The 51,191-nt window shown below is 44.1% G+C and overlaps 1 protein-coding gene and 1 non-coding gene across 3 annotated transcripts; both read right to left on the bottom strand.

Moving 5' to 3' along the window:
- Positions 1–7,163: 7,163 nt before the first annotated feature.
- Positions 7,164–35,221, bottom strand: ANP32B (acidic nuclear phosphoprotein 32 family member B). 2 transcript variants are annotated; one of them, XM_054726724.1, is made up of 7 exons: positions 34,886–35,221; positions 22,311–22,409; positions 18,762–18,884; positions 13,496–13,685; positions 10,843–10,967; positions 8,816–8,885; positions 7,164–7,619 (listed from the first exon to the last, which is right to left on the bottom strand). In XM_054726724.1, the coding sequence occupies exons 1-7, from the start codon at positions 34,937–34,939 to the stop codon at positions 7,552–7,554; spliced, it is 729 nt and encodes a 242-aa protein (XP_054582699.1). In that variant the 5' UTR covers positions 34,940–35,221; the 3' UTR covers positions 7,164–7,551. The 2 variants fall into 2 exon arrangements, with proteins under 2 accessions (XP_054582699.1, XP_008140092.1); XM_008141870.3 differs by having other exon boundaries at positions 22,260–22,409; positions 34,886–35,217.
- Positions 35,222–41,551: 6,330 nt separating this feature from the next.
- LOC114231747 (U7 small nuclear RNA) lies at positions 41,552–41,614 on the bottom strand. Its single transcript, XR_003617745.1, has one exon. It is a non-coding gene; the product is annotated as a U7 small nuclear RNA (small nuclear RNA).
- Positions 41,615–51,191: the final 9,577 nt, after the last annotated feature.

Here is a 51,191-nt window from a genome sequence, read left to right as displayed (position 1 = left end):
AAAAGTTCCGCTGCCTTGTCCAAAGTCATTCAGAAAGCCAGAACGGAGCTGGGACTAGGACCCTGGGCTGCTTCTCAGCCTAGGTACCCAACTCTAAAAAATAACATTCTCAGCTCGACTTACCAGAACTGATGATCAAAGTAACAATGATAACAGAAAGGAGAAGAGGGTGGAAGATGAGAAGGGCAGGTTTCGGACACATGGATATAAAGATGCAGGTGACTCTTGTCCACCAGGCAGGAGGAAAGGCAGGTCTGAAGTTCGGAGGAGAGGTCCTGGAGGGAGAGAGATCTGGGGCCATCCTGAGTGAGGAAAAGACCGCGGTTCGATTAGACTGCTGAAGGAGCGTGTGCCCAGGGATGAGCAGTGTGGAGGAATGAGCCCTGTGCGGCTGCTCTGGAAGGAATGGAGAAAGGGACCAGAAGCAGGTGACACTGTGTCCTGTAGAGGGGGGGCGGGGGGGAGGGGAATCACAGGGTCAAAGGCCCAGAAGAATGAGGAGCAAGAACTTGGGGACTTGGGAGGAAGGGGGCGACTGTTCACAGCATATCTGGTGGCTAGGGGGAGGGGAGGAAATAAAAGGGTGAAAATAAACGTTTTCTTGGGAGAGTCAGTTATTAAAAACAGATGAAAAATGGCTCCTGGAGTAGAGGGGTCCCAGAGTTGAGGGGTTCTGAAGGGCGTGTTTGGAGGCCAGGAGGAAGCCACCGAAGGAAAGGAGATTGCAGCAGAGTCCATTCATGTGTGATGTGTGGGTGTGCTTGACTGTGACATGTGCTGTATGTCTTTCAAGTCTAAATGGCCTTTCACACCTGGCTGAGGCTGACCAACAGACGCTGGTTACAGAGAAAATGAAATCCAAAAATAAAATAACTCAGTCACTTTGGGCTAAAGAAGTCATTATGGTTTTGCTTAGTTTATGAATAAGTGGAAATTAATTTAAAGGGGGAAAGGGAGAGATTATGTTTTAAAGTAGTGATCGCACAAGAGCGAGTTAGGCTGATGTTCTTTGTGATTAAATAAGAGCTTTCAGTATATTCAAGTAGTACTACAGTACCTTACTATAATGAGGAAAGGATGCAATTTTCATTCCTCTCTTGTTCTTTTTTAAATTTCTGGTACTTTCTGTTGCTTTTGCTGCTTGGATAATGAATCACTGGCTTGCTGTCATCCTAAGGATAAAGCTTAAAATCCTTAGGATGGCTTACCAAGCCCAACTTAACCTCTCTAGGTTTACCCCTTTCACCTCCGAGCTTGGGCACAAGCTGTTTCCAGAGCCTGCACGCTCCCCACTCCTCTACTCCACCATACGGAGCCAGGCTTGGCCATCTTCTGCAGGTCCTTCAGCCTCGAAGTCACTTCTTCTGATCTCTCCAACAACCTTCTCTAGGCTGCCATAGGACCTTCTTCACCCAGTTATTACCCTTTATGGTAACTGCCATAGTGCCCTCTAGACTGCGAGCTCCTTTAAGTCAGGAACCATCTGGAGCACCTGCTCAGCACTAAACCCAGAGCAAAGCCCTAGCAGCACAATGATGAACAGGACAGACCAGGCCTCTGCCTCTTATGTTGCTGAGAGCCTTGTGTTATGACTGTCCTTCCGGCCAGGAGCTCCTTGAGAGCAGGGTCTGGACTGTTTCCTATTGTATCCTGCATACCAACCACAGGATTTCTTAACTTAGTAGGTACCAATGAACATTTCCTGAATGAGCGAGTGCAGAAAAGAAAAGATGACAATGGAGACTGAGGCATAACTGACTTCATGTTTACCCCCAGGCACATTTAGCCTCTTAGGGGAACATAACTGTTCCCTACAGTCAGCTTTCTGGAAAATTTCTGAGGAAGTGAAGTATTGATCCACCCAAGCTCCCCAACCTGAGTGGTAGTTGTATTTATAGAGTGCTCACTGTTTGCTCAATCCCTAAGCATTTCATGGTTCCAACTCTGAAAACTAACTCTGTTCTCTCTGTCCTGAACCTCTGGAAACAGGGTCTTGTTAGTCTAGACTGAGGAGGAAGAAACAGGTTCACTAGCTTCCTCATCAGTCTGCAGCCAGGAGCCAGAGGGCATAAGGAGGCACAGTGGGCAAAGAAGAGAAACTTGGGACTCAGGCAGAGATGGGTGGGAATCCAGGCCAGGCCCACCATTTACAGGACTTTGAGTAAGGCACTTCACCTCTAAATCCCTCAGTTCCCACATCTCTAAAATGGGGATTATAGTGTATTATTTCACAAGGGTGGGGGACAGATAGTTTGAGGATTAAAAAAGAATCCTCTTAAATGGCCATCTGCTCCTTCCTGACTTGAAATAGAAGTGCCCCCTAGTGGCTGATACACATCCTGCTCATGCTAAAACGAGACTAATGCTACCTACCAGAAGACTGACTAGTGTGATTGGTAAAACCAGTATTTTAGTATTCCTACTGCAGTTTTTGGAAAACACCTCATTCCCTGTCAGTTCTGGGGGTGCAGCCCTCGTCCAGCCTTTTCCCGATAACTGTCGCCGCCTCCTCTCTGGTTTCCTGCTACAGGTCAACCGTTCTACTATATTGAGCCCAAAGCACAGCTGACATTTTCCACCAGCCCAAACCCTTACCTGTTCCTTGGGAAGGTGCTGGGGTAACTGGGAGTAACAGCACGAGTAACTACCAGCATCCCTGATGCTGGTTAGAACTTGGAGTGTACCCCATTCAGATTTATACAACTGGAACAGAGCTGCAAGCTCACTTAGCTTGGGCCCTGTATTTTCAGTTGAGGGAATGAAGGCTCACAGAAGGAAAAGTGACTCGGAAAGGTCACATCCAGCTAGTAGCCAGGCTGGGGCTCGAACAGGTCTTTGGATTCTGTTAGAAGTCTCCTTCACAACTCCACTCTTGCTTTCTCAGAGTGGGGTGGGAAGGTGAACACACACACACACACACACACACACACACACACACCAAACCCCAAACCCCTCCTGGCCTGGGGCCAAGCCCCTGGATCAGAGTCACTCTTAGGGTCATTTTCTTTTCCCTGTGCCCTCCCCAACACTGCTGGGACAAGTTATAAAGTACATGCTCAGAGATTATGAAGCTGACCTAATTGGCTCTGGGGAGAACTTCTACACTTGCTGTAATCTTGGTGGTTTTCCTACAGAGCAACTGTTTGGCTGGCTGGAGCCTAAGTGGGCTGGTAACTTGACTCCCTTTTCAAACTGTCATCACAGTGGCATCAACACCCTTATTAAAATTGATGTCAGCACAACCTGACAGGGCTGGAGAAGAGGGAAGGTCATAGCCTAAGGGTAGGAGCTTTGTGGTTCTGCCTCACCTTTCTCTGGTAGTAGGGTCGTGTACCCCAAACAGAAATGCCAGAAATACAAAGGAGTGACTCTGCTGTACTATGCTCACGTGTAAGGTAGGGATCCTGGTGATGGGGGTGGGGGACTAGCCTCTTACACAAATGTCCGCATTTCCATGAGAAATGTCAGTCACTCCTCTGAGTCCCGGATTCCTGTAGGAGTGAATTCAAGGTAAGAGCACCAAGTTGAAAACAGGGCCACGTAGTTTCCAACCTAGGTCCTTTCACTACCTCACCAGGTGAGCCAGCTGTTGTCCCTCTCCAGTGCCTCAGTTTCTCCATCTCTACAATGAGCAATGGTTCCAAGGCTTTTATTATTAAAGAACAGGTAAGGGCTGGTGGAAAATGTCACAGGGGCAGAGCAGTTGCTCTAGCTGGGGGCAAGGTTATGTGTGAAAGAGATGCCTCTACTTACCACAAAGGACCAAGTCAGGACTAGCCCATCACAGCTCCCAACCTGCTCAGATATTTTATGACTCAAATATTTGCTGCAAAAGCTGGAGTCAAACCGGCTCAATGAAGGTCTCCTTCAGATGGGAGACAACTCCAGAAATACAGTCTGCTCTGTGAACTCATTACCAAAAAGCTTGCTTCTTAAGAATTTAAAAATTGTCTTTAATCAAGAACAGCTGAGCCTCAAGGACCTCCCAGAGGCCAGAATGTCACAGGCTTCTGGGAAACCTAAATTTAAAAACATGGTAGAAATGAAAATTTGGCTTGATAATTCCCTAGACACACTTACTGGCCATATGTAGTAGGCCAAGTTGACATTTTACAAAGTGAATGCGTAAGAGTCCAGCTGGTGTGGCTCAGTGGTTGAGACGTGACCTATGAACCAAGAAGTCAAAGTTCAATTCCTGGTTGGGGCACATGCCCTGGTTGTGGGCTCTATTCCCATTAGGGGGCATGCAGGAGGCAGCCAATTGATTCTCTCTCATCATTGATGTTTCCCTCTCCCTCTCTGAAATAAAATCCTATTTATGAGGCTGGGTCCCGGGTCCGGGTGAGGCCATGTGCCCCTGGGTCTGTGAGAGGCCACGCGCCCCCGGGTCTGGGTGAGGCCATGTGTCCCTGGATCCGGGTGAGGCCTCGCGCACCTAGGCCCGGGTGAGGCCACGTGCCCCTGGGTCTGGGAGAGGCCACGCGCCCTTGGATCCGGGTGAGGCCATGTGTCCCTGGATCCAGGTGAGGCTGGGTCCCGGGTCCGGGTGAGGCCACGCGCCCCTGGGTCTGGGAGAGGCCACGCGCCCCTGGGTCCAGGTGAGGCCTTGCGCCCCTGGTCCCGGGTGAAGTTGGGTCCCTGGGCTCGGGTGAGGCCACGCGCCCCTGGGTCCGGGTGAGACCACGCGCCACTGGACCCGGATGAGGCTGGGTCCCTGGGCCCGGGTGAGGCCATGTGCCCCTGGGTCCGAGTGAGGCCTTGCGCCCGAGTGAGGCCTTGCGCCCCTGGGTCCGGGTGAAGCCGGATCCTGGGTCCGGGTGAGGCCGTGTGCCCCTGGATCCATCCGGGTGAGGCTGGGTCCCGGGCCTGGGTGAGGCCACGCGCCCCTTGGGTCTGGGTGAGGCCACGTTCCCCTTAGTCCTGGTGAAGCCGTGCCCCTGGGTCCGGCCGAGACCAAACCAGAGGGAGTTGGACCTCCGTTACCACCATTTGTCCACCATCCAGAGCTGAGGGGTCAGTGCTGACATGTACACACAAGGAACTGGTGGACATTGAAATTGGGTCTAAAAGGAACTGTTGGTCCAGAAAGAAACTCACTACAGACTGATTCATTTGCCTGTCAGCATAACTATTAATGCTCGTCTCACATTCAGTTCTTATAAGTATATATCTAGTGACATATGATCTCGCTCATCTAGGGGAAATGATGAACAACATAGACTGAGGAAGAAGAACAGAACCAGAAACAAGGAGGCATCGATCGGACTATCGGGCCTCAGAGGGAGGATAGGGGAGGTTGGGAGGAGGGGGGAGAGATCAACCAAAGGACTTGTGTGCATGCATATGAGCCTATCCAACGGTTAAGTTCAACAGGGGGATGGGGCATCCGTGGGGAGGGGTGTGGGATGGGAATGGGGGGATGAGGACAAATATGTGACACCTTAATCAATAAAGAAATTTAAAAAAATAAAAATAAAAAAATAAAAATTAAAAAAAATAAAACAAAACAAAGTGAATGCATAAAAAGGTTTGACCTTCTCTAGGATAAGGTCCCAAATTACAACTCCAGCCTCACCTGCCATTCCTCTTTTCATTCTCATTCTCCTGTCCAATTTGCATATACTCAGTAATCCCCACCTCTGCTCATCATGCTCCTCCATCTTTTCTCTATTCCTATTTCTAAATTCTACGCGTATTTACATGTACAGCTCAAGTATTTTCCTTCCTAGGAAACTTCTGCAATCCTAGTTGGAAGCCACCTTTCCAGCCTCTGAATTATCCTAACACTTAGTGGACTCTTGTTCTGTCCTAGCAAATATCATCCTCATGTTCCTCTTCTCTGCTCTGAGCACCTAACCCAACACCCCTCCTTCTTGCCCAACCCTGGCATATCCTAGGTTCTTGGTAGATACTGAAAAGTTTTATAAACTTGAAAAAGCAGGGAAAATAATCATCCAAAGTTACGTTTTCTATGTGACATCTGCAAAACCTAAGGACACTTAGGCTACAGAAGAAAATGCTTTATAATGAATTGAAGGTTTGCCAAATGGCAGATAAGGCCTGTGGTTGAGTAAAATAAAGTATCTGCTAAGCCAGAAATCAACCCAATTTTCTTCAATTTCCTTTGCAAAATGCAAACTCTAAAGACTAGTGACTTCAATTTTAAAATAGGTATTTTGGGGGTTCCAATGATACTATGTAACTTTTTCTCGATATAAATTCTAATCTTTACTACTACTTTTACACATAAAATCCCTACTCATTCTAATAGCTTATAGCTAAAACAATCCTCAAATATTCAACTTGCTATTAAATACAGACTGCAGAATACCTTACCCCTCCCCCAAATCCCTGTAAGATCTGTAAGAATAGAGAACACTTCCATCTTCTGGAAAAGCTGAGCTGACCTCAGGCAGTGCCTACCTCCTGCTCTTCCACAGGCTTTTCACATGTCATTCCTCCTTAGCACGCCTGCCTTGATAGCACACCCTCTATTCACCTGTCAGTCAAACCCTCCATTTCAGCCTTGGTGTAAAGCCCGTTGTTTCCTTCAGACCTTCCTGCCAGTGACAGCCACTGACCATCAGTGCGGCAGGACTTCAGAAGCCACTTGGTCACACCCCTCAGATTTATAGACTGGGAGGTGATCCAGGCATCAACACAGTCACCCAGGAAATCAGCAGCAGAGTCAGAACTAGAATTCAGATCTCCTGGGACTCAGGGGAAGGTCTTTTCCTTTATACTATCCTCTTTTCCTTAATTCAACTATTATGTGAGCCTAACAATATTTTGACTTGCTTTCAAGGGCTCCTGAGCACTGCATTTCAAACATTATTTTTGAAGTCTCCTTCATTTACTTCCAGTCAGCAGAAATGAGGATTAGACTTAAATGCAAAAAGATCCTACACACTTGTGCATTTCCCTCCAATAAACACTAATATAAAAATGCCAAAGAAACCAGTTCTTTAGTGTGTTTTAAACATGAACTTACAGTTAGAGTCTAATTTAAAAATGTAAGCATACAACTAGGCTTTACCAAAGAGGAACGTGTTTATTTCACTGAAATTCTTAAAAATATTTTTTGGCAGTTGTCACATAAAATGTCCTAATGTAAAAAAAAAAAAAAGTCATTAAAAAGAACAGAAAGGCATGAAAAAAACAGACCCAAAATGTTAAGATTTTATTTACAAAGCTTCTTTGTTGTACAGAAAGTAAAAATGCTGTTACAGTCTTGGTGTAACCGGTAGCCACAGCTGGTTGACTCACCAATCACAGCTATCCACGCTACAGCAAGAGTCTTACATGAAAACCTAACAACGCTTACAATTTTGTTGGGGTGCAGTCCCCAAGCTTGGTGGTGAATTTCCAAAAGGGACTAAATGGAGGAAGGCGGAATGTCACAGGAACTATTCTTTGGCTCTTTGGGTGGGTGGGTGTCCTGGGGTTTGTATCACAGCTACCTTTTTTTTTTAAACAGCTACCAAATCCATATGATGAGCAGTCCAACCAATACTGAACAGTTCTTTTTTTTTTTGCAGGTTATTTGGGTTCTTAATCATCTTCTCCTTCATCATCTGTTTCTCTCTTCCTCTTTTCACCTTTCCCGCTTTCTTCCTCCTCTGTACAATAACAAAAATTCACTTTGAGACAACTGGAAAGGAATTTTGCCTAAGTTATTGCTAACAAAGGTAAAAACAATGAATTTTTTGATGGTTGAGAGATGACAAAAAAAGATGCCAGCTTAATCTGATAGGTAGGTTGTTAATTAAGAGGTATTAATTTTTAGAAGCATAAATAGTGACCACAGAACCAAGAAGGCAAAATGCACAGCAGCATCTCAAATCACAACCAAGTTAAGCCAGTTTTCTCAATTTTAAGTTGCAGTCTCCCAAACGTTTCTTACACTTGTTGGTCCAATGAGAGATTTGCTTATCAGGGACTTTGGAGTTAGTTAGCACGTTTCCTTGTTTACAAAATGGGGACAATGGTACTAACTTGGAGGGTTACTCTGATGATTAACGGAGATAACAGAGTATTTAGCCTTAAACATGGCAAGATTCAAATTGTAGCAAGTTGATATTAACTAAAAAGAGATTTCTAGATGCCTCAGGTTTTTGAGACAGAGACCTAAATATCATCGTTTTCTCAACTAGTAAAAATTCATGGCTATTTCAATGAAATTAGCTAAATCTGTGTCAAAGCTCCTGGAAGGCAGAAACCAGGTCCTAAGGATTGCTCTTCTATCATTGTAAATTTCATCCAGTCCCTGGCACAGAGAACAGATGCTGAAAAATAATTTTAAACCAATGGAGAGCCCAGCAAACCACCTGGTATTCTGAAACCTATATATGCATGAGAATCTGTGCTTTCAATGAGTAGTTAACAAATGGATATTTCACTGGTTTTGGTTAAGGTGGAGAGGAGTAACACTAATAAAATTGGAAACGTGATACATATATATTCTGCAAAAATTATGGCCCAATTACTAAAACTTTTTTAAATGAAAGAATTCAAAACACAGAAATCTTATGCCTGGCAATCATCTGAATGATGGTTCTAAAAACATGTTCAAGTGTGGGGCCTGAAAACTGGGCCTCCTTCCTCGGAGACATTCTTAACTGCCTGCTCCATAGAGCAGGTGAGCTGCACCAGTGTCCACACTCTGACGGGCTACACAAGTGCCTGTGAAGACCATCAGGGCAAAGGGCATTGTTTTTCTTCTCAGAAGTTGTGGCAAATTCTAAGTTAATGGAACAGCCATCCCCTAACCTGGATTTTTAGCTGAGGAGGACCAAAATGCATGCATTACACCCACCTTCATCCTCATCCTCATCCTCGTCATCTTCATCTTCATCAACTTCTCCATCATGTCCAAATTCTTCTTCCTAAAGAATAGTAATGGCAATTATCATTATTAGATTAATTCTGCCAAGTTGAAAAGTACAAAAACTATAAATTTCCCAATAAATATAACAATCCATTAAGGAGAAAATTTTAGGTTATTTTTATCTACTTTGATGTACTGAGATATGTTGATTTCTCTTAATAAGCTTAATTTAAATTTTTCTTTAAAAATTGCCCAACTGTTGTGGCTCAACCCATGAACCAAGAGGTCACTGGTTTGATTTCTGGTCAGGGCATATGCCCAGGTTTCGGGCTTGATCCCCGTAGGCAGAAGGCAGCTGATCAGTGATATTTATCTCTCTATCCTTCTCCCTTCCTCTCTCTCTAAAAATCAGTAAAAACATACTTAAAAAAAAGTTGCTTTTCAGAAGTAAGCATTTCATTTGCCAGACATGCTTAATTAGTATACAACTTTAAATGAATTAATTCAAGAAATTATTTAAAAATCTTGAATTTAAAGCAGTTTTGGACAAAGATTTCTACATTACCATCTACCTAATAAAAACATGCTAATTGACTGTACCTTCGCAACACCCACCAGCCAATCAGGAGTGAGTATGCAAATTAACCCAACAAAGACAGCAGGTTTATTTGCATATGCAGGTGCCTAGCAGCCAGGGGCAGGGCGGGACGCCATGGTGACAATGAAGGCGTTCCACACCACCCCAGCCGCTCTGGGCCTCTGGGCAGCGTGGGAAGGCAGAAAGGCGGCTCAGCCAGAGCTAAGGCGGTGCCGGCAGCCAGGGAAACGAAGGCCCATTCTTGCACGAATCATCGTGCATCAGGCTTCTAGTTGTTATATAAAATGTTTCCTTCAGGGCCCTAACCGGTTTGGCTCAGTGGACAGAGCATTAGCCTGTAGACTGAAGGGTCCCAGGTTCGATTCTGGTCAAGGGCATGTACGGTAGTTGCGGGCACATCCCCAGTAGTTGTGCAGGAGGCGGCTGATCGATGTTTCTCATCAATGTTTCTAACTCTCTATCCCTCTCCCTTCCTCTCTGTAAAAAATCAATAAAATATATTTTAAAAAATGTTTCCTTCAGGAACTTAACTTCATTAAACACCTATGAGATTATACAAATGCTCAGCCTTATTTCTGTACAAAAAAAGAACATGTTTTTGGTGATGTCTAACTTTCCTGGCCTGTTGTTTTCACAAACCTCCTTGAGGGTCAAAGTTAAGTCACTCCTTTCTCCTGTCCTTCTATGGCATTCAATATTGTATTACGTAGGTGTTCCATTAAATTCGACTACCTGCTCTTGCAGGGTAGGACCACATTTTTTAAAAAAATGTTTTTATTACTTTGGAGAGAGGGAAATATTGATGTGGGAGAGAAACATCGATCAGCTGCCTCCTTCACCCCCCCCAGTACTGGAGACCGAACCCGCAACCCGGGCAGGTGCCCTGACTAGGAATCGGACTGGTGTCTTTTTGGTACATGGGACGATGCTCAACCAGGTGAGCCACACATGCCAGGGCAGGACCACATCCCTATTTAACTTTGCATCCCTAGCTCTTTTAACACAGGAGGCATATATTTGCTGAATTAGGCTGAACATACAAAAACAAGTCAAGACTCGGTGAACATACCCTTCCTTTCAATACAACAAAGGAACAGACATACCTTCAGTTCTCAATGTTTCCAGTTTTTTCACCCTACTGAATGAATACTCAACTCACTGCTTCCTCCCAAAGTTAAAGGGTTAAAACTTACCTTGCAGAGCCAAGAACTGTGTCCAGTTAGCATTCAATTTAGTATTTATTAAAAGAGGGTGGCTTTATGAGAGCTAAATTAATCAGACTGATATTAGTTTATTCACACGTATATTATTTTCTTCAGAAGGCCTTTTTCTTTCTCTTCCTTTCCTTTCTTCTTAAAAAGGAATCTATACTTCTAATAATTTTAAATAGGAAGCAGGGAAGCAGAGTTGCACTGACCTCCCCACTGACTTCATCTTCATCCTCTTCTCCTTCTACATCTTCGTCTTCATCTTCATCCTCTTCATCATCAAATTCTTCTTCCTCACCATCCTCCTCCTCCTCGTCCTCCTCATCTTCTCCTTCTGCAAACAGTCCAAAAGGAATTCATCAAATACCCTTGATGTCCCATGGGGGTACATCTGCTAGGTGTTGAGAAATTATGGGTTAGTCCACAGGACAAATGCTGGACTTTAGCAACATCAGGGAAAACCACGAACCAGTCACCCTGCTTGCTCCCAAACTCTGGTAGCTCAGTCCTTTTGTCCAACAGAATCCCATCACATCTGGAGGCCAGGACTCCTGGGAGGCTAGGTGTACACTATAACACTTATGATACAGTGTCTGGCATTTGATTCCAAGTAAGGAAGGGGGAAGAGAGTAGGGATGTGTATGTATAAAAGATGATCCATATGAACCAGTAACTATTAAAGCTCAGTCATGGGAACATGAATGTTTTACTATTATTTCTACCTTTGTCTATGTCTAAAATTTTCCACAGTAAAAAGTTACAAAAGCCCTAACCGGTTTGGCTCAGTGGATAGAGCGTCGGCCTGCAGACTGAAGGGTACCAGGTTCGATTCCGGTCAAGGGCATGTACCTTGGTTGCGGGTACATCCCCAGTAGGGGGTGTGCAGGAGGCAGCTGATTGATGTTTCTCTCTTATCGATGTTTCTATCTCTCTATCCCTTTCCCTTTCGCTCTATAAAAATTAATTAAATATATTAAAAAAACGTAGCTTAATTTTAAAAAAAGTTACAAAAAATTGAAACAAAACAAAAATATTCTTCTGAGGTAAGTTACCAGCACAAAGCTGCCCAAATGGGGAGCTTGGGAGATGCCCATTAACAACCCTGTGACAAACTGGGGAGGCAAGTTGCGAGGCATCTCCAGACTTTCTCCATTTGGTGGAGGTAAGCAGCTATCTCCGTGGGTCCTAGAGCTTGATGTGCTCTATTCTGCCTCCTAGCCTCTGAACACTCTTCCCTCTCTTCTGTTTGGCTAACATGGACTCAACCTTTGAATCTAAGTTAACTATCACTCCTTGGGCAGATAAGCCGGACCTCCGAATCCCAGCTCACTCTCACACAAGCACCTGGTTCTTCTTCTACACTTTGCTCACTTGTAATTATTTAACATTTTCTTCTTAGTAGTAAGCTCCAAGAGGACAGAAACCATGATGTGTGTTTTTTCCTTTCAAAACTATTCTCCAGTGTCCAGCACATAGGAAATGCTCAAATACTTTTGCCTTGACTGAGCTTTTCTCAGGAACCCTCCATCCTCCAAAAGAATTTTCTTTACAGGCTCTTGCACAGCCTGTTTAAAATGAACCTCAATAGCCCTAACTGGTTTGGCTCAGTGGATAGAGTGTCAGCCTGCGGACTGAAGGGTCCCAGTAGAGGGTGTGCAGAAGGCGGCTGATTGATGTTTCTCTCTCATCGATGTTTCTAACTATCCCTCTCCCTTCCTCTCTGTAAAAAATCAATAAAATATATTTAAAAATAAATAAAATGAACCTCAATAGACAACAGGAGCACAAAGGGTTGTTAGGGATAACTGAAAACCTGTGGTGAGGGGAACAAGTGACATAAATATTTGGAACAAGGTCAGATGTCCTATTTTGTGACATCTTACGAGCATCGCCGCCATGAGTTTGACACGCTTGTCTTACATCCCATCCTACCTCTTTTTGTCTTATCTCAAACCTCCTGCAAAATCAAACTGTAAAGATGTTTCCAGAGCGCAGCACCAATAATGGCACCAAGTTGTTTTTCCTCCTTTGCTTTTCTTGACCATTTCTGTCTTTTGGGTATTTTTATTTTAAAGAAAAGAGATATTTAAAAATAACCATGAGTCTAAAAAACCGTGATCAAATGTCAATGATAAAAACTATCTTCTATGTCCATGTTATAGCCAGATATTATTTCCCTTATTAATGAAAAATGGAACCTAACACATAGTACTTTTAAATCATCATCTTCTTCGACCCTAATAATATATTATAGGCAGGAAACCTATTTTATTTATATTTGGGTATAACGAACATGTACCAAGTACCTATTAAGTATTGGGTCCTTTGAATAAAGAAAAAAGCCCGACCCAAGAAAATAATCATAGCATAGTTGGAAGGGACAATAGCAGAGGCAGGTGCTATGGAAGAGGTAGCAAGGGGATGTTCTAGCATGTTCACAAATCTAATCTCTCAAGAGTATCAGGAAAGTCTTCCTGGAAGTGTTGACAAAGACGAGTTTTGTAAGGATAAGTAAGCAGTAACCAAGACAGGGGAACAGCTAGGAGGAAGACAGGAGACATGAAATGATGGTCTCTTTAGTAAGCTGTAAATCACAAGTACTTCAATGGGATGGAGCAGTCTATGATCTCTAGGCTTGAAATTCAAGACATTAGCTAACAAACCATTTTATTTGGAATCATTTAAAGGCTTCAATGTCCTAAGCACTTATTAAAATTAAACAGAAGTTGTAACTCCAAATTTAATGGAATGCCTACATGCATGCATATAATAAATTATTTTTCTCAACAGCAAGAACATTCAGCAGCTTTATCAGGACCCTTGAAGGCAGAAATTAGATTCACGGATATAATGTCCAATCACCTTCATCATCCTCTTCTTCATCCACACCGTCCACCTCGGCATCTGAGTCAGAAGCTTCTCGATCCTCTCGGTCATAGCCATCCAGGTAGGTCAGCTGGGGCAAGAGCTTGAAGACACTCTCTCGGTAGTCATTCAGGTTAGTAACCTCACAGTTGAACAGATCCAGGCTTTTCAGACATTCCAACTTTTTCTGAAGGATTAAAAAACACACTTCCTAAACCAAAGGAACCTAAGCAACAAAACCCATCTCCTAAGAGGTAAAAATTCTAGGCTCATATTTAATTAGCTACTACCCACTCAACCTTGTACATAGGAAAACATTTCAACTCCTTTTGCATCTTTATATTAGAGGCCACTAGATTTGTACCGAGTCCTTTCCTTCTACATCTACCCTTCTCAAAGAACTATCTTATTCTGGCAGCATTAGTCTTAAGATATATGAATTTGAAAGTTATTAAAACTGGATCTTCTTACAGTACAAGACAAATCAGAGCATTTGATAAATTTGGTTCAAAACTAAGTTCAAATATTTGAGTAATCAAATGCCCACTAAGAACTTGCTGGGTATCAAGCAGTCTTCAAAGCTCTGGGGCAGTAGTACAGAAGAAAACTCATCCAACCCATCCACTCAATCTCAAGGTGCTTGAGATTTCTACTTGGGAACACAGATGTGAAATACTAGAGAACAGAATATAAAAAGCACAAAGTTTAGTGATGCAGACATTTTCTGGAAAGACAGGAATCAATACAGGCTAGGGAAAATTAGTTTAAACTTCAGAAACAAGAAACATTACACTCTTTTCTTCTTTTTGAGTTTTTGGGGAAATGATTGACACTGTTACCAGACTTTTCCACGTAAATTCTTTTGGTGTTATCATACCTTGAAACTTTGTTGAATACCTCATTTACCTGGAACTTTTAATTTCACTGATCTAAAACAGTTAAGGTGTAAAAACTTGGCCCAAGAAAAGTTTTCTAAGCAATCAAAGTGGACAGGAAAACTTCCAGGTATTTTACTCAGATCTTCATCTGTTATGACATCAATGTATTAGTACTTCAACCCCACATCTATTAAGTTTTGATTAGGGGTTAAGAGGTTGGGAGGACAGAGATATTACAGGCAAGTTAGGAGACAGCACCAGGAGTGACAGCAAACCCTCTTAGGGAAAAGAGAGGGTGCAAGCTTATAAAAAGCAAACACAAAACATGAAGCCTCGTGCCTTTTAGAATAGGGGCAATAAGCCCAGAGGGCATTCGCTATATAGCTTCATAAATGACTTTTAATGGTTCTGAATCAAGAGAAAAGGTTTGAAAGAATAAGAAAAAAATATATGTATATATTTGGTTAATCATCTCCTGAGGATATTTTTCCATTTATTTTTAAGAGAGTGGAAGGGAGGGTGAGAGACAGAAGTTGCAAAAAAATAAATGTTGATGTTTAAAGTCTTTGATGCTTTATTTGGGAAAGCTATTTCAACATTCACAAGGACCTAGAAAGAAATGCAGATTAAACAAAACCTTGTCTTCAGGACTTGAGGTATCTGTGTAATTCTAGGGAGTTACAAAATGATTAGAAAAATCTTTGCTCTAAAGCAGGGCTTGGCAAGATTGTCTGCTGGCCCATTCCAACCCACGGCCTGTTTTTGTAAAACAAGTTTTATTCAAACAGAGCCACACTCATTTGTTTATACATAATGTATGGTTTCTTTTGTGCTACAATGGGGACGCTGAGTAATTGTGACAGAGACTGTATGCCTGACAAAGCCTAAATGATCTATTATTGGGCCCTTTAGCAAAAAGTGTTGCTGACTGCTGCCCTTATAGAATCTTCATCTTCCTGGTCAAAGATGAGGTTCCCACACTTACTTTACTTTCACTGAGCAGCCCTGGGGAACATAGAGCCAGACAGGGAACACAGAGTAGGGTTTCAGCAACAGGAAACTGTACTCCTCAAAACACCAATGTATGATGATCCAAGGGTTTGTGAGTCAAATAATGTGCTTATGTAAGTCAGTCCCCTGAGGTCTTAAGAAAACTGTCCCCAGCCCTTCTTAGAGCTGCTTTTATGTCATGCAGCTTTCAGATTAGGTTCCCCACTGGGCAGGCCCTGACCTCCAGAAGCCCAGGTATGAATTCTTGCCAAGGAAAAAAAAATGCTGAAATGCCACACCAGACAACTAGATAGCATACTGGGAACTCTTTTTTCCTTCACAAAACAGTTGACTCTATACCAGCTAGGATACAACAAGTAAATTTAGGCAGCTTTCCCAAAGAGGCTCAGTCTAAAAATTCATCAAAGGAATGAGCCACGTACTCCTCAAATGTGTTCCCTAGGAAAAGATACACAAAAATGCATACAACCCCTGATCTTTAATGCTCTACAGTGCCCAAGGCTTTTCTCTAGTTTTATCAACTATCCCGGCTCTCTGTTTCTGAAACTATGAATCTGTGATATTTTTGGCTACTTCTTGAGAAAGGACCCATTATAATTCGGACATGCCAAACAGTATGCTAGAAACTAAATGAAGAAAATAAACAACAAAATCACAAATAACCATAGTATCCTAGAAATGTTTCAAGTAGTAAAATTACACTTTAAGATCCCAAATACACTAAGACAGATTATTCAGGATCCCAATGTAATGTTTAAGTACTGCTAAAAAAAAAAAAAAAAAAAAAAAATCACAAATTTTTATCATAGCATAAATTTGGCCTAAAACTAAAAGGCTAGCCATAATAAACATTAAACATTTTATTAACAATAATTTTGCTTGCCTTCTTAGAATTTAGAAGGGCTTTTGGGGATGGTTTGGATGGCCCAGGTCTCTTAAAAAAGGTGTCCAAGGAAGTTTGAAATGATGCCTTCTTTGTCTCTCGATTAATGTCCCTGTAGCAAGCAGAGGCATTCACAATCATTGCATTGACTGTAAGAACTGGGCTCAATGTAGACAGTGTTCAAAATGTTATGTGGTTAATGAGGATGAGGATGGTGTTTTTCCCCACTGAAGAATACTATCAGAAGTAAAAACTGATCAACATTTCCCCCTTTCACCTTCTGCTACAGTTATATTTTATTCTAAGTTCTAACTTCAGGAGACCCACCTAGCACCCCTAGGAATCTGAGAAGCAAGTTCAGAGAAGGGCAGGAGCCCAGGCTTTTCCAGAAAGTCCTGGGTGTGCAGCACTCCAGCTCTCACTGGCCAGCCAAGTGTGTGACTCTGGACAAGGGGTTCAGCCTCTCCCAAGCCTCAGCTTCCTCTTGTGTAAAATGAGGGCCATGCTATTTCTATCCACTCTGTAGAAATGTTCTTTGAGGATTACTAATGAGATAACATACATAAAGCATCCACTATAGTGTATGGTACGTAGCAGATCCTCTAAAAATGATAAAACAATGATTATTTCTTATTCTTTACTGTCCCAGGGAACTGAGGCTTTCAGAGCCACCAAAGGGCCCTCATATGTATCTGACCAGGTCAGGAACATCCAAGCAAACAGCTCCCACACACAATGTTTGCTTCTGCTCTGCCTCTGTATGCTAGGGCACTGACAAAGGCTTCTGATGAAACATTTAAGAGGACCCAGGTTGTTATGAGAATTAGGCAATAGCCAATGATCTAGCATGGAAAGATACTACCTGGCATTCTGTTCCAGAAAAAAAAAGGGGTTCCTATGTTCACAGTGACCCTGGATTGATAGGCCTGTCATTAACACAAACAATAAAGATTTAATGTAGGTGTCTGCCTGGGAGACCATTAGCACTTAATTTCGTGCTCCTGTTAAATAGCTCAAGTCAATTTGGATATGAAACAAAACTGTAGGTAAAAAGAGAAGAACAGTGCAAAGACGGTGGATTTGGATTTGAATCCCTAATCTGCAAATTATCATGTGACTATTAACTAAGTTTTCTAAACTTGGTTTTCTCTACAGTCATTCTCTTTTGTGGCTTATGAGGCTACGGTGGGCCAAAGTTAATGTCCTTGAATTCAGCAAAACTCAATAAATGTTTGTTTAAACATTGGAAATGTGGATTGGTTTGGAGAAAAAGCTTAGAACCAGTAAAAATGAGGGAACCTAAGTGTCCAGGTGTACCTATCTACAGCAGAAAAGCGGGGCAAAATATATGGAGCAAAGGTAGGAAATAGGCTCCCAACATTTATGAAAAATATGAGTTACACATAGTTCACTTAATGAAACATACACATAAAGTGACTCAGTAGAAGATGCTTAAATCTACATTGGAGCAGCACCTCTATTAATTAGTAGGGAAAGACCCTATAATTCTGACAGGAAACCCTCTTTATTGAGAGAAGTCATAATTTAACCTTATCTTCCCTTGAAATATTAATAGAACATCCTGTACAACTAATGTGAAATCCAAATATTATAAATATGCTGTGACATCAGAAAAGATGGATAGCAGAGGATGGCTTATCCTCTGGGGTTCTGTTCTTCTGCATCCTGAAAGACAACACCTACCTACTATGTTACCCTCTCCCAATTAATGTTGGAAGTTAATGGAAACACTGACTTTATGTACACCAAGTTAGCCTCTTTAAAATGCAATTCTCTCTGTATGCCAAATTTATAGAATGTCACGTTTAGGTAAAATAGTCCTTTATCAATCTTGAATTCATAGAAATTTCTAGGTGCCAGCCAAAAGAGGAGCCTGGGGGGTTCCCCCACACCCTGCACTAAGCCCTGCTCTAAAAGTTCTTTTATGGCCACAACTTCCACATGCGCTGGACCCCATTGGCACAGCTTTCCAACTAACACAGCCAAGTAAGTGCATTGTCTTATTTTATTTCCAGAACTCCTAAGTGAGGAAACTGAGGTCCAGAGAAAAGAAGCGATTTGCCCAAGGTCACACATTAAGTCTGTAACTCATGACACTTAAACTTAACTTTCCATAGCTTATCTGAAGAGGATTTGGGGGTTCCCATGAAAAACTTTGGGCAACAGTGATCCAGCTAGCGCCCAAGATCATGAATTAGGAGATCTAAAACTTATTGGAACTGTCCTTGGACTTCTGTTCCATCTGAAATTCAGATATGCCACCCAATATAAACAGCTTTTTCTAGCCAGTCTGGGGGAAAAAATAAATGTTTAATTTCATAAACACATGAAATTTTATAAGAATTCCCCTTTGAAGAAAGCCACCATAGTATCAGGTAATCAATTATTTCCAATCATTTCCCTTACTATAAAGAAATATGAAAATGAAAATGACCAGTAAGTCTCAGTTTCCAAATTCTTAATTACTTACCAAAGGTTCCAAGGTACTGATATCTTTCAGTTTATTTCCACTTAAATTTAGATGTGTGAGATTTGGAAGTTTTTCTGCCAACATGTCCAGACATCCAGAGATTCTATTGTCACTGAGCTCAAGCTGTGAGAGAAAATGCACACAGGACAAACACAAATATACAGAGAAACACTTATCATTAAGGTATTCTAAAGAGCAAATACAGTTCTTAAATACTTACCAAGACCAAACAATCTCTGTTTTTATCAGTGCATGTATGTTCATTTTGTTTGATTAAACCCAAATAAGTAGTTTATGGATCCCAGCAACATTTGGGGGAGGAGAGACAGGATATGATAAGAAGTGTTGTGTTTTGTTAACCAGATGCTAATTATAACAGTTTGTTCAAGAACTGGTCCCTAACAGCAGTGAATACATTTTCTAACCTAAAAAGTGGGTCAAAGCAAATTAGAATTCTTTAAGAAGTTGTAATATGCTATACTTGCCAGGAAGGGTAACTGGTCCGTGCATTTTAAGCAGTTTACTTGTGTGTGCCAAGCAAAGCTTGCTGTGCCCACTTGGAACCTAATCTGATCCTGTACAGCGCTGACACATTGTGGAGTTCTACATCTGGAAGCCACCAGGGAATTTGCTCTGAAGGCTATAGAAGTAGTACAAGCCCCAAAACACACCCTTAAAGAAGTTCCATGACCTCTGGAAAGGGAGTGGGGCAACAGCTTCAGGGCTGATACAACCAACTCCCTGGAGGCCACTTCTTGCATAAACCTGGCCTTTACAAGAACCTACTCTAATTTCTTAGCTGCAGGTCAAGTAACACAGCAAACGGTGTGCCAATAAAGGAAATGAGCCTTCAGCAAGAAATAATAGAGTGAAAGATATTGGAGCATGGAAAAATTAGATGGTCAAGAGCATCTAATTCAAATTCTTCATTTTGCAGATGAGAAAACTTAGACCATATAGCTGGTATCAATCCGCTTTTTAAATGCCAACAACGGTAATTATGTCAACCCTTACTTAGTACTTAAGTGTCAGGTACTATTGAAAGTACTAGAAATGCTACATGATCACTTGATCTCACAATAAACTGATGGGGTAGGTAGAATTATTACCCCCACTGACAGACGAAGAAAATGAACTACAAAGAGACAGTGAAATATGACAAAGAGCTCACAGTTGTTACAGTGGTAAACCTATGATTTGAAGCTGGGCAGGCTAGTTTCAGAAGAACCCATGCCCTCTGCAATATGCTGCGTACCTTGAAAAGCATGAAAACATCATGTAATTTCGTCTACAGCATGCAATGAAATAATAATGAGCAGAATAGAGGAACTTTTTAATTTAAATAGTTGTTGAAAGAATGAGTTTAAAAAACAATTCAAGCCCAACTAGTGTGGCTCAGTGGTTGAGCATCAACCTATGAACCAGGAGGTCCCAGTTCGATTCTCGGACAGGGCATGTGCCGAGGTTTTGGGCTCAGTCCCCAGTGAGGGGCATGCAGGAGGCAGCCAATCGATGATTCTCTCTCATCATGTTTCTATGTCTCTCTCCCTCTCCCTTCTTCTCCAAAACCAATGAAAGTGTGTAAGTGTGTGTGTGTGTGTGTGTGGTCTGGTGCTTAGGTGTATATTTCAGGAAAATGCAACATTTCAGAAAAAAATTTTCCTTCCAATGGGATATTCCAGTCTAATATCTAATCATCTAGATTTAAAAATATAAGTCTATAATCAACAAAGCCCCAAGTGTTACCTTTATTGAGATATTAGTAAATAAAAATAAAAAGAGAACACTTATTTTTGTTGGTCAGAATATCAACACATATGTAATACATCCTTTCAACATGAATATCTTAGGGAGCAGAAATAACAAGGCAATCCCACCAGAGGACTTAATGGCTTATTTTGAAATAAAAGCAATGTGTAAATTTAGGAAACCTGGGACATTTATACACCAAATTTCTTTCAGATCCTGTTTCGTGTTATAAAACAAGCCATTCTAGGGTAGGAAGAAAACAAAGTCCACATCAACTGTAAGAACATCTATCTGCCTGTAATAGATGTCTCCATTCCTCCCTCACTAATTAACAAATTAAAATAAGACTTCAAAAAAAGGATTTGATAATGCCTATATATAGATGGTCACTGATACATTTACTTTCTAAGTCTGACAGTATACTGACCATAATAATTCAAGAAAATGTATCAGGATGCTAGGAAAACAGAACACAAAACACATACTACTAGGATCTGCTAGAATCAAGTTTTTGTAGACAGATAAAAGCAGGGCACTCTGAAACCCATGAGGAGTACCTGAGCATTTATTACCTAAATAAAGCAAATAAGTAAAAAGCATTTCTTGTTTTAATTCATGTACTTAAGCAAAAAACAATTCCCTCTCAGGACTCAAAAGCAAACTACAGGAACAGCCTACCTGCCCCTTTGTTTAAATTTGATTACAAATTTCTTTCTATGTGTATCTTTGTTTAGACAAAGTTTCAACATAAATTCCCTAATAAAATGAATGCCTAAACATAATCACATACCTTTCTGTATGAAAGAAAAAGGAAAGAAAAAAAAAGAAAAGAAAAGAAAAGAAAAGAAAAGAAAAGAAAAGAAAAGAAAAGAAAAGGTACCGTGTTAGGAAATAGGAGATATGGATTCTAGTTTTGGCTCTAGCATGAACCACTTTTGTGGGAGGCTTTAGGCAAATTACTATATCTTTCTAAATTTACTGATGTGTCTGTAAAATAAGGGGCTAGGCTGGAAGATCGAAGTTTCTTCCAGTTTTGACATTCTGGAGCTCTGTGATAGATAAATATGCAAGGACACAAGAAAACATTTCTCATGTTTTTTTAAAGTAGGGGGTGGAGTTGGAGGGCAATATTGATTTGCAATTAGACTAATGAAAAGCTAACAACAGACCATTAGCTAGGATCCAGAAATACAGAAGCTTTGTTACAATGGATTCTTGCAGTAAGTCACAGCACATTTTAAAATTCTAGTCATTAAAATTATGTAATGGGTTTGAATTATCAAAGACTATAAATCTGAAAAGTCTTTACTACTTAAACTCATCCTTAATCAACAAACATAAAACATGAGTGATAGGCACCTGTGTTTCCTAAACCAGAGCATACTAAGAACAAAATGTATCTAAGATTAGAACAACAAATTTATAACTAATAAATTAATCACAAAATAATTATTCTTCATATCTAATATTTATTTAGCATCCAACATGTATTATTTCCAAACACCACAATAATTCTGTAAGGTCAGGTGGTATCACCAGTTTACAGGTGAGGAAATTGAGCCTTACAAGGATTAAGTAACCTGCAGATCACCCATCAAGGAAAAGATAGAACTGGAATTCAATCCCAGATATGCCTAGTTCCAAAAGCTATGTGCTTTCTGCTACATTAAATGCTTCCTTCCAGGTAAAACCATGTATTTTTCCCTTCCCAATATGGTTCCTTTTTACTGTTAAAGAAAAAGCACTCACCTTTTTCAATTTTGGTAGTTTGGGGAGATTTGAAACTGAAATCAAGCTTACATTTATTAAACTGAGGAACTCTAAGTTCACAAATTCAGCTGTTAAGCCCTCAATTTTTCCATCATCTGATTTGCAATTGTCCAGGACAAGTTCTCGAACCTGTAGATGACAAAGGAAAAAAGGAAAAGACAAGCTTTCAGAAACATATAGAAAAAAAACTTCTACCATAAATACCCAGCAAAAACACCCACTTATAGGGGCAGCCTTTAGATCAGTTATAAATAAATGAAAAATGATTAAGCCTTTAGTAACAATATACTAATAGATACCAAGGGTGGAGTGTTATAAAGATGCATAAAGATGTGAACTCTTTATTTTCCAGAGACAGAAACTAGTTCATAAGATATAAGTGAAGAAACTGTATCTCCCCTATTTCTTTCCCCAAGTCTGTTCCTTAGGGTTAGCTTTAACTACAAATGCAGAGTGAAGATACCCTTCACCCTCTTTTAGGCTGAGTCTATCTCAAGGCCCAAGAGACTGGCACACGGAAAATAGGGAAGTCTTACTTTTCCTATAAAGATCACTAAGAAATGTTGGCAGCACTCTACACATTTCTACTTGTGGTATTATTAATCTTTACTGAGATTATCTTGACACTTGGAATGGGTCAAGATGCAAAAGGCCTTAATTCAAAATAAAGATCAATTTGGGTTATATGTGAGAATGACAGGCAAGAGACTGATAGACATTAAATTAGGTTCCTTTTTCAGACATAAAATCTCCTTCTTTGGAGATCCTGAAATTCAGAACTCAAATTCATCTAAGGGTATCACATCTGAAGATTTTGAATACTGATTTAATAACACTCTACAGTGTGAATACTATAATAATCCTTATTGCCATTCTTGCTCTGTGGTTGACTCTGAAACTTGCCATTTTTAACACGTTCTGATCAATTTACAGTGATGCAAATTAGTTTTAACTGCCAAAGGCATTCTTGCAATGAATCTACCAAGTTTAATAACATTAATCAAGCATGAATATGGAAGGGAGATGCTGATAGCTCTAAAATGAGGATAGGAGCTAGTGACATCTTTATCCTCCCATACAGAATCCAAGGATCCTACTCTATTAATTGCTATCATTTATCGAGACTGTACTTGTTATTCCTGGCACCACCACATCTCCCCCCATTTACAGAGAAGGAAACAGATTTATAGAGTCTGTGATACCCACACCACCACCACTTCTCACTTGCTTCTTCATTATTTCTCACTGCCCTATTTCCTCCTCAGAAGCCCTGGTTTCAGTCAGGATGCATGCAGTGCTATTATACCGTTTTCCTTCCTTCTACTTTTCTCTAGACATCTCTGCCATTCTTCCTTCTTCTGATGAAAATCAGCACATGTGAAAACCTAAGAGGTCAACTGAGGAGAGCTGGGCTATGGATACAGATGCCTGGCTCTGCCACTTATAACCTGTGTGACCTTGGGCAAGCCACTTAACCTCTCTTGTGCCTCAGTTTCCTCATCTATGAAGTGGAAAAAGATATTACCCACCTCATGGAGCTGTTGTAGAGCAGTGCTTGGGACATAGGAAATGCTGAGAAAGTAACCTCTCAGGAAAGGAACTAGGGGAATGCTGTCTACTTTATTCATTATCTAGATGAAGTTTTCTTTTTTTTACTAGCAGGTATTCCTTTTGTATTAAATACACACACACCTCCCTAGCCAGTTGCTCAGGTGTTAGAGCGCAGACCGAAGGATCACGGGTTTGATTCTTGGTCAAGGGCAGGTACCTGGTTGCAGGCTTAATGGGCCCTGATTGGGGCATGTGCGGGAGGCAACCTGTTGATGTTTCTCTCTCACATCAATGTTTCTCTCTCTGTTATCTCCCTCTCCCTCCCTTCCATTCTCACTAGAAAAAAAAAATCAATGGAAAAAATATTCTTGGGTGAGGATTAACAAAAATCAACAACAAAAAACCCCCAAAATATAAAAAAAAAGGTTGTTATTGCCACCCACCTAAGTAGTATACTACAACGCTACTAAAATGGGCCCATTTGGTTTAGGGGATTTTCTATGACTGTATCTGACAGAGAATCCAAATGATCACTTCATTATACAGAATGAAATGACCCCAATATGCCAAAAGCCAATTGAGGAGGATTTAGCCATATTCAATCTTAAGCCATTTTGCCTCCCAGTTTACTGGGTGAAGTCACCTTTTTTTAAAAATATATTTTATTGATTTTTTACAGAGAGGAAGGGAGAGGGATAGAGAATCAGCTTCCTCCTGCACACCCACTACTTGGTGCCCACAACCAAGGTACATGCCCTTGACCGGAATCGAACCTAGGACCCTTCATCCCGCAGGCCAATGCTCTATCCACTGAGCCAAACTGGTTAGGGCGAAATCACCTTTTAGACAATTTCTCTCAACCAATGAAATTCCACTTTAACTAGACTTATAAAAAACTACCATAAAGCGCCCTAGCCGCTTTGGCTTGGTGGATAGGGCGTTGGCCTGCGGACAGAAGGGTCCCGGGTTCAATTCTGGTCAAGGGCACATGCCTGGGTTGCGGGCTCAATCCTGTGTGTGTGTGTGTGTGTGTGCAGGAGGCAGCCGATTGATGATTCTCTCTCATCATTGATGTTTCTAACTCTCTTTTTCTCTCCCCTCCTCTCTGAAATCAATAAAAATACATTTTTAAAAAAACTACCATAAAGCATTTAAATGTGAGTATACAGGTTTGCTGAACCAAATTGCAGAACAGAAATCAAAAAGAGGAACCTGGGAGGGAAAAAATGTTAAAGTGGTTCTTTTTATTAAAAATTGTTTTTTCTTGATTTTTAAATTAAAAATTGTTTTTTCTTAATTTTTTTAGAGAGGAAGGGGGAGAGAGAAACATACATTTGTTGATCATTTATTTATGCATTCATTGGTTATGCATTCTTGTTATGTGCCCTGATGAGGATCAAACCCACAAACTCTGGTGGGTCTGGATGATGTTCTATCCAACAAAGCTCCCCATCCTAGTCTGTTAAAGTGAGTTCTAATTTGCAGGCTTAGCTATTGAGTATAGAAGATGATGGAGCAGAGGTTCTGGTTTAGAGAAATGGGAACCATGTAGCTTGATGGAAATAAGAAAGTTTGTTGAGGGAGGTGTGTAAGGAATAACAAAAGGGATACTGTTTGTTTCCTATGGGATGCCCAGATGAAAGGATCCCTAGAGAATTGGACATGTGGTATAGAGTTCAGGGGAAGTCTGGGTTGTAAATTCCATATTTGTGAGTCACCAGAACAGACAGTAGTGGGAGGCTGGAACTCCTAGGAAGAGGACTAAGGATGGAACCCTGAGGAGACGGAATCTTGCAAAGGAGACTTGAGAAAAATCAGGGAATACCCAAAAATGAAACATTAGGTTGAAACACCCAGAAAGGCTTATGAAAGAAAGCACAAGAAGTGATTGAAAAAATTAGAAAACTTAAATGCCCTTAACAAGGAAATAATTTCCAGGATACACTGTGGTATGAAAAATGTACAGAATGTCTTATTTATGTAATATATCACACATTCACTTTTTTAAAAAATATATATATATTTTATTGATTTTTACAGAGAGGAAGGGAGAGGGATAGAGAATTAGAAACATCAATGAGAGAGAATCATTGATCAGCTGCCTCTTGCACACTCCCTATTGGGAATGTGCCCGCAACCAAAGTACATGCCCTTGACTGGAATCGAACCTGGGACCCTTCAGTCCGCAGGCCGACGCTCCATCCACTGAGCCAACCCGGTTAGGACCACTTTCTTATCTATAAAAGCCCAACAACCAGAACGACCTTTCGCTATGATGTGCACTGACCACCAGGGGGCATACGGTCAATGCAGAAGCTGTGCCCTGGTGGTCAGTGTGCTCTCACAGTGGGAGAGCCGCTCAGCTGACTGGGATGAGTGGCACTCCCACAGCAGGCTGATCCCTGCAGGCCGTGCCCCCCACCAGTGCATGAATCCATGCACCAGGCCTCTAGTCCTATATAATAAAAGCATAATATGCAAATTGACTGGATGGTGGGACAACCAGTTGGAGGGGGGCGGGGCTGGCGAGCAGGCAGCGCCAGGCCAGTGCCAGTGGGCAGAGGGAGGGGATGGCAATGGGGGGGGAGGGGGGGAGAGGCGGCAGCAACCAATGGAAATGGAGGGGCAATGGGGGTGGGGGGCCACCTGGTTGCCTCCCACAGAGGGAGGCCAGACTGCAGCTTAGGCCTGCTCCCTGGGCAGAGCAGGCCTAAGCCATTAGTAGGACATCCCCTGAGGGCTCTCCCCTCCCCCAAGTGCACAAATTTTCATGCACCAGGCCTCTAGTATATACTTAAAACCTCACAGAAATAATCTCTCAGAGAAAGTGGCTGGGAGACTTTTCTCTAAAACCTTATTTTGTACTTCATTGATGAGAATGTTAACCTATTTTAAAAAAAATAAAGGTAAAAAAGTCACTGCTAGTCTTTTAAAGTACCATACAGGGGTTTGTGTAAAGATTGTAGGGGACTGAGCAGATGATGAAATGAGAGAAAACATGTATCTAAGCATAATCAAATTTCTGACCATAAACATACATTAATGGAAAGCATATTAATGTTCATTACTATTGATATTTTGGTATTTTTTTTTGGTCTTTGTGTATTTTAAATATAGGCAAGATAAAACCATGACTTAGCATACTTTAAAATAACAACTCTGCTCTGGCTAGGTAGTTCAATTGGTTAGAGTGTCATCTCAAAATGCCAAGGTTGTAGGTTCAATCCCTGGTCAGGACACATACAAGGATCAACCAATGAGTGCATAAATAAATGGAACAACAAATCAATGTTTCTCTCTAAAATCAATTAAAAAAACAGCTACAACTCTGAATATCTGTTAATAGCTAAATAAATTAAAGTGTATGGATGTACCATAAACTACAATCCTTTTTGTAGAACACAGTTCCAATCTTCCCTATTATAAAAAATGCCATAATATCTTATGTAAAATCTCTTCTGTAATTAGGATTGTTTCCTTAAAAGCTATTGCGATACAAAAGAATATAAACATTTGACTCTATCATTGAGTTATGAACTCTTCTTTTTAATGTTTTGTGACCTTACTTGATACATGAAAATTCTAGGTATATACATTTATACTTTTCTTGAGGATATTGTTTTTACCCTGTGGGGGGTGTTTCTCTCTTTTCCGAGTCCAGCATGGAAAAGGAAACAGGTCAGGTTCCTGAGTGGAGGAGTTGGGGGTTAAGAAATAATAGAAAGAGACAAGAGGCAGAAACAGAAATAAGCTGGGAGCTGGGTGGGATGCTGTCACTCTGATGGAGGGACAGTCATGCCACAGCTGACACAGCGCATTTATTTATATTCCAAAATACAAAGGGGTTTCCCCGAAAAAACTTAGGATCAAAGGAGCTTGGGAGGGCCCAGGTCCTATTCATTCCCTCTTTCCCGGTGCTAGACTGGATTTACATCTCAAAGCCTGCTCCCAACACCTGGACAAAGGTAAATCAGAACTGATAACACCACCCCTTGCCTTCTGGGGGGGGAGGGGGGGTGTAACCGGGATGCAACTCTGCCAGTGCCTCGGGCTCAGCTGACAATTTAAAGAAAGTCTGTGTGCCTTCCCAGGGGGCCCTCTACATTACCCTAGTAAGGAAAAAATAAACACCCTAAAAGAGACATTTACAAAAAAAAAAAAAAAAAGACAAGCCATAAAATACAAATCATCAATATGGTAGACACTAAAAAATAAAATGTTCAATTACAAGAAATAACATAAATACATTTTAAAAATGAGATATATCATTCTACTCTTGTTGGAGGCAGGGCAGCTCTTCTTGTGCAGTAGACAGCTAGGATAGGCACCAATATAGGTGAATTTATAAGTGGGAGAGCAAGAAGTTCAGGGAATGTACACTGAGACCTTTAATTTTCTCCATGAGTAGAAGGCAACAGAATTTACTGGGGTGAGTAGGGCAGAGGGTTGTATGGCTCAGTAGAAAAAGCATGTCTCTTCACTTTTCTAGGAAGGATAAGGATGTAAAGAAATGTGCTACCCTCCCAGAACAGGGCTCCAGAGGCACAGTAAGAAGACAGAGCAGAGTGAGAATTACTGCAGAAAGCAGAGACCATAGGAGGAGTCCCACTCAGTGCTGAGCCAAAATATGACAGGTCTGGAAAGCCTTCCATCAAGCAGTCTTTTAGCCTGTTTAAAGTTCTAAATAAAGCTTTGGTGAAGCCCTACCCAGTTTGACTCAGTGGATGGAGCATCGGCCTGTGGAACGAAGGGTTCCGGGTTCTATCCGGTCAAGGGCACATGCCTGGGTTGCAGGCTGTCCAACATGTAGGAGGCAGCCAATCAATGATTCCCTCTCATCATTGATGTTTCTATCTCTCTCTTCCTCTCTGAAATAAATAAAAATATATATTTTTTAAAAACACCTTTGGTGAAAAGGTATCTTTTCTCTGGCACTGTGTCAGGAGCATTTGAAATAACTAAGCCTCATCTCAAAATACCAAGGTTGTAGGTTCAATCCCTGGTCAGGACACATACAAGGATCAACCAATGAGTTGTGAAGTGTGAAGGGATCCAGATTACCTTGCAAGGGAGAGCACAACTGTCCAAGAATTTGCATGGGGCCCAGGTGGTATGACTCAGGGGTTGAGCATTGACCTATGAACGAGCAGGTCACAGTTCAATTCCCCGTTAGGGCACATGCCTAGGCTGTGGGCTCAATATCCAGTGGGGGGCATGCAGGCAGCCAATCAATGATTCTTCTCATCATTGATGTTTCTCTCTCTCCCTCTCTGAAATCAATAAAAATATATATTTTTTAAAGAGTGTACATGGGGCAATGTGTGTGTTTGTGGGGGGAGGGGGGAGTGATTGATAGGCATTGCCTCCCAATCTAGATCTAGAATACATGGGAGGTTCTAATCAAGGAGAAACGACCCTAGTTTTCCCTTCTTATGCCCCAAATCTTCCATGGCTACTACCTAAGAAGGGAAGGTTGGGCAGACACTTGTACATTTGTGTATACAACTTAGAGGAGCTCTTTGGTCCAAAATAGTTAGTAGGCCTTCGGCTCAAAAATAGATGTTTTAACTTTTGGGGTCAAATTCACGCTTCTTCATACCTCATTTTCCAATTAAATATGAATTTAAGGTATAAACACTTGAGAACTAAAACAAAAAATTCATTATTTTCTGTTTAAACTTTTGGGTTTTTGTTTGTTTTTCTGTAGCTATCAGCAAAACACTGCTGTTTTCATTGAAAAATTTGAGCTATACTATAGCCTAGTTATGGGGACTGGAGCTGGGAGCCACAAAAAATGTTAAGCAATTTCCCTTCCACCCTCTCCAATTTGCTCTCATTTTCCACTCCTCTTGCTACACTAAAAAAAAAAAAAAAGAGAGATAAGTTTTACCTAACTGGTTGGGGTACCTTCCCCAATTACAAGTTATCCTTGTCACGGGGGGGGGGGGGGGGGGGGGGGGGGAACTATGGAGAAATTAAAGATCATTTTAAGTTACCAATTACTTTAATTAGAAAATACAGTCCTAGCCGGTTTGGCTCAGTGGATAGAGTGTTGGCCCATGGACTAAAGGATCGCGGGTTAGATTCCCACAGTTCCCAGTCCTGGTCGGGATGCATGTGGGAGGCAACTAATTTATTTCTCTCTCATACTGATGTTTCTCTCTTTCTCACCCCCCCCCCCCCACTTCCACTCTCTCTAAAAATAAATGGAAAAAATATTCTCAGGTGAGGATTAGAAAAAAATATTACATAATTATTGTACTAAGTGAAATAATCCAAAAGGTAGAAAAAGTAACTCCTGCTACTCTTGCTAATTTCCATTCTTCTGAGTTAACCACTGTTCAAACCTTCTACCCTACAGTTATTTTAAAAGGATGTTTTCAAATTAACAATAGAACAGATTTATATTAGTGGTTCTCAAATGTGTTTGGGTGGCAGAAGTAATGGCATGAAGTAAACATCCATAGCCTACTGGTGGGTAAAGGGAACCATTCTAAAAAGCAATCTGGGCCCTAGCCGGTTTGGCTCAGTGGATAGAGCGGTGGCTTACAGACCAAAGGGTCCTGGGTTTGATTGCGGTCAAAGGCATGTACCTTGGTTGCAAGCTCCTTCCTGGCCTGTGCCCTGGTTGGGGTTCATGCAGGAGGCAACCAACTGATGTGTTTCTCTCACATAGATGTTTCTCTCTGTCTTTCCCTCTCCCACTCTCCTTAGAAATCAATGGGAAAATATCCTCGGGTGAGGATTAAATAAAAAAAAAATTAAAAAGCAATTTGGTAGAAGATACTCACTTTATGAGATGCTCATTTCAATACCATTTAAATGGCAAAAAAAAAACAACTTCTGACCATCCCATGGGGATGATTAAATTACAACCAATGCAGACATTAACAGTAAGGCTATAATAAAATAATTACATAGAAAGATAAAGATGTTTGCTGCATTTTATTTATATAACTAAATAAATGCTACACATCAGAATGTCTAAATTGTAGAATGGGTATGTATGAGATTTCTATTTTTAAATTTTTGCTTCTCAGTATCTACTTTTTTAGCTTATTTATATCAATTTTTTCTTCAATGAATATGTATTACTTACACAAGGAAAAAACCCAGTTAGCTGCTATGCACCCAATCAGAATATCCCATTGAGCTCAAAATTACATCAAGAGAGACAAAACAATAGATGCCAAAAGTTGGGGAAAATGTGAGGAAAACCTAAATTTTTTCCCAGTAAATTGGGACTAATGAAAGACTATTCTTATTTATGGCCTATGAAATATCTCAGTCTAGCAAACAGCCCAGCATGTTCCACAGGGGCATGGACTGTAACCACAGGAACTGGTTGGCTTTCTAATTTTGAAGGAAAAACTCAAGCAGAGCTATTATCAGGCTACCTGTCCCTAGATGCAGAGTTAATAAGGTGTTTGTACCAGCAATTTATGTGTTGTATATGGTATGTTTTAAGGCTGTACAATTTGTTCTCAGTGAAGTACAATACAAATATTTTACATAAAACATTTCCTATCCTTGCTTATACTTTTAAATGATTATCACCATTCTTTCTTAACCATTTTTTCCACTATGAGAACACACCTCTGATATAAAGAGCTGTTCTGGACTTAGAAAACACTGAGTTACACATATATTTTTAGTCCTCTTCCCCTCAGAGAAATTAATGTATCTGTGTTTATAAAGAACAAGGCTATACTAATAGATGAACTGAACGTATTACCTTGACCTAAGCCTTTGGCCAAAGAACACAAGGTAAAGTGTTACCAGGGTCTTCTGCAAACCCCCAAATAAAATAAGAAGGCGGCATATACCCTAACATTTATGATCAAACTTCCACTTACCCTCCTCAAACACTTAGCTCTCACTAGATGATATTAAGGTCAACCACGGAATACAGTCTTAGAGGCATTTAAGAGCTTTCTGTTCATACATTAAATGGAGAAAGAATTCTTCCTCCTTCCCCAAATGACAAAAGTCTTCAGAATCCTGAAGGCCAAACCTACTTTCTAAGAGCAGGTCCCACACAAACCTAAGGAACCATGTGACTAGTCAAGTTTGGTTTTAAAGGAGTCATCTTGGAACTTCTCATTTGCCTTAATAATGCTTTTGTGCAAAAACATTTTTTTAACTCCTCTTAAAAAATATTTCCCTTCAAACTGCAGCATTTTTTTCCCCTGGTAAAGCCTTCTGTTTAAGGTCAAAGCTTTCCTCTCCTAAGAACCTAACTCCTACTGGTCTCAGTCTCCCAATCAGAGTCCCTTGGGGGAACCTTCTTTTTCCCCACAATCTTAACCGGCTCCTGTAACACTCAAAACCCCTAACTTGCACCAGTGCAACAGGCACCACAGGCGTCTGAGGCCTCAGGGGGAAAGGGGCTGCAGCACGGTGCTTTGTTCACACTGCTTTTCCAGGGCCTGCATGCTGTTGGCACTCAAATATTTATTTAATAAACCACTGGATTACTGTAGGCTAGTGCTGTCCAACAGAGTAGCTACTAGTCAATTGTGGCTTATGAACACTTGAAATGGGGATCGTGCAACTGTCAAATCTAATTTTAATTAAATAGCCACACGACTCTAGCCTTTGGCAAGAGGGTAAGGCCTGTTGATTACTTAAAAAATTAATACTTGCACATATATGTACACTTTAAAAAAGCAATATATTAGTTACCTCATTTACAAAAAAAAATTCAATATAGTGGGAACACCAGCCCAGTTGTATTTCCCCGAGAGAGCAACACTGCTTTTACTGAGCACTTTATTATTTACCTATTTATCTATCTATCTATCTATTTATTTATTTATTTATTTATCAAGTGCTGTAAGTTCCCCCCACTCTCTTTTTTAACTTTTTGTCGAATTTTCTTGGGTGACATTGGCTATTAAAATTATCTAGGCTTCAGGCGTAGAATTCTATAATACATCATTTGTGTAATGTATTCTGTGTTCACCCCAAGTCAAGTCTTACTGAATACTGTATTAATAGTACTTTATTTAGCTTAGGCACAAAGAATTCAAATTCTAGATTTGAAAACCTTTAGATCCACGTGGGTACTTTTCTTTTGGAAATTTTGGCTAAATTTAATTAGCCCACATTCTATTGATTTACAACTACTCAGTAATAACGTAAACTCCTGGAATTACAACTCAAAATAACACAACTCTTCGAGTTTTACAGTGTGAAGAAGCTTAACCCTTCAACATACTAGCACGTGGCCAACACAAAATGTCTGACTGATGAGCCGACGGGACAGACGTGGTCCAACCTCAACCTGAAAAGCGCGGGGGGGGGGCTGGTGGTCACGATGCCCGTGTCCGCAGATCCAACCGGGACGCTCGGGGTGGCCACGCGGCGGGCGCCCCTAACGTCACCTTCGGTGACTTCGTGCACGCCAGCACTCACCACCTCGTGCGCACCCGGTAAACCCCGGCCGAATTCCCACAAGTGGGCAACTTGTTACACCCACAGCTCTCCGGCTGCACGAAACGCGCCCATCGCCAGCCCGGGGCAGGGCTGCCCGCGGCCGGAGCTCGCCGCTCACCCGGGAGGGGGTCTGGCAGAGGCGCGGCTTCCCCGCGTGGCGCCCGGCCGCGGGCAGCCGCTCCAGCTCGCGGGGCGGGCAGGGGAGGAGGGGTGGGGAAGGAAGGGGCGCCGCTCAAAGGCCCGCCCGCCGCTCACCCGGCCGCAGCCCGCGACTGCAGGCCTCAGGCGGCCGCGCTCGGGCACTTGCGCGGGCAGAGGCCGCCTAGGCCCGCCCGCACCCCGGCGCCTGGCCCGGGCGGAGCCGGCTCCTGGCATCGCCCTTTTAAGAATAGGGGGGAGGGGGGGGAAGGCAGGACGGAGCGCTCCCGAGAGGAGAGGAGCCGACGGCGGAGCGCGCGGCTCCCGCCAGTGCCAGCCGAGCCCAGCGAGGCGGCAGAAAAGCCGCGAACTCCGCCGGGGAAGCGGCGGCCGGCAGCCACCGGGGGGGGGGCGGGCGGGCAGGGCCGAGCCCGCAGCCGGCTCTGGCGGCGGAGGGAGACGGGTGCCCGCCAACATGGCGCTGTGTCGGCCTGTGGCGCGCCCCGGCTGGCGCTGGGAGCCGCCGCCCGCCCACACCGAGGGGCCAGCCTCCCGGACCGCGGCCCCGGAACCCGCCGCCGCGGCGAGGGAGAGCGAAGCCGCCGTTATAACGGCTGGCCCGGGCCGAGCGGGGCCCGCCCTGAGAGAGCGGGAGTGGGGAAGGCCCCGAAGGCGAACGGGAAGCGGGAGAAATGGTGGAGAAAGTTTTATTTTTAGGCTTGAAAAATGGCGGGAACTGCGTCCTTTTTTCAAACTTGGCCTCGGGAGGGGCGGCGGTTGCGCCACCTCCGCTGCCCGGGCTCGCCCCTCCCCCGCTCCGCGCGCGCCAGGCCGCGCCCGCCTGAGCCCGGGCACCCGAGGGGGCTTCCCGCCGCCCCCCCCCCCCCGCCCCTCCGCGGCAAAGGCGCCCTCCTCGCCTCCCGGCCCCGGCCCTGGCCCCTGCCCCCCGGGCCGGCGTCAACCGCAAGGCCTGGCTGGGAGAGCCACGTCCACCCCCGCGCTCCAGCCCCTTCCGCAGCCGGCCCGGGGCGCGCGAAGCCCGGCCTGGCCCGCCGCGGGCCCCGCCTGGGATGGCCGCGCGGCTGCTGGGCTGGCCGGGTCCCGCCGGGCCGCGCACCCCGGGAGGCTGCAAACATGGCTCCCAGCGTTACACAACCCCTCCTCCCTCCCGCGCCACCGGCCACACGCACACGCGCTCCTTCGGGAAGGACCCCGGCGGACGAGGAGCTCAAAGTTTGCTTTCCCCCCACCCCACCACCCTCCCCTGACGGCCGCGGGGGCCCGCGGGCGCCAAAGAGTTAATCCCCGCGCGCTTGCTCCCCCCTCCGCGCCCGCCCGCCCGCCTTTCCCGTCCGAGCCCGCGAGCTGCGCCCTTCCCCGCGCCGAGGCCGGAGAACCCGCGGCCGGGGCCCCGCAGGTGGCCACCATTACATGCAAGTCATTGGAGGAGAGGGCGCCCGAAGGGGGGCTCTGCTTACAGCTGCCGGGGTCCGGTTCCTCAGCTCCAGGTGGATCCTCTTCTTCATGTCCATGTTCCCCTCGTCCCCCCTCTTCAAACTTAACTTTCCGCGGCGGAGGCGGAGGGGGGAGAGGCGTCCCGGCCTGCGCGGCTAGGGCCGTCGGAAGGGGTCTGCTGTCGGCAGAGGCCGGCGGGGCGGTGCGGTGCTGGGCGGCTGGCGGCGTGCGGGCAGGCGAGTGGAGCCCCCGGAGCCAAGTTACTCACGGGAGCGGAGAGAAACCATGGAGGGAAAAGGGGGCTGGAGCGCAGCGCTGGTCTCACTACCGCCGCCCCCGGCCGCGGACCGCACTGCGCTTAAACCGGCGACGCGGCGCAGGCGGCTGCTCCGCTCACTCGGCCCCGCGCGGCGCCGCTGGACTAGGTAGCCGCGGTTGCACCAAGGACGGGGCGGGGAGACGGAGCGGGGCGGGGGCGAGGGGGGCCGGGGGCGGGGGAAAGGCGCCACCCGGGGGACCCGAGCGACTTCCTCCCTCCGGCTGCACGTGGGGTGGCTGATGTAAGACCTTCCTCTGGGGGCTTCCCCGCCCACCGCCCAACTGAGACACCCCCCCCTCTCCCCGGGCCCACCTCGCTGCGCCCAGACGCGGGTCTCCGACCCGCACTTGGACATTTGCCCGGAGGGCTCGTGGGGAGAGGAGGCTTTAGAGTCCGGCTTCGGGGGTCCGTAAGGCCAGGTCCGGCCGCCGAGGCTCGGCCATGCCAGCCCGACGCCCGCGAAAGTGGGGCACGTGAAGGGAGCGCGGGACGTGGGGCTTTCGGGTTCACCTTCTGCTCCCCACAGCGTGAGTCCGCAGCCCGAACCCCGCTGTCTCCTTGGCCGGGTGGTCATGGAAGGGCTAAAAGGACCCCCGTCGGGAGCGGAATCGCGGTCACCCCGTGTTGTATCGCGTGGCACCGGGTGGAGTCGCGGGGACGGGTGCAACTGCGGACACTTGCCCCAGCCACAGAGGAGCCGAGCGTCCCCCCAGTTCAGTAGAATGTCCCTGGGTTTCTAACAGTTAAATGTAGGCTAGCAAGGCAGCAATTAGCATTTCTAATGGGGCCTTGGAGTTTTACAGTGTGTCCGTAGACTTTTATCCCATTATTCCTTAGGGAACCCCTGTGAGGTGTGTGAATTCTTCATGGTCTTGGTTTTGGGTGAAGCTTGGCAGGTAGCCTTTGTAATGGTCCGGTTCAGAGAACTCCCTGAAAGCCAGGGTTAGAGCATTAAGTTTGCTTTGCAGACCTCCTAAAGTAACATACCTATATTCAGCTTCAAATAAGTAAATGCATCATATGTCTAATCAGATACCATCTTATTTCTAATATAGACAAAAGGCTCCAAAGATTGGGAACAACTTATGAGTAGAGAAAAACAATTCTATGCATCAACCTAAGGTTTTCTTAAAGACTTCCCCCTCCCATTCTACCTGTGGCAAACAAAACTACTTATAACAATTTTTAAAAATATGTAATTAATTAAATTTTCAAAGCAAAAGAATGTTTTTAAAAGGCTCTGGGGAAGGCAAAAACTTTCTGGTATGCCGTTTCCCGAGTCTTAAAAATGTTAGTCTTAGCAGACATCTCTGTGATGGGAAAATGGTGAGGATAAGTGCTCTTCACGATGTCATACGAGGACTAAACTATAAGGTTGTGAGAACTACAAGGCCGTGAGATGAAGGCTTTTATGAAAATAACTAGCAAATCAGTTCCATGAGCTCGCAAGCAATGATGGATCATCCACTTTTAGGGCTTGATGTGTTCTTTCTCATTTAATCCAAAGACACCTCTGTGAAGTAGATTTTATTTTAATCATTTTACAGATGAGGAACTGAACCTTAAGCTGCATGGCCAACAAGAGGAGGAGCTGGGGTTTAAACCCAGAGGGGTCTAACTCTAAAGCCTGCCATCTTTTCTGCGATACAATCATTCTGATTGGAATGAAGTCTGGGCATGGGGGCCTGATTTGGAACATGAGGTCTGGAACATCTGTAGAGCACCTTTAATACCAAAAAGAACATGCAGGTGCCATCTTGCAGGTAAGGGGGAGGTGCTGAAGGAGACTGGGACATGGTAGCTCTGTGCTAGAGAGACTGGTAACCTGGTGGCTCATGGGAGAGGTGGTACTGATCCTTAGGGAAAAAAACAGGCAAATCTTGGGACCCTATCCTCTATGACCAACTCATAGGGGTATGAAGGACTCCCGTCACAAGATAAATGTGTGTTTTATAAGGTTAAGCTACAAAGTAATTAATAAACATAACCACAATGTGCAGCAAATAGAAAGAAAGCAAAACAGCCAAAGGAGGAGAGACTACAGACCCCGTACTGTCCCTTCTGACACAGCCGGTGCTGGCATGCACCTCTATGAACAAAGAGCATGTGTTCCAGTGACATGCTTCTTTGTCAGGGGCTTCACTGCCAGAGGCATAAATAACACAGGCAGAGCAGGGTGTGTCTCACTACCCTGCCAACATCTTCCACTGGACTGTCAGTCCACGGGCCTGAAGGGGCTGTTACAGTGCCCTGGTTTTGAATATTGCTGTACTTAACGTCATTCTGAGTATGCATCTGGGTGTGAGGAAGAAGTAGAATATAGACTGTCATTGTATCTAATCCATGGTTATTATCATGTTCATGGATTTATGGATTTGAATAAGGACTGGAAGGAATAAGGAAAATGAAAACAGCTTATTTATTAGGGAGTCTGAACTATAGATGAAATATTTTTTTACTTCCATTGACATGTTTGTCTAATAAGTAATGCAAATGTCAAATAATGCCTGGTTTTGGTCCCTTTTGAGTCTTAAAACTGCCTGTTAATCAGAATGTGTGTGTATTCCAATAATAATTGTCTGAGGGGAACACTCTAATTTGTGACTCCTTGGACCTCTCTCCTCTCCAATGCCTCAGCACCATCAGGTCATTGGTCAAACCATCAGATGACCGAACTTTCCACAAATTTGTTGCTGGGAACAAATTTTAATAAATCTGAAGATGAGAGGAAATAGCCCAGTTCAGGCATTGATCTAACTGGCTGTGAAGTCAGTTTGGCAAAATGGCATCCTTTCTCTTTTGTAAAGACGGTATATGAAGCTAGTGTACAACATAGGAAGAAATCATTACTTTTGAAAAACTAACCGTCCTCTGCTATACACATGTGCATCCATTGCTTAATCTGCCCTCTGACATTCCATAGCATGGTGTGTGTACCTGTTATAGCAGTTAGGCAACACATGGGGGTTGTTGAAGGTTCTAAAATTTCAACTGGACTGTGAGCTCATATGGATATTTCTGGATGATATAAATAGGGAGTAGGAGGCCTGGGCCATCTTTAGAACATAGGTGCTCTGCAAATATGTATTATGTTGAAAATAATGTCGCATGTACTCAAGAATACTACCTAGGCAGCTGAGATTGTTGAGACAAAGGGAGAGGGAGAGGCAAATAGATGAAAATTGGGTAAGAGTGAGAACTTATAAGTCTCCAGATGGTAAACAGAGGAGGGCAGAGTGTCAGGTGTGTAGGCCGCTGCAGGTCCAGTAAAGGGTCTTTGACAAGGGAACCAAATTCCTTTCTGTTCTCTGAGATAGCTGTAGGTGCTAGGCCTTCCTGGGGCAGCGAGGAAGAGCTGTGACTATCAAGAGACGGGTTTAGTATTTATTAAGCACCATCTTTATGCCAAGTACTGTGCTTGGGACTTTCATGTATATTGCATTTCAGTTAATCCTGGCAACAGCTCACTGGGACAAGACTATAATCCCCTTTTATTGTTTAGGAAACAGACTTGGAGAAGCCAAGTGGAACTCACATAGCTAGTAAGAAACTGGATTTTTCTGTCATTAAGGTCTCACTGTAATTCATTCTCATTTCTTTGATCCACTAGTCCTCACGACTGCTTCTGAAAAACCTTTTTTGTTTTCTTTGCTTCAAGAAGATTTACATACGCATTGCCGGGATTCAGGGGAGAAAAACACACACACAGGATATAAAATTTAAAAATTAAATTCCTACCATTGAGATACACCCACTATTAAGGTATATATCCTTGCAGCTTTTTTTTCTATATTATACATAATTTTGAAAACACGACATTAGGGTCAGATTAAAGATTTTTTTTGAGACTTGTTTTTCCCACCTCTTTACGAAAAACAATGAGTTAATACGATAAATATGAGTATTCACTTTGCTGAATGTTTTTTTCTTTTATTTTTTTATAAATATATTTTTATTGACTTCACAGAGGAAGGGAGAGGGGGAGAGAGATAGAAGCATCAGTGATGAGAGAGAATCATTGATCGGCCTCCTGCACGCCCCACACTGGGAACTGAGCCTGCAACCCCAGGCACGTGCCCTGACCGGGAATCCAGCAGTGAACTCCGGGTTCATAGGTCCACGCTCAACCACTGAGCTACCGTGGCCAGGCTATTTTTCCCTTTCAGAGAAGGATCCTAATGAGGCTTGTGAGGATTACACATGATCATGTGGGTGAAGCTTCTGCCTGGCACAGTGCCTGGCACCCTCCTCTGTGCCCCTGCCTTAGTCACTCCCTTACCCTAAGTAGAGGCCAGAGCTTGCTGGTCTTCTCGGGCTGTAGAAGTTCTGCTGTGGCCATCAGTCCTCCACCTCTGCTCTATGTCCAGGTTTCCTGTAGTTACCCTGCTCCTTTGAGGAAAGGCATCACCCCAAACCGAGATAAGTTTTGATTCTCAAAAGGGGTGAACTGATTTTCTGTTTCATGCAATCCTTGGTTGCTCATCATGAACTGGGAATGTGCTCCTGAGCTCGACTGGAAAATATCTGAGTGGCCCCACAGTGTTGGATATGCATCTCCTCCATAATTAGCCACTATCCCCACCATCTGGACTATCTCCTCCCTCACAGGGATTTCCTTGTCCACACAGAACTATCCAAGAGTCCTGCTCCTGCTGACTGAACTTTCCCATCTGTTCTCAAGCTTGCTTTGCCAGGTCTGGCCAGGCCACAGGCCCCTTGGTGGCCATGCGAGGTAGTCCTCCCTCACTCTGGGCTCTGACACTCCCGAGGTAGTTTGTGTGCTCCCTAATTTGCTAGTCTCATTTTGGTAAAGGCCAAACGTCCCAAATACCCTCACAATCTACTTATTTCCCCCCACACTCTTCTTCTTGAAAAGCAGGGCAGGAGCACCTTTGTAGTTGCTAGAAGAAGTGCTGTCCAATTCATGAATCATCTATTAAAGCCAATTAGATCTTTAAAGAAAAGAAACAATAATAATAAAGGAAGGAAGGAAAGCAGGGCAGCCAGGTTTCTTTTTATGTCTATCTATATATATACTATAGAAAACTTCAAAACTATGCTTAACAAAGAGAAGAAAATAAAAATCTCAATTCAGGGCTAAGCACACACTGATCACGTTTTGGTGTCTATTCCTCCAGTCTTTTCTCTATACACATATGGCACTTTCTCAAGTCTCAGATTGCCAGAAGCATCATCTCATTAATAACAGCTTTTCAGGGAGGCAGCAAGGGGGAAACCCACTACATTAAATATTCATAGTGATTATAAGAGACATCCTTACTTCAGAAATAGTAGATAGTAAAAAAATAAACTATCATAGTACCTAGGAAATACTGTATATATTACATTAAATTTTTAAAAAGCAGGATGTTACTGTAACTTGCTTTTTTCATTTAATAATATATTACGAACATATTTCCATGCCATTTGAATTGTCCTGTACAATATATATTCTTTGACATGCTCCTACAAAATGAAAATAGCTTTTCTTTTTCTGAATATAAAGACAATACATATTCATGTAGCAAATTCATGCAATGCAAAAAAAGTATAAAGAAGAAAATAAAAGTCAGCCTAAATCTCATTACCTACTGGCAACCACTGTTAATATTTTTGTGAATATTTTCTCCATGATTGTATATGCATATGTAAATATATATATATATATGTATATGTGTGTGTGTGTGTGTGTATATATATATATATATATATATATACACATATATATATATATATATCCCTAATATGCAAATAGACTGAACAGCGGGACAACCGAACAACCGGTCACTATGACATGTGCTGACCATCAGGGGGCACGTGCAGAACATGGCACGTGTCGGCTATGGCAGGATGGTAGAGCAGGTGAGCGGGGATGCAAGACCAAGGCGAGGCACTGGTCACTGTCATCCTGGTGAGCCTCTGGTTACCGAAAATTCTTTGCTCTTGTGCACTGTAGTCCCACCCGGTGCTTGCTCCTGCTGCTGGCACCAGCCCCACTTGCACCTGCTTACAGCACGGAGTGATTGGGGTCAGCTCCAGCAGTGGGTGCGAGTGGGGCCAGCGCCGTTAGCGGGTTTGAGCACCCACTGCTGGCCCCAATCACCCCTGAGGGCTTCTTCACCTCCCCCTGCTTCTGAGGGTTAAGCGGGGCCGGTGCGGCCGCACAGGAACAGGGCTGTCGGCAGAGAGGGGACCGTGGTGGGAGGGGTCAGGCAGGGGTGCAGAGGATGGGCCAAGACCCACTCCAGTGCCTGCCGCAGCCTCGCAGCCCACAGTTCTTTCCAAGGTTCATGAATTTGTGCACTGAGCCCCTAGTATATTATATAAATGCATAAATGGTGCTTTGTAACGTGCTGTTTTTTTTTTTAGGGAGGACCTTACGTATAAAACCAGAAGACATACTAGACAAATTCAAAAAGAGCTGTAAGTTGTAACATGCTTTTATTTTTTACTTATCAGTAAATCATAGGGTTTCCTCCATGTCAGTGGTCGGCAAACTCATTAGTTGATAGAGCCAAATATCAACAGTACAACGATTGAAATTTCTTTTGAGAGCCAAATTTTTTAAACTTAAACTATATCGGTAGGTACATTGTTATTAACTTTGATTAGGGTACTCCTAAGCTGGCCTTTGCTAAAAACTCAAGGGGCCAAAGAGCCACATGTGGCTCGCAAGCCGCAGTTTGCCGACCACTGCTCCAAGTCAATAGATATAAGTCTATTTCATCATTTTTTAAAACATCTTTTTTTATTTCATCATTTTTAAAGTCTGTGTCATATTTCACTGTATGGATATAGCATACTTTATTTACCTGGTTTACTACTGATTGACATTTAGGTTTCTTCCAGTTGTTCACCATTATACATAACATCTTTGTGCAATTAGCTCCTTGAAATAAATTCCTAGAAGTATAATTTCTCAATCGAAGCATATATATGTATTTCAGATTTTGATATGCATAGCAAATTTCACTTGAGCTGCTGTACTACTTTTGCACTCCTATGAACAATGATTAAGACTTCCCTCACCATTGCCTAAACTAGGTATTACCTTTTTTTAAAAAATATATTTTATTGATTTTTTACAGAGAGGAAGGGAGAGGGATAGTTAGAAACATCGATGAGAGAGAAACATCAATCAGCTACCTCCTGCACACCCCCCACTGGGGATGTGCCCGCAACCAAGGTACATGCCCTTGACCGGAATCGAACCTGGGACCCCTCAGTCCGCAAGCCAACGCTCCATCCACTGAGTCAAACCGGTCAGGGCCTAGGTATTACCTTTAACATTTTTTTTGTCAATCAGTTTTCAACTAATGACAGATTTGAAAACCTGTGTGACAAGATAATTCAATGTGAAAAGAACAGTCTTTTTTAAACATATAGACTGGGCCTATTATATATTCACATGCAAAAGAAAGAAGTTGAACCCCTACCTCATACCATATACAAAAATTAATTCAAAATGGGTCATAGATACCCTTGCCTGTGGCTTGGTTGGAGCGTTGTCCTATACACCAAAAGATGGAGGATTCAATGCCCCATCAGGGCACATACCCAGGTGTGGGTTCAGTCTTCAGTTGGGGTGCATATAGTAGGAAACCTGGCGATGTTTCTCTCTCTTCCTCTCTCTAAAATCAATAAAAAATGGATCAAAGACTTAAATATAAGACCAAAAACTGACTTGGAAGAAAACAGGATAAATTTTCATGACCTTGGATTAGATATAACACTAAAAGCATAACATATCAGAGAAAAAAAAGAGATAAATTGGACTTAAGCAAAATTGAAAACGTTTGTGCTTCCAATGACACCATCAAGAAAGTAAAAGACAGCCCTGGCCAGGTAGTTCAGTTGTCTTGTGTGTCATCCCATACACCAAAAGATTGCAGGTTTGATTCCTGGTCAGGGCACATACTTAGGTTGCAAGTTAAATCCCTGGTCCAGGCAGGTACTAGAGGCAACCAATCAATATTTCTCTCTCACATTGATGTTTCTCCCCCTCCCTCACTCTCTAAAATCAATAAAAACATCCTCGGGTGAGGATTAAATATATATATATACACACACACACACACACACACACACACACACACACACACTAGGATTCCCGTTGCAGGAAAAATCCTGCAATAGGGTTTCCTGCTGCACTCTACCCCGCCCCGCCTCCGCTCCTCCCTTGTCCCCCGGCCCACCTTCTCCGCCAGCCCGCCCCGCCTCCGCTCCTCCCTTGTCCCCCGGCCCACCTTCTCCGCCAGCCAGCCCCGCTCTCCTTCCTTCTCCCCCGGCCCCGCCTCCGCTCCTCCCTTGTCCCCCGGCCCGCCTTCTCCGCCAGCCCGCCCTGCTCTCCTTCCTTCGCCCCCGGCCCCGCCTATGCTCCTCTCTTCTCCTCCCCCCGGCTTGCTTGCTTCTCCGAAGCTTTGCTCCCTTCAGCATCTCTTGGCTTCTTTCTACACTGTCTTGATATGCAAATTAGCCGCCATCTTTGTTGGGATAATTTGCATACTCGTCCTGATTGGTTGGTGGGCATGGCTTGGGCGTAGCGAAGGTGCGGTCAATTTGCATATTTGTCTATTATAAGGTAGGATGTGTGTGTGTGTGTGTGTGTTTTTAAAGTAAAAGACCATGCATGGAATGGGAGAAAATATTTGCAAATCATGTGTTTACTACAGGACTTGTATCCTACCTAATAAAAGAGTAATATGCAAATTGACCCTAACTCTGCTACACCCACAAGCCACACCCACCAGCCAATCAGGAGCAGATATGCAAATAAATACAACCAAGATGGCTACAGCCACAGAGAGCAAGGTTTCCCAGGCAACAGAGGAAGCCAAGCTTTCTACCTGCACTTGCAGGCCTAAGCCTCCACTCAAGCTACAAAGTTTCAATTATAGAAGGTAAACAAATCCAAACAGAAATGGCGGCAGCCACGGAGCTGGAGAGAGCAGGCCAGGGTTGCCCCCGGCAACGGAGGAAGCAAAGCTTTCCGCACACCCTGGCTGGCCCAGGCCTCTGCTTAAGGCTACAAAGTTTCAATTATAAAAGGTGAATTAACCCCAACAGAAATGGCTGCCAGCCACGGAGCGAGCAGCAGGCTTGCCTCCGCTCCAGGCTACAAAGTTTCAATTGTAGAAGCTAAATAAATTCCAGATACCAGGGCCTCCGTTTGGGTCACCAGGGGGCGTGCCTGGCCTGCACACCACCACAGGCCCCTCGCTCAGGCCGCCCCATGCCCCAAGGGAACTCCCATCCTGATCTGGGACACCCTTCAGGGCAAACCAGCTGGCCCCCACCCCTGCACCATGCCTCTATCCTACCTAATAAAAGAGTAATATGCAGATTGACCATCACTCCAACACACAATATGGCTGCCCCCATGTGGTCAAAGATCCTGCCCCCATGTGGACACAAGATGGCCACCACAAGATGACCAGCAGGGGAGGGCAGTTGGGAGGCACCCAGCCTGCAAGGGAGGGCAGTTGAGAGGGACCAGGCCTGCAAGGGAGGGCAGTTGGAGGCGATCAACCCTGCAGGAGAGGGCAGTTAGGGGTGACCAGGCCGGCAGAGGAGGGAAGTTGGGGGCAAACAGGCTGGTAGGGGAGCAGTTAGGCATCAGTCAGGCTGGCAGCGGAGTGCTTAGGGGGTGATCAGGCTGGCAGGCAGAAGCGGTTAGGGGCAATCAGGAAGGCAGGCAGGCGAGCAGTTGGGAGCCAGCAGTTCTGGATTGTGAGAGGGATGTCTGACTGCCCGGTGGGATCGGGCCTAAATGGGCAGTCGGTCATCCCTCGAGGGGTCCCAGGTTGGAGAGGGTACAGGCTGAGCTGAGGGACACCCCCCCCGCTCTGTGCACGAATTTCGTGCACCGGGCCTCTAGTTCAGAATATAAAAGAACTATTGGAACTCAACAGACAACCCAATTAAAAATGGGCAAAGAATTTGAGTAGACATTTCTCCAAAGAGGATATACAAATGATCAATAAGCCCATGACAAGAAGCTAAACATTATCAGGCATTAGGGAAATACAAATCAAACCTCCATGAGATACTACTTCACACCCACTAGGATGGCTATCTTAAAAATGGACAAGTGTTGGTGAGGACGTGGAACCCTTGTGCATTGCTGGTGGGAATGTAAAATGGTGAAGCTGCTGCAGAAAACAGTTTGGCAATTCCTCAAAAAGTTAAACATAGATCCGGCAATTTCACTCCAAAGTATAAACTCAAGAGAGTGAAAATATTTGTTCATGCAAAATTTGTTTATAGCAGCATTATTTATAATAGCCATAAGTTGGAAACAACTAAAATGTCTATAAACTGGTGAATGGATAAACAAAATGTGGTATATCCATACAATGGAATTTTTTCAACCATAAGAAGGAATGAGGTACTGATACATGCTATAGCATGGATGCACCTTAAAAATATTATGCTAGCCTTAGCCAGTTTGGCTTAGTGGATAGAGTGTCAGCCTGAGGACCAAAGGGTCCTGGGTTCGATTCCGGTCAAGGGCATGTACCTTGTTGCCCTGGCCCGAGCCCTGGTCAGGGTGTGTGCAGGAGGCAACAATCGATGTGTTTCTCTCACATTTATATTTCTGTCTTTCCCTCTCTCTTCCACTCTCTCTCTAAAAATCAATGGAAAAATATCCTCGGGTGGGGATTAAAAAACATATATCTATATATATAAAACCTTAATATGCAAATAGACTGAATGGTGGAACAACCGAACAACCAGTCGCTATGACATGCGCTGATCACTAGGGAGTGTGCGCGGAACATGGTGGGCATCAGCCATGGCGGGATGGTGGAGCAGGTGAGCAGGGGCGACAGACCCAGCAGGACACGAGTTGCTGCCATCGGGGCGAGCCTCTGATGGTTACTGAAAATTCTTTGCTCCCACGTGCTGCGGTCCCACTGGATGCTCACACCTGCTTCCTGCACTGGCCTTGCTTGCACCTACCACTCTCACCCACTGCAGGCACCCAGCACCGGCCCTGATCGCTCAGCGCTGTTAGCGGGTGCAAGCAGTGGCTATGGGCCCCGATAGCCCCTCAGGGATTCTTCATCTCCCCCTGCTCCTGAGGGGCAATTGGGGCCAGCAGTTGCTGCTCACACCCAATGCCAGCAATGGCCCTGCTCACACCACAGCTGGCGCCAGAGCCGCCGCTTGCACCCGCTGCTGGTGCCCGGCACTGGTCCCTATCGCCCAGTGTTGTCAGTGGGTGCAAGCAGCTGCTGCCAGCCTGCCGCCCTGATCGCCCCTGAGGGCTTCTCCACCTCCCCCAGCTCCTAGGGGCGATCAGGGCAGCAGCTAGCAGCTGCCGCTCCTACCCACTGACGGTGCCGGTTCCGCTCACACCTGCTGCTGGTACTGGCCCCAATTGCTCCGTGCAGTCAGAAGGTGCGAGCGGGCCAGTGCTGTCAGTGCATGGGAGCGGGGCTGCCGGCAGATGGGATGGGGGTGAGGGGGGACCTCGGCGGGATGTGCCAGGTAGTGGTACAGTGTATGGGCTGAGACCCGCCCCTGTGCCCACCTCAGCCTCGTGGCCCACAGTCCCTTTTAAGGTGCACGAATTTGTGCTCTCGGCCCCTAGTATATACATATAATGCTAGCGCAGTCGGTGTGACTCAGTTGTTTAAGCATCGTCCCATGCACCAAGAGATTGCCAATTTGATTCCTTGTCAGGGCATATGCCCCGGTTATGGGCTTAATCCCCAGTAGGGGGCATGCAGGAGGCAGCCAATAGATTGATCTAAGTTTTTATGGCTCCCTCTCCCTTCCTCTCTCTGAAATCAATAAAAGCATATTAATAAATATTATGCTAGTCTAGACGGTTTGGCTCAGTAGATAGAGCATCAGCCCAGAGACTGAAGGGTCCAGATTTGATTCTGGTCAAGGGCACATACCTTGGTTGCAGGTTCCAACCCGCAGGCTGACACTATCCACTGAGCAAAACTGGCTATGGCACCAAATTTGTTTCATTCCAGTTATAATATTTTAATTTCCAAGGTCTCTTTCTTGTTCTTTTTTATTTTTATTGATCTTAGAGAGGAAAGGAGGGAGGGAGGAGAGAGAGAGAGAGAAACATCAATCTGTTGCCTCTCACAGAGCCCCAACCCAGGAAGGAACCCAAAACCTGGGTCTCAAAGATCATATAGTTCAAAGTCTAACAGACTCAAACATGGACTTTGTGCCAAGGAACTCACCTTTTCCTGAAGGGCTTTGTTCCATTTCCATATTGCTCTAATCCAGTGGTCGGCAAACTCATTAGTCAACAGAGCCAAATATCAACAGTACAACGATTGAAACTTCTTTTGAGAACCAAATTTTTTAAACTTAAACTATATAGGTAGGTACATTGTTATTAACTTTGATTAGGGTACTCCTAAGCTGGCCTTTGCTAAAAACTCAAGGGGCCAAAGAGCCGCATGTGGCTCGAGAGCCGAAGTTTGCTGACCACTGCTCTAATCATTAGGAAACTGTTCCTTAGGTTGAGCTGAAATGTTGACTTCATATAACCAGAGTCCTAGCTTTGCTTTCTGGTCCACAAAACACACCTGTATTACCTCTGGCCAAGTTTGAAAACTGCTGAAATGTGGGTATTGGACCATGTCTTGTTGGCTCTTTATAGCATTTAAAAATATCTCAGTTATTTTCCAACATTAAAACACCATGAGACTTTTTACATAAACAGTTTCTGCCTTCTCTTGAAATATCAAAAGATCCGAGTAGTTGCCTCCCCAATGTGATTCTTAATCCTTATAAAAAGTTTTGTACCACCCCCATCCTCCCTGACTCAGCCTATGTGCATCGGGAAAGGCTGATTACCCCCCCCCCCCCCCGCCACACACACACACACACACACACACACACACTTGGTTCTAGGAAACAGAATCTGTGATGGAGAGTTGCATGCAGAAGTTTATTGAGGAATGCTCTCAGGTCATCCACCTATGGCAACGTGAAGAAGACAGGGTGAGCATGGAAGAAGCTGACCACCACAATAGTTGCAATTTAATAGTTATAACCAAGGCCTCAGCTGATCCTACAAGAACCTTAAGAATGGGCATGCCCTTCAGAGTTGTCCCAAATTGATATAAGGGGGCCAGGAATTTGTATTCTCACGTTAGCCAGTCACTGAATTCCTGCTTCACTCTGGGAGGGGGTGTAAACCTTGGGGGAAGTGGTTTCCTGAGGCTGAGAGCAAGAATATTCCCAGCAGCTGAGTTCTACTGAATCAAACCAACCTTGAAGCTTAAGTTGCCCTGGACTTTTCGTGTGAGCTTCACTGTTAGGTCAGTTTTTCAGTTGTTGTAGTTACTTGCAAATGAACATACCTTGACACATTCTGCCAACAAGGAGCTGTATTTTCTGGCAATAACCTGCTGAGTAGCAGCTGCCTTCCTTTTATTTATTTATTTATTTTTGAATTCTTTTTAAAAAATTTTATTGTTTAAGGTATTACAAATAGTAGTACATATGTCTCTTTCCCCACCCCACCCCCACTGACCTTCCCGGCCTCCCCTACCAGCACTTGCCCTCGTCCCCCTGCCCCCAGTGTCTTGCATCTGTTGGTTTTGCTTATATGCATGCATACAAGTCCTTCGGTTGATTTCTTACCCCCCGCCAACCCTCCCCTACCTTCCCACTGTAGTTTGACAGTCTGTTCAATGCTTCTTTGCCTCTATTTTTGTTCAACAGTTTGTAATGTTCTTTATTATACGTAAATGAGTGAGATCATGTGATATTTATCTCTCACTGACTGGCTTATTTCACTTAGCATAATGCTCTCCAGATCCATCCATGCTGTTGCAAATGGTAAGAATTCCTTCTTTTTTACAGCAGCATAGTATTCTATTGTGTAGATGTACCACAGTTTTCTAATCCATTCATCTGCTGATGGGCATTTAAGCTGTTTCCAAATCTTAGCTATTCTAAATTGTGCTGCTATGAACTGCCTTCCTTTTAGATGGATCACTTGGTTTCCCTTTATTAGTGCTCACTAGGCTTTTAGGAGTGGTAGCAGAGAACTAAATCCTAATCCTATATAATAAAGAGGCAATATGCAAATTGACCACCACACCCTCACAAGATGGCTGTCTACAACCAGGCCGGCAGGGGGATTAATGAGGGACAACCAAATGACTGAACAAGCAAGCTGCATGGGGCGACGAGGCCGGCAGGGGAGTTAGTGAGGGATGACCAAATGACTGAACAGCAGGCTGTGTTGGGGGGCCGTGAGGGGCGGCCAGGCCAGCAGGGGGGCAGTTGGGGGTGACCAGGCCAGCAGGGGGGGCAGTTGGGGCGACCAGGCTGGCAGGAGGGGGGCAGTTAGAGGTGACCAGGCCAGCAGAGGGGGGCAGTTGGGGGCGATCAGGCCAGCGGGGGGTGGGCAGTTAGGAGCAACCAGACTGGCAGCGGGGGACAGTTAGGGGCAACCAGGTCAGCAGGAGGGGCAGTTAGGGGCGATCAGGCCTGTGTGGGGGGGCAATGAGGGGTTTCCTGGCAGGCAGGAAGGTGAGCGATTAGGAGCCAGCGGTCCAGGATTGTGAGAGGGATGTCCGACTGCCGGTTTAGGCCCGATCCCTGGGATTGGACCTAAACAGGCAGTTGGACATCCCCCGAGGGGTCCTGGATTGGAGAGGGTGCAGGCTGAGCTGAAGGGACTCCCCACCCCCATGCACGAATTTCGGGCACTGGGCCTCTAGTCTTCTAACAGTAGGAGGTCAGTAGATAATGTCTAAAGTGGAAAAATCAAGAAATAGCATCAGAAGCAGGTTTTTATAAATATGCAGGTAAACATCAGAAGAAATTGCCAAAAGAGTTGGTGGTAGTTGCCTTTGGGGATATTCCTCTAGGTGGGATAGGACAAGAGACCATAGCTGGTTTTTGTGGGAAGCCTCAAAGTGCACTTTGACTTGAAGCTTGGTCATACTGCTGTTGAAAATGCATGTTCCAGGGCATCTGTACTGTGCTCTGACTCTCCTAGCACCCAGGTCTCCTGCCTTCTTCTGGCCTTTCTTCTGGGTAGGGGATTCCTAAGGGCTGGTTGAATAGTCATCTTAAGCTACCCTTTCTTTCTTGATTAGCATCTTTGCTCTTATGCATCTGGGAGACTTCTTTCCCTACTCCTGATCTCTCCCCTTAAGCTCCACTTTCATATCTCTTTCACAGGAGCACGTTGGAGTTCCCCTGCCCTGTCTCTAGCTCACATGAGAGATAACCAGCTCTGACACTCTATGAGGTCTAAAAAAGAGATGGAAACATTTAACAAATCATAGGAATGTTAAGGTTATTGTTTTTCCTTTTGTCAGAAGAAACAGGCATTTATTGACCACCAACCATGTGCCATATTTGATACCAGATGCTATCATATGGTTTTGCTGTCTTAACATCTTTTCCTGGCCTAAAGTTTTTGTTTCCTCAGTTTAAGCATCTATAAAATGTATATAAAGTTGTAAAGCCTTTTTAAAAGTACTTAACACAAAGTTATTAATTAGCACCATATTTGGATTCGTGTATGTGTGTGTGTGTGTGTGTGTGTGTGTGTGTGTGTGTGTGTGTTGTATACTGGGCTTTAGGGATAATAAGAAAATACTCCTATCCTTTAGAGTCACCTCTTAGGAGAGACAGACACATGAACAAAAAGTGATATTTAACTGTAGTTACCATGTGCCAAGATCTTATATCAGGAATATGATATAAGCAATGCGACCAAAGTACTGTAAGAGATTGGGTTCCCTGGAAACAGAATCTGTGATGAAGAGTTGCATGTCACCCCCACCCCCACCCCCCATTAACCTAGAATGTTAGCAGAATAAGAAAAATGTTTCATTACTCATTTAAGAATGTAGCTACTGAAAGACCTGGCAAAGAGAACTTCCAGGAAAACTCCCAAGCAGCTTCAAGTCGGGATGGGAAGAGCCTCTCATACACAATGTGCAACCTTTACTTTTTAATTTTTTTTGGTCTTTTTTTATTGTGGTAAAATTAATATAACATAAAAT

This window comes from Eptesicus fuscus, chromosome 15 (assembly GCF_027574615.1).
Source record: "Eptesicus fuscus isolate TK198812 chromosome 15, DD_ASM_mEF_20220401, whole genome shotgun sequence".
In the NCBI taxonomy this organism is placed as follows: domain Eukaryota; kingdom Metazoa; phylum Chordata; class Mammalia; order Chiroptera; family Vespertilionidae; genus Eptesicus; species Eptesicus fuscus.
This window is presented reverse-complemented; position numbering and strand designations above follow the sequence as displayed.

Coding starts and splice junctions, on each gene's coding strand:
- ANP32B (XM_008141870.3), bottom strand. CDS start 34,939: ATGGACATGAAGAAGAGGATCCACCTGGAGCTGAGGAACCGGACCCCG. Junction 18,885..22,259: donor AACTACCAAAATTGAAAAAG/GTGAGTGCTTTT, acceptor TTTCTCTCACAG/CTTGAGCTCAGTGACAATAG. Junction 13,686..18,761: donor TCAGTACCTTGGAACCTTTG/GTAAGTAATTAA, acceptor TTAATCCTTCAG/AAAAAGTTGGAATGTCTGAA.